We start from the raw sequence: 70,964 nt of genomic DNA, 5'->3' as shown, positions 1-70,964 counted from the left end.
TTTAGGGTTTAGAATTTGAACAATTGCACAACTTTTAGTAGTGTATTTGGGGTTTAAAATTTGAACAATGTGCTATTTGAATGAATTTGAGTTGAAACAAAAAACAAAGTCCTTTACAATATAGATGCATACTGAAATTTTGAAGTCTGATTTTTGTTTCATTACATTGAATGTTATGATGTGCGTTTTCAGGTGTTGGTGAATGTTTATAGTACTGGAAATGGAATGCCTAATTGCATAGAAGGAAACCTTTTATGCATATTTAATTATGTTCCATAGAAATGATCTGTTTTTATTACTGGAATGCCTAATTGCATGTCACGGCATTGAAACATGAGATTTTGGAAAGCAAGGCAGTTAAGGTAAATCTTGTACCATTTGTTTTGGGATTATATAATTTTGAAAAATTAGAATCCAAAAACCGCACAAATCCAAACCGAATCAAACCACACTTAATTGGATCGGATCGGATCGGATTTTTTTTTAGAAACATCCAAACCGATCCAAACCGCAAATATTTATACTTTCGGATCGGATGAATTTTTAACCAAAAACCGATCCAAACCGACCGCGAACACCCCTAGTTATATATTATTTAATAATTTTGTTTATAAATTTTGGGCACTCCACAACAATATATTTAATTTTTTTAATTATTTGACATTAAACACTCGTATTTATGAAACCTACATTGTTTAAACTTTGGATCTCAAAGGATAACAACCTTAATTTAAGTAAAACAATTTATTCATATTTTATAAAAATTAAAATTTCATTTTTTTAGATCATCATATTGATTTTCTATAAAATATTTATAATTATTTTAATTATAAAGTGCATACATTGTGATATATTTAATTATTAATATATTATCATCTTTATGTTATTATTAATAATATTTATCTTTTATAATTAATAAATATAATGAAATTTATTTAAAAATCTTTTAATTTTTTATAAGGTTACAATTTATAAACCAATGTTTTTTATATAAATTACAATTTAGTATTTAAACTATCAATTTTGCTTCATTTTAGTATCTAAACTTTCATTTGTTTCAAAACCATACATAACCTTTACTTTTTGTTTCTCTAAAAACTATGGCACTGCATTTTTATAGGTAAATTATATGATTCATTGCTCAACTATCTTCTTACTCCTATTTTGGTCATTAAAGTTTAAATTTTTTTTAATTTATCTAGTAAACATTTAAATTGCTCTTATTTTAATTGCTATAATATGCTTTATTAATAATTTTTGTGACATGACCTTTTTATTTTTATTTTATTAATATATATTAAAATAAAAAATAAATTTGAAAGCTAGAGTGATTAAATTATGAGTAATTTGAAAAAAATAAATAATTAAATTAAAAAAAAAGTAAACTTTAGTGACCAAAATAGGAGTGAGTAGATAGTTAAGTGATGAATGATGTAATTTAACCATAAAAAAGAAGTCACATACAACTCATCCGTTAAGTTTTTAATGACAATGTACTAAAACGGAAAAAAAGTAAATGTTAAGTATGATTTTGAAACAAATGAAAGTTTAAGTACTAAAGCGAAATAAAATTGATAGTTTAGTTACTAATGTATAGTTTACCTAATTTTAATATAATCTTCCTCGAACTCGATTTGCATTTATGAATCATTGGGGTCAATGAATATCATTTGAAGTTCTTGATTGGGGATCTACTCCCCTAAAAACAAAGCGCAAATGGCAGTTGAAAATTGTGTCGGCTCAATAAACCTTCCATGGAATGTTATTTTCCGTGACATTCCATGGAAATTAAAAGATTTAAGGTCATGTCCATTTTATTATTACATTGCATGCATTTGGGGTAATGTCATTTTCTTTCAGAGTCCTTCGTCTTGATTATTGCATGTTGCGGTTTAAGAGGGAGTGTCCGATTAAAGAAAAATTTCTCATGGACTTTTCAGGATGGTTTTTTATCTCGGGTTCACTCTTTACCTCTTTTGTAGTACTGCTAAACTTTTTACAATATATTAAACAATATAAAAATAAAATATAAAATATAAAGAATCAAATATATCCTAAAGAACCTAATAAATGATCTCAGTAATAAAAATAAATATTTTTTCCTCTTAAATGATTTGAATTCGAGTAGAATAACATGTACATGTGCATGAATTTAACTAAATCTTAAAAACCACAAATGTTTCAAACTTACGAGAAACAAATTAAAGCAACAATTTCAAAAAGCAAAGGGGGTCCCACTGGAGAAGAACCTTTTCTAGTTCCCCAAATAACCTGCACTGTAACAATGATGCTGCAATATGTTTTTAAATGCAATTCTCAATAAACGTAAAAAAAAAAACAAAACGGGTAATGAGCAAAACACGTTGTACAAGACAAAGGAGGGTGGTTGTGTGTTACCAGGACGTCAAAGTCCAAGGTTGCTAAAAGTCATACCCAAGTAGGTTTAACTATGATGGCTGGCAATATCAGATTAGCTACCATCCACTTTTCTGCTCATCTTAGACTCTAAATTTATCCTGTATCCAATCCCAATGGGTGATTTGATACGTGTGTTTGACGAAGAATGTTTTTTTCTGAAGCCGAAGATGGATGCATGTTTGAGGTTAACTGCTAGGCCGTCATTCCCGCGAAAAATTAATCTGGTTCACCACGTCATCCGCAGTATTAACTAATAATGTTCATCTATCTTAAGGTAACTTTTAAATAATTATCTATTCTTTTTTTACATATAATAAATAGGTGAAGATTTATCTTAAAAAAATAAAATGAATGAATATTATTGGTTGAGATCACATATTAAATCATAAGTCAAGTTCATCTAATAATTTTTCCACTACCAAACCCAATATCTACAACATTTGCTGTTGGAATCTACCCATATCCATGTGAAACCCAAACATTCATTGAACACACAGCTCATGAATTATATACATCTCACAATAAAACTTTTGAAAGTTTTCACTTTTTTGGATTTTCATTTCGTGTAGTATAAAATAATAAATTTAATTAATACAAAAAATCTATTTCAATGTTATTATAAGTTTATGTAATTAAAATATTTTATTATTATAAACTACAATTTTAATAATATATATTATTTTTCTAATGCAAATTCAATAATATAATGAATTATAAAAAATATTCTGATTAGTTTAAAATTTCTCTAAATTTATTTTTATACAGATTATAGGCATGCGAAGGCTTTTATTAACATTTAAACTCATAAGCTAATGTATTGGGATGTGGTAATTAAGATAATTTTATCAAAGTCCAAAATTTGATTGGGGTGGTTTGTTTATTCCCATTCCAAAGTTTGATGACCTCGTATCATTTGGGAGGGAATAATTATTTGTTGGGACATAACATGACGGAGAAAGAAAGGTTGCCTTGATGCTTAAGCAAAACCTTATTTCCACTAATCAAAAGTGATTAAGGAGCCTCCATTCTCAGTGTTTTTGCCCGACATCATGTTCATAATTTTAAGGAAAAATTATGATACGATAAGATTGCTTTGCATGCCTTGTACCACTACTTTCTTAACTCAATTCTTGACACATCACTGTCCATACATATTCTTTGAATTAATTATATGTCAATTTAGATTAGATTTCCCCCCCAAATTAGATCAGATAATGTATTAACATACATGATACATATGCTTCCAGCTAACATGATCCGTTATCCCAATTGTAATGCTTTTTTTTTTTCTTATCATCATCCACCTTTCTCTAAGTGTTTGTTTGTTTATGTTTGCGTGATCATTCTGTCTCGTTTTTTTTTGTTCTCTATTTGGAACTCGTGTGATACACCGTCCACGCAACGCAACGAATATATACGTACAATTTTTCAGTTGTATTCACGGTGCAAAGGAAGGGTTAAAAGGGAGAGGGGAAAAACAAGTTGAACGAATGGTAGCTAACAAATGGGGACTATCTTTAATCATTGTTGCTGACCGCCCTCAATCACTCTTTTTTGAACTGCAACTTTGATGTTTTATGTATACTCTTTTTTCTCTTTCTTTCATTGGAGATTGCAAAGCATGGAGGGAAGTGCAGGGTTTATTTATGTAATGAGAGTATGTGTTTGACTTAATACATTATTTAGTTGATTTGTAATCTCAACTACTAGTCGATTTCGTTGGATAATGTGTTAGGTCTTTTAAACAAGACTAAATATTCAAATACTGATATTGTGAATGAAAAAAATAAGTATTAAATGAAATTAACTATGATAGATGGGGAGATTGATATGAAAGAAAATAAGTGACTTCTGTTAAATTTAAAAATTTTAATCACAGTCGTTAGACTAGTTCATCTAACGCTTTAAAAAATGTGTACAACTTAAACTGTTTAAATGGATGATAACTCAAATTGATATATTAATATTTAGCGCATATATATATATATAATTTTATAGACGCATAAAGTATTTTAATATTTTGCTTATGTTGTATAATGTTTCTAAAAATTGGTATATTTATTTGACGTGCAATCCAACAAATCACTTTCATCCAATTCATCTTTTCTAATTGTTGAAGCAAAGTATATTTTGGTTGATTTTTTTTCTTTTCTTTTCAAAATGTTTTCCCTATAAAAATGAGATTTTTTTACAAAAAATATTTATGGGTACTTAGGAAGTGCAAAAGGGCCACAATTCCATCAAAGTTCCTCATTTCCTTTTTGTTGTTGGAATAAAGAAGAAAAGACATATCTAAGAAGCTCCTTTATTCTTTTATATGAAAAGCATACAACAATGGGGGCCTTGTTTAACCTTTATTGCATTGCCCTGGTTGGTACATGAAAAACATAAGCATGGCCAACAAGAAAAATCATACCCGTCAAAGAGTGGCAGAAAAATGACCTATTACATACTCAAAACAAACATATGTTGTTCAATCTAAGAATGGCTTCTTACTCATCTCTTCTTTTCCTTTGGAGGTCGTAAATAGAGTCCCATGACAATCTACAAGGATATGTTTTTTCCCCTTGATAGATAGGCCTCGAGAACCTCAAGTTCTTAGCTTGGATAAATTTCGTGAACCATTGGGTTTCAAATTCAGTCCATATAATAATCAACAACAGCTGCTTGTTGTATCTCAGAAGGGTTTAGTCCACAAACCAAGCCTGTTTAGGTTTGTGCCCATATTTAATGTTACACTTCTCATATTGCAGACCAAAATTCAAGGTCTTCCTCATATATTTTAATGTATTTTATCTTCACTCATTATTATATGTCGTTTTTGTAATTATAAATTATTAGCAAGGAAATAAAAAATAGCTCTCTTCTCTTTTGTATGCGTGCATGTAGAAAGTAAGCATTATTAAACATTGAAGAATATGTTGGCCGTAAAAAAAAACACACACACACATTGAAGCATATGAAGCCATGCTCCTATATATATACTATAGTCCTTACTTGCAATAAATGGTGCTTTATTAATGGAACTGCTGTAAATAATCAAGCGTGTCTTGAGATTTCCTATCACTGTCCCGAAATTTAATACTATAGGCAGTTCCACAACAACTCTGTTTTGGATTGCCTCTCGGCTTACTGTATGTGTTTATCGAGTGAGTCGATTACGAGTGTTCGACTTGTATTTGTTAAAATTTTTTATTGTTCAATTCGACTCGTTGCTTTTTAAACTTGTTAAAATTTTATTTGACTCGTGCTCGTTAAAAATATTTATTACTCGTGAAACTCGTTAAAATTTGTTTGACTGATGCTCGTTAAGATAAATTATTACTCGACTTTTACTCGTTAAGCTCGTTGCTCACCTTATTTCTTGTTAAGCTCATCAATTTTTTATTTTATTTTTTAAATACAAGTAAAAACTACTAATACTATATAGAACTTAATATTAACATAAATTAATAAATGTAACCAAAATATTATCAAAAAAGTGTATAAAACAAATTCAAAGACTAAACACCAAAATAACAATCTATAAATACCTTACAATAATAATTAAGGTTTTGATTTTTTTGGTATAGTAAAACAATAGTGATTAATTAATTATTTAGTATCGTCACTTTGTTCGTGGACAATCTGCCGGAGACAATCCACTTGAAGGGTTTATGGCAAGTTGTAGGGAGGCAAGGAGAGGTTCTTAGTGTGTTCATTGCTAGGAAACGGAGTCGAGCAGGCACGAAGTTAACAGGACGGAGGCAGAAAGGATCATTGAAAGATTGAATGGGATCAAAATATATGGCAAGCGGATTGCAGTGGAATTAGCTAAGTATAGTTTGAGGGATTCGAAGGAAAAACTTGTGAGAAGGAAGATGGAATGGAAACTGCTTTTACGCTGGAGGAAAAAGATCAAGGGGAGATTAAGGCTCGGGGGGTTTTGGGAAGGAAGGAAGTGGTGGGTCATTTTGATGAAGAGAAAGTGAGAAAATTGAAAAGATGTTTGGTTGACACCATGGCGTCTGTGTGCAGCGTAGGTAGTATTGTTGATAGATTACATAGTAGGGGTTTGGGAGAGATCAAGGTTTAGAGATTGGGCGGGAAATCATTATTTCTTACCATCGAAGATGAAGATTTGTTCATCTTGTTGGAAGACCTTCAATGGTCGTACCTTAAGGAGATTTTTGAGGAAGTAACTTTGTGGACAGAGGCATAAATTCAGAAGCAAATAGTTGAGCGGATCGAATTAACTGGAATTCCTTTACTATGAAATCACTTTGAGGAGATTGGCTAGTCTGAATCATCATCTTGATTATGAAAGAATTTCCATGTTGGTGTCCACTTCTATCGAGTCCCGAATTGATAAAATAGTGGATGTTGTAATCGGAGATTTGAGATTTGGAGTTCAGGCGTTAGAGGTAAGAGTGGTGGATAATTCAATGATTAAAGTGAATGATTTGGTGAAAGATAAGTCAAGGGTGACTGTAAATGATAAGGAAGATTTGGAGAATAGAAGTGCATGTCAGAATAGTTAATCAAAAAATCTTCCCGGTTACTCGTTGGAGGCTTCCTCATCGAAGGAGATGGGTCTAAGAAAAGTCGTTGAAAAGGAGCCGAAAAGATTAGTTGGCCCATTAATTGAAACGTGCCCTGCATATGATTTGGGAGATCGTGATGATGATTGTGTTGTGGAGTCGGTGGAGGGTGGCAGCATAATTCACATAGGTAGGGGGAAAGATGTCGATCCTTCTTTAGGACTCAATGGCCACGTGAATTACTTGAGGGCATTGTTTTAAGAACTAAAGAATGTTGTCTGGGTCATGAAGTGGATAACAATAACAGGCTTGGGTTGTTGGAAAAGGACGATGAGGAGAACAATATAAGGGAGGTTATGGTTCCTGCAAATGATGGGCCGATGCAAGATAATGAAGGTTAATTGAGGATTTATCTGGAATGGGCTTTTCAATATCGGGGTTTAATAATGATGATGATATAAGGGGCCCATTTGGATTAAAGAGGTAAAAATTCAGGGAATAAGAAGAAATTAACCGGTAAAGAACAAGCGATGAATTGTGAGGACGACTCGTTCCTCCCGGAGCTCTTTCAGACGAGGAGTGTTAAAAAGTATGGGTCTCTGTTAGACATCCAACATAAGGTTCTCTCGAAGGTGGAGCGGAGAAGAAGGGGTCGTGCGTTGAATAAATCGAAGCCAAGGAAATCGGATCTGGTTTCTTCTGAACTATCGGGACGTTCACTGTCAGATTCCGACTTAAAGTCTTGTTGGACAGCTAAGACAAAAGAGTTCGAGGAGACTTTGGTGTTGGGAAAGAAATTGGGTATTCAAATAATTGGTAATGAGAATGAAGCGTTGAAGAAATTGGCGTCGTTGGAGGCGTGTTGATTACTCTATAGCTGTGAGTTGGTGTTGGTCTACCGTTTAGCTGAATGAGGAATCTATCGTAGAATATTAGGGGAATCAGTGCATATACTAAAATAGGGGCATTGCGATTGATGGTGAGAACTCATATGTCAGAGATGGTTTGTTTACAGGAGACTAAGAAAGAATCGATTGAGGTAAGGGGTGTTAGGAGGTTTTGGCAAGATGATGATTTTAAGGAATCACCTGCCGAGGGTAGATCAGGGAGAATTCTTGTGGTGTGAAATAAAAGAAGTTTCTTAGTGAAAAACTTAACTATCAAGCAGGGATTTATCATTTTGAAAGGTAAGTGTAATCAATCAAGTTTAAGCACCTCGATTGTTTCTGTTTATGCACCTTGTGGGTTGTCAGAACAAATCGAATTATGGAATGATTTATTACGGATTAGGGGGATGATTCCAATCTTTGGTTAGTAGTGGGAGACTTTAACGTGGTTAGGTGCAGAAGTGATCGTAGTGGTTGTGTGAGTACGAATTCAGGCTTGCTAGAGTTCAATGATTTCATTTCGAATTGCAATTTAGTGGACATTCCATTGAGGGGAAGAAATTTACTTGGTTTGGGTAAACAAAAGGAGTCGGCTGGACATGTCCTTGATTGATGAGAGATGGTTGCTAGTGGATAGCAATGAGGTTCAAATTGGGCTTAAAAGATCGGTGTCCGACCATGTTCCTATACTTTTAGCAAATGAGGAAGTTGATTAGGGGCCGAGGCCTTTTAAGTTTATAAACATTTGATTAATGAGTGCTTCAACAATAGCTTTGATAGTAGAGCAGATATAATAAACAAGTTAAGGAAGTTAAAAAATAGATCTTAAGAGTTGGAACAGTATTGAAAACTTTAATAGTAGAGTCAAGGAACTAGATGATAAAATGCATGCTCTTGAGGAAGAAGGTAACGAGCCTGAGCTCAATGATCAAATTAAGATGGAGCTTGTTTCATGTAGAAAAGAGTTATTGGAAGTTTGGCGTCTACAAGAGGAGATGTGAAAGGGAAAATCTCGAGTTAAATGGCTAGCATTGGGGGATTCGAATACTGTTTTTTTCCACAGGTCAGTTAAGATCCGTTCCAATAAAAATAGAATCTATGGATTAAGTCCAGTAATTAGTGGATTTGGGAACCAAAGAGGCTGAAGGTGGAATTATTTTCTCATTTCAGTGATCAGTTTCAGTGCAATGCGCAAAATTGGAAGAGCAGGTTCATTTTAGATTTCAAATCAATCTCGGCTTTGGAGGCAAGTGAATTAGAAGTTCCTTGTTCAATGGATGAGATCAAGGAGGCTGTTTGGGATTGTGATGGTTCAAAAGCGTCGGGGCCGGATGGGTTTAACCTTCACTTCTTTAAAGTCTATTGGGAAGAGGTAAAGGCTGATTTGATGAGGCTGCTGGTAAAGTTTCATGAGTCACGTAAACTCCCCCATAATGTAAATAATTCGTTTATTATGCTAATTCCAAAAGTAGACGATCCAATCGAAATTTCTGATTTTAGACCGATAAGTCTAGTGAATTCGGTTTATAAAATTGTGGCAAAAAATTTATCGAGAAGGTTGAAGGTTGTTTTGGATAAAGTGATTAGCGATTCGCAATGTGCTTTTGTAAGGGAAGGAAGATTGTTGATGGGATTTTGGTGGCTAATGAAATCATCCATTCGATGTGGTCGGGGGCGAAGCTATGGGAGGCTTAGTCTTGAAATTGGACTTCGTGAAGGCATATAACTGTGTTAGGTGGGATTTTCTATTGATGGTTCTGGAGGAGATGGGATTTGGTTGTCGTTGGAGACCATGGATTTGGGGCTCTATTTCTTCAGTTAAGGTTTCAGTGTTGGTCAATGGGTCGCCTTCTAAAGAATTTCATATGAGGAGGGGTCTCCGCCAGGGGATCCTCTATCCCGTTCCTTTTCATCATTGTGACAGAGGCGTTGCATCAATTGTTAGTTAAAGCTGAGTTTTTGGGAGCAATTTGAGGAATCCGAGATGTTATTCCGAATCAATCTTTTACTCACCTTCAGTTCGTGGATGACACACTTGTGTTTGTGAAGCCCGTAGAGGAGTATGTAAGTAATTTGAGGCGCATTCTGAGATCAGTTCGGGTCTCCGTATTAATTTTAATAAATCTTGTATTGTGGGGGTGGATGTCAAGGTTTCAAAGGTTAATGAGTTAGCATTGCGTAGCCGCTATAAGGTGGGTTCCATACCTTTCAAGTACTTGGGAATTCCGTTAGGGGCAGATCCTCGAAGAGTTGTAATTTGGGATCCAATTATCGAGAGATTCCAAGCTAAGTTATCGAGGTGGAGGAGCAGCTCACTTTCGTTTTCCGGAAGAGTGGTCCTTATTTGAAGTTCCCAAAATTGTGATACGTAAGATTGAAAGAATTAGGAGGTTTTTTAGCGTTGAGAGAAATGCCCTTTGGAGGAGAGTTATTTCGTTTAAGTATGGGTGTGGCTCAGATAGTGATATTTTGAAAACGTCCAATATTAAGAAGTTATCGTTAATTTGGCAAGGTATTGTTAAGAATTGGAAAAAAAGAAGAAGCATAAATAGGTGGATGAGTCAAAATGCATTTAGATGGTTAATCAGAGACGGTAAGTTGGTGTTGTTTTGGATTGACATTTGGTGGGGGTATAAACCATTGAGGGTGCTGTTCCCTAGGCTTTTCAGGCTGGCGGCCGATAAAAGAGCGTTGGTAGCGGATGTTGTTTCTATTAATGGTTTGTTCGGGGAGAATTGGGCTTCTTTATTTTTGAGGCCGCTATTGGAGAAAGAAGTGATGATGGTGCTTGAACTAAAGGAATTTATCCATGGAGTTCAAATTTCGTCGAGCAGAATTGATCGTTTCACCTGGATTTATTATAATGATGGTCTCTTCTAGTTAAGAAGTTATCTCAATTAATCATAGATGCAGATGTGGGGGTTCCGGAATTTTATTTTGATAAAGTTTGGAAGCTGAAAGTTCCTTCGAAAGTAAGAAACTTTATGTGGATGTTGGTTTTGAATAGGCTTCCTACAAAATAATCTCTCGTCTCGGGGCTTGAAGCAGGCAGATTTCGATAGTAATTGCTGCTGGTGTGGTATGGCTGAGGAGGAGGTTAATCATTTGTTCGTGTCTTGCTCGATTATGAAGAAGTTTTGGAGCAAGATTGCTGCTTGGTGGAGAGTGGATTGGAAGGATTTTAATAGTATGGCGGAAATGATGAATTATTGTTTTGCGATCAAGCTAAATTCTAGTATAAAATGTGGGTGGTTAATGTCTATAGTTGCTGCTATTTGGAGTTGTTGGTTAAGCCGGAATGTTTTGGTATTTTAAGCGAAGGAGTTTGTTTATAAAGATTTGGTTTTTCATTCTAAATTGCGAGCGTTGATTTCGCTTAAGACTTTGAAAGGTTGTATATTAGTTAATGACAAAAGCTGGTGGGTTAATCCAGGTTCTTGTTTGTTGGATGGTAAATATTCTTCGTTGCGGAGTCACCCGTATGCAGATACTGTTGTTTTTGAAATTGTGGGTTCAGCGTCGAGGAGAGCTGGTGGGTTTGGAGGGGTTTGTTGTTCAGAAGAAGGGATCCTCAAAGCTATTTGTTCGGGCCTGGTTGGTGATCCCAACGCTGATTTTGCTGTTTTGGTTGGAATTAAGGTGGCTTGTGATATATTTGTTGAAGCTGGTTGGATTGGGAGTTTGTCTTAAGTGGTGGTTACTCATTCTCTCTTGGTTTATAATTGGCTGAATAATTCTGATTTGAGACCCGAGAATGCCTGCCAATTTTGCATGAGATTGATTCTCGTTTTAGGCAGATTAAAGCAGTGTCAGTGGAGAAAGCTATGGGTTTCAATCGTTCTTTGGCAAGTTGTTTGGCTGTCAAGGGTGCTTCAAGCTCGGGTGTTTTTAAAGGGTGGTGGTGATATCTCTGTTACGGTGTTTTATTTTTTCTTATTTTTTAGCCTGGTTGTTTGGTGTGTTGCTCGTGCTCTGTGGTAAGTTTTGCAGGTGAGGGAGTATTAAGGTCCATTGTGGTTTTTGAAGGCGGTTCAGTGTCCAAGGTTGAAGAATGGTGTTGCATGAACAGGTCTTATTTTTCATATTTTGATGGCTGTTTTGCCTAATTTGTGTGTCTGGTATTCCTTTTGTTTGTTGTGAGTAGTTCGTATTTTTTGGTATGTTCTGTAATTGGGTTTCTTCAGTGTGAGTTGGGTACTGTGTGTGAGGTTGTTGTAGTGTTGTTCTTGCGTTTAGTTAGAAGTAGAGCTGGGTATATGGGTTAAGGCCCGCGGGTTATCCGTTTAACCCGTGACCCGTGTGGGCTTCGGGCCTCAAAAATTGAAGATCGTTTAAATTGTGGGTTTTTTAGCCCGGACCGTTAAACTCACGGGTTTAATGGGTATAACCGTGGGTTACCTGCGAAACCCGCTAAAGCCCTCTTAATTTAAAATTTATAAAATTTTAGAGAAAATAAACTTAAAGAATTTTATAGAAAAAAAAATAAATTACCTATAAATATGATGTTACTTATAACTATTGTAGTTCTTAAATTTATTAGGGCATTTGTTATAATTTTACCGCTGTTTGATATTTTTTTCATTTAAATATACATCATTATCATTTTGGTATTTAAAGATTTTTTTAATTTAATTTTGACTTTTATTTTTTTCATGAAGTATGTTATCCATTTTGTTATTTAATTATAAAAAATCATGTAATATTTAGATTAAAATAAGAAAGAAAAGTAAAAGAAAAAATTGAAAACATATTTTTCAACTTTTAAAGACTTTTACAAAATAAACATATTTTAACAAATTAATGACTTATATTTTATCAATTTTAGTATAACTGTATCTTTCAAATTTACTCTTATACTGTAAGTATTTTATTTTATATTTTCATATTATGTTTTAGTCTTTCTCTAAAGTATTCATAAAATACAATTATTAGGACCACTTGACAACTTTCTTGTTAGATTTGTATAATGTTTGACTTTGTTGAATTTTTATGTTTAAATTTATGCTTTAAGACACTTCTGTGTCTTTATATTATAGCCTTGAATAATCGTGTTTTATAAAAGTATAATGTGGTTATTGTCTTATTTGTTTTTCAATTTGGTGATATAAGTGAATATTGTTTTTTTAATTTGAGTTTAAATAATTATATCATTATATATATATATATTAATGATTAAAAAAATTAAAAAAAATATTATTTTATAATCATTTCTGGTTATTTAAAATAAAATTTAAATATTATTTATTATTTTAACGGTGCTACATTCCTTTTAAAAGTTGTTCGGTCATTTTTAAAGGTGTAGTAAGTTAAAACATTATTTTTATTGCATTTAAAGCATTTAAAATTATTTTTATTTAACGGGCCGCTAGTAAGCCCGTGGGTTAAATGGACGGGCTGCGGGCCTTAAAATTCAAAACCGTTTATGAATGCGGGCATTTTAGTCCGTTCCGTTTAAGCCCGTACCGTCAAAACCCGCAGGCTAAACGGGCGGGTAGCCCGTATACCCACCTCTAGTTAGGAGAACTCTTTTCCTCAGTCTAGGGTTTTTTTAATGTGGTTCCTACTTAGGTTCATTTAATATTTTATAAATAATATTTGTCGATCAAAAAATTTTAATAATTTAGTATTTTCAATCATTTATTAGAAAAATAATAGATTAGTTATTTATCATCTTTTTTATTATCTATTAGTAAATTAATAATTTTTAATGAAATAATTTTTTTAAGAAAACTACTATAAAGTTATAAAAAAAATTAACGAGTTGCTCATGAACTTATCGAGTCGAGTTGGACTTCGCTCGACTTAGGTCGTTAAGGTCTCTAGCCTAGCTCGAATTCGAGTTGAGTCAACCCGAGTTGAGTTTTTACCGAGTCAAGTTCGAGCTACTCACGAACTACTCAACTCATTAAACACCCTAGGCTCTACCTTGTTTATTCATAAGATTACTCGTTCCTTACCCTTTTTTTTGTCATCAGATTGATAACTATATCATTAGTCAACAATTTGTTGTTGTAAAAAAATGGTTTGAATTTGATGATACGTTAATAAATTACTTTAGTTTTATGATGAAGGCCAAATTTATTTTGTACCTTATGTTGTTGTCTTGCATTTGAGATTAACAAAAGCAATGGACCATTAGTAGATTAACAAAAGCAATGGATCATTAGTATCCTTTTGCCTATGTTTTATGGAGTAACTGATCTATAGCTTTAGGTGGAGCTTACATATTCCTTTGCCTCAATTTGCAATTCTTTTGCTATTCGACTACTTTGTTACCCAATATCAAATCAGGCCTCCAAAAGGAGAGCAAAAGGAAGACACAGTGTTCACTGTTCAGTAATCAGTATAGGATCCATGTGCCAAGCTGGGTTCTTTTCCAATTTTCACTTCTAAAAAGAGTTCATTTTGCTCCCTTTTCTTGAGCATTACATAAAGCTCCAGTTTTCTTCTTTCTCCCTTATGCTTTAGTTAGGGGTGTTGGTTGAAGTTGGTGATGGCTGACCAAGGTGGTGACAGTGTTGTGACGAGGGAATACAGGAAAGGAAACTGGACGGTTAATGAAACATTGGTATTGATTGAGGCAAAAAAGATGGATGATGAGAGAAGAATGAAGAGAATTGAAGAGAGTGAAGGAAGGAGAAAACCAACAGAGCTGAGATGGAAATGGGTGGAAGATTATTGTTGGAGAAAAGGGTGTTTGAGGAGCCAAAACCAGTGCAACGACAAGTGGGATAATCTCATGAGGGACTACAAGAAAGTGAGAGAGTACCAAAGGAGAATAGCTGATAGAGGAGAAGAAGGGACTAACACTAGTGAAGCCACTTCTTATTGGGAGATGGAGAAGAATAAAAGAAAACAAAAGAATTTGCCTAGCAACATGTTGCGCCTCATATATGAGCGTGTGGAGGAGGTGGTGGAGAAGAAAGGAGATCAAAGGGTGGTGGCTGGTGGTGGTGGTTCAGGTTCCATTCTCAATACACCTTATGCTATGGACAGACCAGTTACCAGTGTGCAAACTTCATTGACTCCTCTATTGCAACATCAACTTTCAGCTCCCGTTCCCACTGCAATTCCATTAAGTCTATCAGCACCGCCTACAGCTGCTCCTGCATCACTAGTACAACCACCTCTCCTTTCATGTGCTCAGCCATTGCCCATAGTAGGAACTTCTTCCCTCTCTCTCATTACCCCTACATGAAGGGTTGCTTTGAGCCTTTGAATTTGCTTAGCAAGTTTTGATATTCCATGTTAGAGACAGGTGTTTATGATGATGCTGTGATTAAATGTGCGTTTTAGTAGCATCCAATTTAGTGCTTCATTGTTCTCGGCAGGAGTGAGAGTTGGCAAATTTCGTCGCTTATAATTGATAAATAATCACTCGCTGTGTCGTGAATTTTCAGTTAGTATTGATTGATTACATATATTTTGTTTTGGAGATGTGTGATAGCTCAGATTCTGATACAAGGGAGTATTCAGACTCACCAGCAAAGAGGAGGAAAAGAGGAGGTAATGGTGAAGGCACCAGTGGGAGCACAGCAAGTGCAAACAAGACAAATGAAGTGGGCACTGCAATCTCTAAAAGTGCTTCCATTATAGCAGAAGCCATCCGGGCCAGTGAGGAGAGAGAGGAGAGAAGACATAGAGATATAGTTAATTTGCACGAGAGAAGACTAAATATGGAGGAATCCAAGACAGAGATCAACAAAAGAGGCCTTGATGGCCTAGTCGACGCCATTCATAAGCTCGCTAATTCCATCCGTGCTTTAGCTTCCCACGATAACCAGTCAGCTCCCAAGTGAAGTCCTATTCACTGATTGATTAGAAAAAGAAAAAAAAAACTGCCCATAATCACATTAAACTGGTATTTGTTTATACCAATTGTTAATCCCCCACTCGTGACCTATATTTTATGTTGCACTCATTCTAATCATCTGTTTTCTTTCATTTCAAGTGTTTAAACTCTCGTATTTTATGTATAAACACAACTAGGGTTTGCTGTAACTTGTAGTACTACCAAAAGTGAAAGTACAAGCAAAATTGTATATGGGTTTATCTTCAATGAACCTATCCAGTAAATCCTTCATTAACTGAGCTTGTTCTAATGAATCCAGGTATTCCGTAAGTGCTTGACATCTAGGCTGTCATACAAGCTGCAACATTTATTTTACCTTTAAAAAAAATGCGAATGGAGATTTCTGTAAAGTATCTCATGACAGATATGTGAAGGAAGAAAATACTTGAAGGCTACACTCCCTTCTCAAAGAATATTGGAGCTGGCAGCTCATCTTTTTATCATTTATGATGTAGAAAATGTGAGATGAGCATTATTTCAGTGGTGGGTGGTCAAAGGGCGACCAGTCAAGGACCCAGAGGGGATGTCAGGTTTGGTTAGAGTTACAGAAATGCCATTCATTATTGGAGATAGTCTTGTATTCTCTTGGTTGTAATCTTCTGACAAAAGCGTGTGCGTACTGAAGTTTGCCTTTTCCCCCTCCACACAGCGTTATGATAGACAGCCAGGATACATACACATTTATATACAGTTTTAGCGACAGATTCTCCCTAAATTATACCTTTTCTTAATATGATACTTCAATTTTGTCAAACAGCCTTTAAGCTGAAACTATTACACGATGAAGGCAAAAGAATTAATAGGGCAAGAGATTGTGAAAAGCTGTCAGGATTATGATACCAGACATTATTTTCATGACATTCTTGTAGCTATGATGCTAGCGAAAGTGGTCATCAATTTTTGAAAGATGGCACGAGAACTTATAGCTAATATGGAAGAAAAAAATGTGATTTAAAATTTTTGATATATGTGCAGAGACAGAGTCAAGTATATCTCTATTATTTAGGGAAAAAAGTAAAATTTAGTATAATATATCAAAGAAAAATAAAAAATAATTTTTTTGCATTGAATTATTTTTAAGAAAAAAATTAAAATTTTAGATTCTCATTTATAATTTTCTGGACATATCAGTGTATATGTGTACAAAAGACATTATTATTTTATATTTTGTTGTTCCTACTCATGATGTATTAATTCCTGAAAAAAGGGGCATTTACAGGTTTTAGGTTTGTATTTTAACGATATTGAGAATAGTAGTGCTAGCTAATCCCGTGAGAGTGGATATTATAATAGTTGTTGGCACAGTGTACATTTGTTTGTAGTTAACTGTTGAATGGCTGATATGTGTGTTTTAGCTGAGAATTGAAGTGCAATGGCAGGGAGGACCCCATTCATGCCCCCACATGAATTCCAAATGGACGAGAATGACCTTTCGAATATGCCCCTTTCATCAACTACCAAAAAGTGCCCTTCTTAAGGGGGGAAATCGCCGATGCTCAACAAGGCCCATGCGATTATCAAAATCAGGGCTTCAAAGTTCTGTATATGAATCGAGAGTCCAATAAAGTTGTTCACTCACTCGCTCATTTGGTTTTGTCGAAAATTAATCTGTATTGGTTTTATTACAATGAACTTAATTGTAATAAATAGCTTATAATCTTTGATGTAATTGGAATATAATAAAAATCTTATTTAAGAAAAATACAAAAGTGTCCTTAAATCTGTAGTATGTAAACGGTGAATTAGGATAACTTTTAAATATAGTTTTCAATTTTTTAATTAAAACCTTATTTAGCTAAAATATAAATAACAAAAAGCTTGAAAATCAAGTACACGAATCTCCTGCAGAATAATTACTGTTCACTGTTTACCACCTTTGTGAGTGATCCCCTCTTTGCTAAAGTCTTCACTAGACCTCTAATAATCTTTCCAAACCACATCATGTTCAATATGCCTAATGCCGACGGTACTCCAAAAACCAAGACGTAGCCGAAGGTATGCCTCTTCATCACCTACTGACTCCATCCAAGTTAGAACATATATTGATATCTTCAGTTTAATATGAAGCTTTTTTTAGAAATTATAAGTTAATGCAGTCTTTTTATGTAGATTCTAAATTAAGAGAGACGTATATCTGGTGTCTTGTCAACTCGAAATACCTTCAAAATCCAAGGTTATAGTGATACCAGGACTTATTATGGTCTAAATCGGCTATCCTCTGGTATCTTTTCAATGAGTCCGGTTATGAGAAGGCTGTAAGTTTCTGAATTTCAAATGGACTTGTCCCCTAACAGTGAGCTTCCGAGGTCAACTGACTGCCGGTCAAGTTCTCTAACATGGAAATTCATTGCACTGGTCAACATGGTTCTGTTCTCATAGCTGTCTTGCTCCATTCATTCTCTGGCTGTTCTGTGATTGAATGGAACAACCAGGACTTGATTCCAAATCAATCTTTGTTGTGGAGCTCCAATGATGAAGGGATTAATAGGGACAAGTTTTTGGAGGTTCCTCAAATTGTTTGGGGACTAAATAACCAGAAGATAGCATTTGCAAGAGATTGTCTAACCGCTAGAATGCTCAATAGAACTTTTCTGGTACCTAGCTTAAGTGCCTCATTTTTCTACAAGGAAATTGACCGCTTGCAGCCTATTTTCTTTGATAAAATCTTCGAGTTTGATAAGTTCAATTCACTTTGTAATGGTTTCGTGCGATTAGGTCGTTACTCGGATCTTAAGAATCAAACTGGACTGGAATATATAATCTGCAAAAGGGAAGTGGAAGAAAGTGGACAGTTGAGGGAGATATGGAGCAGTTACTGCAAAGCAGCAGAGGTCATGTTGATGAGCATGAACTGATTAGAATTGTGGGAAAGAACCCTTTTCTTTGGCATGATCATTGGCCTGTTAAGGACTATGCGAGGGTCTTTGAATGCTTGGTCTTGGTTGATGAGATGTCAAAAGAAGCAGATAAAGTTGTGTCCAAGATTAAGCAGGTAGGAAGAAAGCTTAGGAGCAAAACCGACACGGTACAAAATGATTCTGGTGTCGTAACGGACGGTTCCTTGATGGCTGGAGCTCCTTACATTGCAGTCCATGTGAGGGTAGAAATAGACGGGATGATTCACTGTAAGAAGTCAGAGAAACGATCAGGCATAAACCAAATTTGTAGTAGCAAGCAAGGAATCATAGAAAGAGTAGGGAACACTGTCAGCTCAGGATCTCCCACTGTTGTTTATCTTGCTGTTGCTGATAGCATCCTTAATGATTCTTCGATATTGAGTGGTTGGAAGAAAGGGTTGCTTTCTTTTGAGAAGAAGACATTAAGGGTTGATGTGATCTACAAGAAGCATCCATATCTGATTCAGTCGGCAATCGACTACGAGGTGTGCTCAAGGGCTGATATTTTTGTTGGCAATAGTTTTTCCACATTTTCTAGCCTCATAGTTCTCGAGAGAACACAAAAGATGATGAGAATGGGCATCAAAAACTCATGTGGCATCAATATTAGATGGCCTTCATATGCATACAATATACCGGGGTAATCAAATGGTCCACAGAAATGGATGACTAATATGTCTGATTCAAGTCTCCAGGCAATTAGTTATGGTTCTAATGCCATCTCATGTTGAAGTTTGTCGCATACAATTTTCTGCTACACTACCCCAACGTGATGAAGTTGAATTATCTCTGTATGTTACTATGTTACATCATTCTAAACCAATTCATCCTGCTGGTTCAATGGTTGAAATGATATATATACATATAGCAGAGAATACCGAGATACGGTTGAATAGTGAAACAGGTACAGTTATCATTTTTTTCGTCATTTTGGTTTTTAGATCCAAGCTCTTGTTTAAAATATATTCTTGTTCATAGAGAAAGTACTCATCTTTAAGCCATAATCCATACATTTGTTTATATGTTTTTGCTAAATATCCTTTATTTGGTAACCTGTTCCTGGTTTCTACTCACAAATAGGGTTTTAAGTTCCACCAATTCCCGTTGTAAGATTACTTGCAACCTAATCTTTTATTACTCTTGCTTTGTCAAACAAGAAATCTTGCCCTTGAATTAAACGTGATTTATGAAGATTTTGGTGATAATTTGCTTTAGTCATTATTCCACTTTGTTGTTTCCGCCATTCAAGGATAGGAATAGAGTGGAAAGGTAAAGTGAATGACCACACTTTGTTGCCACTTGCCTCCACTACAATCAAAGATTTGTATTTTCGTGTGCTTTTCTCATCCAACGTTGGCCCCGGGGATAATGTTATGAATAATGATTAAACCCAGTATTAGGCTTTTCATGCTGAATACCTGGCTCCGTGTATATATATTTCAATGGAATGCGAAATCAAATTATAGAGCTAAAAGTAGCTTGATGACATGGAAATAAAGGCTGTCAAAATTTTTAACTGGACCGGATTCTTGTCTTAAATAGCTTGAAGACGTGTAATATCGGTTTGTTAATGAAGTTTCGCGGCTATCCACAAGAAGGGCATCCATGATCTGGCTGTAATAAGAACACATGAAGAAATAATTTTAATCTTTTAATATGGGTGGCCGGTGAGTGTTTTGACTTTTGGGCAACATGGCACAGCGTATTTTCCATGTGAAGTGTGGTGAATGCTTTTACATATATGCATGAGCGGCAGAATACGAAACTGTATTATATAAATGATAGCTACTTGATTTTGTTTGCTAAATGAGGACCAAACACTAGTTCTGTTATTAATAACCTAGAATGATCAGCCGCAGCGAGGATGGCTGGATCAGGCAGCCACATTGTAGCCTATAATGGCTGTTGGGAAGTTCAACCACATTAGAGCCAGTAACGCTAAAACCAACGTATCAACTCATGTGACAATCTCTTGAACAAGAACCAAAAGGGGATTTGTCATCAATAAGTTTTTACCCTATTCTTTCTTTTTATTCAAAGAAGAAAGCACTATCATGAACAGAGCCTTCACCAAGCTTTTATGCAAAGGCCTCAGCATGTAGTTAATGGCTAACAAGAACCACATAAGAGGGAGAAGGGACTAATCTCAAGAAATTTGTGTAAAAGAAAACGGAGCCAATAGAGTGAGAAACACTTTGCATCTCTTGTCAACCTTGTTTAACTGAAAACCAACTTATAACCTAACATAGTAATCATATACACCAGCTTCATTGGATGTAGTCTTCATAGTTGTCACTTATTACAGACACAAATCTCTCGAGCCAAGGAAGCTGACGCAGGTCCTTCATGGCATCAACATAGGAATCTGTACAGCGGGGTGGGGATTGATATGGATGATGGTCACTAAGACTGAAACCCCCGGCAAGGAACCTTTGGATTAGTGCCAGCTGTGATCTTTCTTGGTCCGAGTATGCATCCATGATCATAGGGAGTGAATTGAAAGTCTCCCAAGCCCATTGTTCAGACTCTTGCACAGAATGGATGACCAAACCTTCAGAGTTGTCTTCATCCCAAAAGGCACATTGACAGGTCTGCCCACCATCCATGTACTCAGCACCACAAGAACAACAGAACTCGTGCCCACACCTGAAAAGGAGACATAAACCAAAATAAAAATGATGCCATATACGCCTGAATTGTACATGTGTAAACAAAACAAACAAATACACTCATTTACATATGAACAAACATGAGCTGGACACAAGCATATATAACTGTATGATCAAAGGAAACCAAGTAAACTCTTGGATGAAGATGTGTATCATGGGACAAAGAATAGCCCAAACATACACAACAGAGTTTTATTCCAAATATCGAGACCTTCCCTGCATAAAAGGTCATGTCAGAGTTCCAACCAAGTTCCCATAAAAATGGTCTAATCAAAGGGAGGTGAGCATAAGAATAAGATCATTTCCATTGCACAAAACAAAAACTAAAATTCCAAATTTGCACAGCTGCATGGCCTGTGATCAGATTCAGGTACTGCAATTAAAATTGTTCCCAAATAGCAAGCAAGAAAATATCAACCAATATAAAAATTGAATGCAAGGAGGTTGGCATTTAATTATTTCATCTGTGAACCCTTATTGTCTGACGTGGCCATTATTTAATCAATTCTATCATTAAATAACCAAAGTTCAATTACAAGAAGATGGACTTACCAGCAAGTCATGTGATGGCAACCTTGAGCAAGTTTAGTCATCCTACGGCACCATTGGCATCGCCTCCACCTCTTGTTTTGTGCCAAGCGATGCAATGTGATGTCTGCAGCATCTTTCCTCAAGAGGGATGTTCTGATACATTTCACAACTCATTGATGAATGCCATGGAACTCCACATTCCACACATATAAACCTTTGACAAACAGGGCACTCAACACAGCTATTATCTGATTGACTAGATGAACTTGCCCTAGGTGAGAAGCATTCATGAGGATCAAGCAAGACAGAACAATTTGGATAAGGACAGTATATTCCATCCAAGTGAAGAACATTTACTTCTTCTTGGGCCCTTTCTAAAGACTCGTAGGAAGCAAGGGGAAGAAATGATCTACACTCAGCGATGGAGATGTAATATTTGCATCTTAACCGAGGGCACCTGATTGGGATTTGGGATGACTGCAGTTTACCATCTACATAAGTTCTCATACAATGAGAACAGAATCTATGGGAACACTTCATGGTAATCATCATCAAAGCGGGCTTGTCCTCACAGCAAATGGAACAATTTTGAAGTGATTTGTCCCCTTAGAAAGAGAAGAAACAACTCCTACTGCTACTTGTGCTAGCTGCAATGACCTCAAAAGATTGTTGCTTGGAACAAGTTTCAGAACAAACTCTTCCAAATTACGGGAATGTTCCATGATTCTTTCCCTTAGAGCCATCAGAAGTGGATTATCAAGTTTCCCCTCGCATGTAATCTGTCAAAAAATCATGTCAGTAAAGCTAGTTTAAGGTATAACATGAAAGTATTTGGGTTACTATAAAGATGATATCAAAGAACATCACAAGGATGCCAAAGTGCTGATCTTCACTGACCTGATCATATAGCAATGTTGAATCGGTAAAAGCATATACACGGCAAATCTTGTTCTTCATAGCCTCTGTCAAACCATCCATTAAGGCTAAATAATCCACCACAGATTCCTCCACATAAAAGTCAAGCTTTTTCTGCACTTGAATAACAGGTCTATTGGCTGATCTCTCCATCACCACCCCTATTCCAGAAAACCCAGAACAGGAATCTCCAGTTTCAGCTAAAGAGACGCCCTTGAAGAACATCTTCACTGAAAATTCATCAAGCTCTTTCTTCTGTTCTTCCTTTACCACCTCTTCAGTTTCCTTCCATACCTCATCATCTTCACAACAGCTCTGAAAGTCGTCATCATCTTCTTCTGCTCTAACTCCCCTAACTAAGGATATAGAGATATCATCAGGTAAAGCTTCCTGATCCTCCATTTTTCAAGACCCAGCTCCTCCAAATAATCGAAACAATTTCAGCAAATCTTTACACTTCAAGTAATTACCGATACCCAAACCTAAGCAAAACCATTTAGGATTAACAAATGCATCTCAAATTGCGTGTCATTGGGGGAAAAAGGCATAAAGCGATCTTTTCTAACTCATTTTTGTAGAACAAAATGCAAAGAACCCGTTACGGAAATTGACCAAGAACCATTAACAGATCAATCCAAACTCCAAAGCCCCAGGCTCTGAGCAAAAAATGAAAATAAAAACTTATCACTTTCAAAGGAACCAACCCCAGAAATGAGAAAAGGGGGGGAGCAATCCCTTATTTTCCGCAAAACTGGGACAATATATTACACAAAATAAAAAAAACGTTTATCAAGCAAATGAAATGGAGCTTCCATGCCATGTCTTGGAACCTTATCCGGAAGGAGAATTTATGGGTTGTCATGTGAACGGGTATTATTTAAAAAAACTAATTTCTGACAAGCAAAGAAAAAAGAATGCATAATAATAAATGAAAAAAAAACTTCAAATTTTGAGCAAAAGAAACTGTAAACTGAAAGGATTAAACTCAAAAGGACCTTGAATAAATTGTGGGGCTTTACCTTTGAGACGGAGGATCTAAGCTTTGATAGAGAGTAGATGGAGTCATTCATATATCCTTGTTTCCTTATTTGTTATGTCCATGTTTTAGCTGTGTTTTCTAATTTTTTTTCATTCATCTATAACTTTTTTTGTGCTGTGAATTAAGATCAAGGAAGGATCATTGTTTGGAAAGAAAAGAGCTCAATCAGTTGCAGTTTGTTTTGGTGTCAAATGGCTTAAGAGAAAAGGAAAGACCTTTTCTTTCTTTAATTATTTGTGCTATTTTCTTGGCTTTCCTGACATTCTTTTTTTCTTTCTTGACTTTTACATTTTCCTGGTAATTTTAAGGGAGTCGTTGAGAATTTATACCCATTTTATCTGATTTGCAAGTTGGAGTAAATGATTCTTCAGGCATTTTTTATTTCTAGTATATTAATTTTTTTTATAAAAACTTTAATTAATTGGTTAATTTAAATATATAACTTTTCTTAACAGACTTAATCCATTAATAAGTGGTCTATTCACAAATGATCTATAATTATATAATACTATTTTATTGAGTATAGTGATTATTTTATTGAATTTTGACTATTTAAAGTTATAAAATGATCATTCGATTGTAGGGAATTACTTTGTTGAGTCCCTCGACTATTAAAAGTTAAAAATGATTATTGACTATTCATTATATTCCAAACTTGTCCTTTTTCATTGAAAAAATTAATGGTCATCTGAATTGGACATTAACATGTTAATTGAGATAAGATAACAGTTTGAGATTATGAGATCAGATTTTTATTATATCTCAATCAACATGTTAATGTATAGCTTAGATTACGTCATTTTTAACGAAAAATGATGACTTTGAAACATAATGAATAGTCAGGTGACCATTTTGTATCTGTTAATAGTCAAGGGACTCAACAAAGTAACTCCGTTAGAGGATTATTTTATAATTTTTAATAGTTAGAGACTTAATAAAATAATATCCTACAATTAGGGGCATTTATATACATTACCCATTAATATTTTGGTTATTTCAAACTGCGTAATAATTAAAATTATAAGTTTTGTCTTTTATGATAAAAAAATTAGGCTTAATACACTTTTAGTGTCTAAACTATACCTCAAATTATTTTTTGGTACCTTTTAATTTTTCGTTAAAAATATGCCTTATGTTTTCTCTGTTACATTTTAGTGTCTACTGTTAAAAAATCGTTAAGTGACATGTGTCATTTTCAGATTTTAAAAAATATATTTTTAAAGAATATTTTATTTTAAAAATATAAACGTACAAGTGTTACTTAACTTTTTTAACAGTAACACTTGAAAGTGTAACGGATAAAACATTAAGCACCAAAAGTAAAATTGAGGTACAATTTAAGCACCTAAAAGTGTATTAACCCTAAAAATTATATTAAAAAACTATTAGACAATGCAATGGCTTAAATATAAATAAGTGCCAGACTATATTGCTTTTCACGAATAGGTGCCTAAAGTATTTTTTTAACTCATCTCAGTGCTAACATTGCAAACATTACATTTTACTGTGTCTGAACCATTAATGACGTCAATTTACTCTGTTAAGCGACGTGTGTCATAATCTTAAATTTTAAAATTTTTATTTTCTTGAAATAAAAATACTATTAAAAATAAAAATAAAACATTTCTCGTTCGCGTCCCACCCCTTCTTCTCCCCCCTGCTTCCATGGTATTTTCATGGCCAAACAGCCGATCAAATGGTCAACTATCACAATCGGCTAAACGATCGATTATCACGTTCGATCAAATGAATTTAAATGATTTAACATTTGAGATTTTAGGAATTAGGGGTTGAAATTTAAGGATTTGAGATGATAGTAAGGGTTGTGACCAATCATTGGGTGGTCGGTGATGCATGCGTGATGGTCGTTGACAAATGGATGGCTGGAGATAACCGACGGTTAATAAATGAGACTAGAATGATAAATTTTAAGAGTTTGGATTTTTTGGTATTTTAAAAGATTGAGACTTTTTTTAAAAATAAAATATTTTAAAATTTTGAATAAATTTAAAATTATCAAATTATAACACATATCATTTAACAAATGAATTAATATTGTTGACGATATGAACATCTAAATAATAATATTTATGATGTGAGCACAAGAATAAATCAAAAAGTAATTTATACGCTTATTTGTAAAAATAAACGTACAACTTAGACGATTATTTTATATTTAAGCCAGATGCAATAAACCTGGCAAGATTCTGAAGGAAACATACGCTTAAGAGATCTATGCACAGGGGGTGTCGTCAGTTCTCTTAAGGAAAATACTTGTTCGTTTTGACATTTTTAACCCCAAGCACAATTCTCAATATTTTATTTTATTCTCTCTAAGAATAGTATACAATAAACCTGCAAAAGTGACTGATCAACTTAAAAAATGAGACTCGTCATTATATTTTCTGGTAATCCGTGTATTATTTTTTAATTTTTGTTGATACTATACACAAACCCAAAATGAATTATTAAATAAAGCTAAATTCCCAAATACAAATATAATCAAACAAATTAGTGTTTGACCGCGTCGCCTCCATCTCTCAACACACTAAGTTGAATTCCTAAATAGAAGTATTATGTAATTAATTGTGAACTTGGTTGTAACTAATTAGTGGGAAAAAAACTACACAATCTGGTTTATTTATAATTGTTTAAAGGTTGGATTATTTATTTATAATCGTCAGATTATTAGGCAAGTCTATCGAGTACAAGGCTCTTTTTGGTCGGATCCAAGCTTTGTGGAACCCCTAGGAAAGATCTCTTGATTGATCTTGATAACGATTATTTTCAGTTCGACTTGAAAAAAAGATGAGGATTACTCGCGTTTTATGTGGGGGACCATGGATGATTTACAGACGATATCTAACTGTACAACCGTGGAGTAGGAACTTTTCGACATCCAATGATCACCCATTACAAATTGTAGCTTAGGTTCGGATATCGAAATTATTTTACCGTTATTATACCAATCAATTACTTCGTATCATTGCAGATGTCATTGGAAAGATTGTGAGTATTGATTACAATACTACGGAGGGCAAAAGATAGTGATTTGCTCGATTAGACGTTGTAGTTGGTTTGAATAAACCTTTGATTTCGAAAATTATCATTGATGGTCATAAACAAAATGTTGAATATGAGACTTCCTGCAGTTTGTTTCTCGTGTGGATGTTATGGGCGTGTCCAAGAAAATTGTTCACGTGTTGCGCCTATTCAAGAAATCAAGGGTCAAGGAGTCGTCAATGATGAGATTGGCAAGGATTCATTATTTGGTTCATGGATGCAAGTATCTCAGCGAAGAAAGAGAACCCCGGTCGATCGGAAAGAGACGCATGTTAGCAAGGCAAGTCCGGAAGACAAGGCAAGAATTTCTGGGTCGAGATTTGGGGCATTAATCGAGCAAAATGAGACAATTCAAGATTCTACTGCCATAATTAACGATAGCTTAATGGGGGAGTTAATTTGGGTAATGAGGCGAGGGAGAACCAAAATCAAGGAAAGCAATTGGAGAATCCAATTATTTTGGATAATTGTCCAGAGAGAGAGAGAGAGACACGTGGAAAACATATTCATGGGAAGGAGGTGGCAGATATTACCTTAAAGGAAGGAAGCATTAATTTGAACAAAGATTCCATGAATGCAGCGCCACGTATTGGAAGCTCTTCGGTTGTATTTTCCGATACTAGCATTGAGAAGGTTAACGGGAGGGAACATAATTTAACGAACCAATTTCAAGTAGCTACAATTGGACGGGTTATGCAAAATGAAACTACCCGTGATAAAGAGAAGCATGTCGTTGTACAGGTGGTTGATAATATTACTAAAAGTCAACCAAGTGTTGTCGGGACAAGCAAGAGTTTGAATTCAGCTCGACTGACAAGCTCCAAAGCAGCGGGTAGTAATAGAGCAACTTTGAAAGGATTAACCAAACCGGGAATGAAAACTCGTAAAAAAGAGGAACATCGCCCTCCAAATTACCCAGTGCTGGCTGATTGTGTCTCGGCGTTGTCATCGAAATTGACTCAAATGCAGGATAATCTGGCTTGCAAAGGAGCAAGTAGTCAAAATGAGACACAAGGTGAAAATCAAGTTCAGTGGAGAGCTAACAATGCTTTCGAACTAGCCGAAAGGAATGGTAATTAAGTCTCACCATCCAGTCTTTATTTATTTAATGGTTAATATTCTTTTTTGTAATTCTCAGGGTGTTCTTGACCCTACTTTCAATCGCTACTTCAGGCTTCTTATGAGGATGAAAAACCAGACATCGTGGTCCATATGGAAACAGGGGTCAGTGGTAGAAATGCTGACATTTTCATTCAAAAATCGGGTTTCAACTACTCGTATCGCATTGAAGCGGTCGGTTTTTGGATGGAATCAGTTCACTTGAATTTTTTAGCTGTATCGAGACAATTCATTCACCCTTCTCGCTTTGAGGTGGAGTCTAAGAAGTTTTTCTTTTATCACTTTTATCTATGCTAGCCAAAATAGCTCCACGCACAAGCAATTATGGGATCAAATTTTGGCTCTTGAACCTCCGATTGGCAGCCCATGGGTGTTAAGAGGGGATTTTAATGTTTTATGTAAGGCGAAAGAGAGACGTGGAGTCTCGACTCATCAATCCGGAGTGTAAAAAATTTTGTGAATTTCTTTCAGCCTCTGGTTTGATTGACTTGAGTTACAGTGGTCCTAATTTCACTTGGGAACATGGGTCTCTCTTTGAAAGACTTGACCGTCCTTCATTTACAAAATTAAGCTCTGATCATAGACCTATTTTCCTATCCACGGGGATGAATAGAGGACCCTTAGGGGAGCGGCCATTTTGTTGTTGAAAATTCAAAGCAACCTGTTAGTGGAGCAAAATTCAACGCAACAGGTTGGTGAAGTATGATTTTGTTGAATATGGGAAGGTGTAAATTGTTGAAAAATTGAATCAATATGGGCAATTAGGCAGTAATTTTAGTTTAAAATTGTGAAGGGATAAATGTAATTTAGTTCCTGCATATTTTAGGATATTTACAAGATTAGTCTTTTAGTTTCAATTATAAATATCCTAACCCATTTAGCTTCAAAATCATCCACAAATCATTCTAGCTCTTTCTCTAGTGTTTTTGTAAACACCTGTAAATTTTTTCCCTTTAATAAAAGATTTGCAGCAGTCCGGAGACGTAGCATAATTAGTTAAACTCCGTTATCAATTTCGGATATTATTTTTCCGCTTTTATTTCGCATTCTCACTAATATGGTTATAGGGAAATTACTCGTTTATTTCCCAACAACTGGTATCAGAGCTTTTGGTTGAATTTTGTCAATTTTTACGATATTACTATTCACGTGAATAGTAGATTTTGTAAATAGTAAAATATTGTCGGCGATACGAGTTTGTCGACGGAGGTGTTCTAATACACGGTGGTTCGCAAGAATTGTCAAAAACAATCAAAAGAAGCCAAATTCGAATGAGAGCGATGACTTTGAGAAACGAAGTGAGCTCCAACCTTCGTGTTAGAAGGGAGGAGGCAAGAAGAGACATCGGACTTTGCCGTGAGAGAGTGCCGATACATGATGGCGCAAAGAAATCCAATGACAAGAGTTCAATGCGAGGAGTGTCAGACTTCAGGGAGTAAGAAGGTCTGACGCAGATTTAGAGTAACAAGAGCAAAAATGTTGTTGCATTGATCAAGGTGTGAAGATATATTAAAATCAGCCTTAAAGAGAGATTGTTGAAAATTCAAAGCAGTCGGTTGGTGGAGCAAAATTCAAAACAGTTGGTTGGTGAAACATGATTTTGTTGAATATGGGAAGCTGTAAATTGTTGAAAAATTGAATCAACATGAGCAGCTAAAATTGGTCCAAATTAGGCATCTATTTTAGTTGAAAATTATGAATGGATAATTGCAATTTAGCCATTGTATATTTTAGGGTATTTACAAGATTAATCCTTTAGCTTCAACTATAAATACCCTAACTCATTTAGCTTCAAAATCATCCCCAAATCATTCTAGCTCTCTATCAAGTGTTTTTGTAAACACCTGTAAATTTTCTCCCTCTAGTAAAAGATCTGCAGTAGTCCGGAGACGTAGGCATAATTGGTTGAACTCCGTTATCAATTTCGGGTATTATTTTTCCGCTTTTATTTCGCATTCTCACTAATCTGATTATAGGAAAATTACTCGTTTATTTCCTAACCATTTTGTTGCTTAGAAGCTTGGTTAGATCATTCAAACTTCTGAAATTTCTTGGCGCAAGTATGGAGGGAGGTTCATAACTTTGCTGACAATATCTCAGAATTCACTAAAGAGGTAAAATTTTTGAATGCAGAGGTTTTTGGACATATATCTACAGACGTAAGACCCTTCTCCTTGCAAGGATACAAGGCATTGAGAAATCGTTGGAATCTTCTAACTCACCTTTCTTGCTTAACCTTGATCGTGAACTCAAGGATGAGTTTAATAATGTATTTGAACAAGAAGAAAGTCTTTGGCATAAAAAGTCTTGGTGGCGTTGGAGTGAGAAAAGAGATCGAAATACTAAATATTTTCATATTGCTACCATGACAAGACGAAGGAGAAATTTTATTAATTCAATTAAATTGTATAATGGAAGTTGATGCGAGGATCCGAGATTAATCAAGATTCATTTGTTAGCTTTTACAAGACTCTCTTCTTCACCATGGCTTCTATTATTTGGGCTAGGCCTGCAATAAGTAATGGGGTTCTAGGTTTGGAATTTTAGTCCTATTAAAAAAATTCCCAAAACTAAGCATCAAATAACTAGTACAAACACAAACCAACTTATCTCAGTGATTAAAGTAATTGTTATTGTTCCTAAAGATCAAAGATTCAGGCACTGGTAACTACAGCAGGGTGATTGAGCATTTACTGTCAGATGGTTGAGAGTATTTAGAACAAATATTACTTTATAATCACATTAGCTTATTAAGTTAAATAATTGATATTTTTTTCAAACAAATATTACCAAGTAATCATCTCATATTAATAAAATAGAATAACTAGGAGTACATCCCAGAAAAAGACTAATTCACTATTGTCTGTAGGCTGTATAAAGTTGGTGGCAATTAGGTAAGTTCTTGAACATATTTTTTTAAAAGAAACAGAAAAAATCCATGCGAAAGCATCCACCACCTTCTATACTTGTTATTTGTCTTGTTTGATGAATTGTCATGCATATGTTTTCTTGGTAAACTAATGGTGGATTTATTAGTTGTAAATAATTTGAAGGCTCCCAACACATGGGTGCTTCTCCAATTGCATGAAATGATGAAATACGACATGATTTTCTTCTTGGATTACCGCATGCTTCGCTCCATAAAAGGACGACATTCTAGACAAGTCCATTGTGGTCCAACCACATTTTATTGTACCCACGACCCACTCCCTGCAGACATAACCCACATCTACCAATGACTGCTCTTATAAAAGGTCAAAAAAAATCAGCTAGGGAAAAAGAAAAGGGAATATTTAGTTCAATGGTAATACACTTCACCTATATCCTAAGTTTCTCATTATATTTATTTATAATTTTGGGTTCCTATACTTGCACATATATAGAAAAAGTCAAATTTGGTGTAATGGATGGAATCTCTCTCATGACATGAAAGAAGCATCCACTTAAGGTTGGTCACCATGCCCTTAAGGTTTAATTAAAAACTTGAAAAAGCAAGACATAATCATTCTACCCAAGTCGGGTGTTAGGTTGATCTGCACCAAAACCTTTGATATATTATGCATGATGCTGCAAAATCCCATTAATGGAATTGAAAACGACCCAAAAGGCCCTCTTAAGGGAAAGTATATATTTAGTGGGAGAATATGATGTGTTCACCCATCTCTTCCAACGATTTTTATTGATTCATAAATGGAATAATAATCTCTTATCTTTACTTCTACTCCACTATACCAAACCTATATAGGCATCAAAAAGTAAGGCATGACAAGATTTAATATTCCCGGATAAGGGAGCATGATTCATGATGGTTAGTGCTCTTCTTCTCCCTTTCATAAAAGGGAAAATGTACTGTAGAGGGAACAAAAGAAGCAAATCAACTTTCTTAAGGTGATGGACCATTTTAAACACAAATTCTAGATAAATAAATAAAAGAAAAGGTCGAGATTCGAATCTCAGCTAAGGGGTTCCATAGGGTGCTTATCGGATCCATGTTTTATATTGGGCTTTGTGCACTTCATCCACACCAACCGCATGGAATTTGGATAAATTTATAAATGGAATGCTTTGTGACACACTTCTCATCTCTTTACAACAACAGCAAATGTGGGACCCATTCCCCTCCGTTTCATGGTTCGATTGAAGGGTGTTACTATCGGAAAGAGTATTAATTACTCTAATTTAATGTTTATATTAAATTCAGAGTCCTTTTAAATATTATAAATTAAAAAAATATTATTTGATTTGAATATAGTAGGATAATTAGTCTTTGAATATGTTAATTTAAAAAATGTATTTATTATCTTTTTAATTTTGAATATTAAAGATAATTATATATTTTTGAATATTTTAAATTAAAATAATATTTGTTTAAGTTTGAATAATAAAACGAGTGTATATCTTTTTAATATTTTAAATTTAAAAGATATTATTATTTAAATTTAGATATTAGAAGATATCTGGTTGGAGTAAAACTCTCTTGAAAATCCCTTATAAATATTGAACAAACTTGTTCAATTTTTCATATTTCAGAATTCAAGAACTTCTCTTTTCTCGAAAAAAATATTTTCTCAGAAATATTTTCTCATTATGAGAAAATATTTTATTTCATTCTTAGTTTTAGGCAATGATAGTTTGTGATCTCTAATGTTGTGTTACTGTAGCTAATCATCTAGTTGTTGTATCCTGAAAACAGACAACCCAAAAATCTCAAGCACCAATGAGTCTTTAAGAAAACTGTATAGCGACAATTCTTAATTGTTTTCGATCTCAATATCATAATCAAAGAGTACTTTATCTTTCATTTATTTTCTTTTATTTTTTTAAAGAAATTAATTTCTTGTTTTTATTTTTATCAGGTTCGAATTTCGTCTCATATTATTATTTAAGATAACAATTACGGGATGCATACCTTCAAAAATTTGAACTTTTCTTTTAATTTAAATATTTTATATTTTTTTATTAATCATCTAATTTTTTATTTCGATGAATAGACATGTATAGTATTAAAACTTAAGTAACCAGCAATACAAACAGCATGAACGTCATCTAATCCTCAAGGTTCAGATAGAACAAATTCTCTTGTAACTATCCCCCATTTTTGTTAACTTTCTTACCAGCTATCTTTAAGCTTAACAATCTCCTTAATTCTAGATACAATATTCAAAGTAGAAAGATCAATTTTTGGAATATCTTGCAGTTATGCTCCTTCCATATTAAAGAGATAGCACCGTTCCAAGTTAACTTCAACACAAGAGACGACAAGGACTAACCCCGCAACTTGCAGGCCCACGCAAGCTCCGACTCCCAGCACATAACATTCCTATTCAAATGGCATAAGCGTAAAATCTCCTTCCAAGCCTTTCTAGAGAAGTCACATTGAAAGAACAAGTAATCACGAGACTTCATATTGTGTCTACAAAGAACGCATAAACTATCGACCTGCAACCCAAACGCAATGAGCCTGTTTTTTTGTTGGAAGTCGATCCAAAACCGTCATCCAAGCTATGGTCGAGTTTTTGAGAATGTGAGCGGGGTGCCACACTAAATGCTCCTAAAAAAACCTTCTCTTTCCTAAGCTGAATCTAGGTCCAAATATGGCCAACTGACGAGAATGAAGGGCCTAGGAACCCTTGGGTGATAGCAACTTTGCTTCTAAGATGCAACAAGCATTTGCACGTCTAACTACAACTTTGGGGACACTAAATCTGCCAGAATATAACACCTAAACTTATATGACACACAGTATGTTGGGAAATTAAACAAGTAATTTCCCTATAACCAGATTAGTGAGAATACGAAATAAAAGCGGAAAAATAATACCCGAAATTGATAACGGAGTTCATCCAATTATGCCTACGTCTCCGGACTGCTGCATATATTTTACTAAAGGGAGCAAATTTACAAGTGTTTACAAAAACACTTGAGAGAGAGCTTAAGGACTAATATTTGAAAATACCCTAAAGTGCAGAGACTAATCTTTGAAAATACCCTAAAGTGCAGGGTATTTATAGTTGAAGCTTAAGGACTAATATTTGAAAATAACCTAAAGTGCAGGGACTAATTGCAATTCTCCCATGCACAAAATTCAACCAAAATGGCTGCTTAATTTTGAACAATTTAGCAGCCCATGTTTTCCACATTTCGCCACCCCATTTGCAATTTCAACAATGCCGCCATTGTTGAATATTCAACAATCTCTCACTTGAAGACTGATTTTAATATGTCTTCACACTTCGATCAATGCAACAATATTTCTGGTCTTATTACTCTAGCATGCCAACTAAAGTTGAACACAACTTCAATTTGTCCGTAGTCACCGTATTTGTTAACAACTCCCACTGCTTGAGCAATATCTGGTCTAGTACAAACCATGGCATACTCAATATTGCGTCAGCCCTTCTTATTACATGAAGTCTGACACTCCTCGCATTGAACCCTTATCATTGGAGTTCTTTGCGCCACCATGTATCGGTACTTTCTCACGACAAAGTCCGATGCCCCTTCTTGTCTCATTCCTTCTAACACAAAGGTTGGAGCTCACTTCCCATTTTGTAAATGGGTAGTTTCTCCATGGTTGCCTTGTCCCTTAACGTATTGGCTCCCTTCGACTCTTGTCTACTAGTCTTTGAAGGATTGTTCCTCACTTGAACATCCTCGGCAAGCCCTTGCTTCGACCCTTCTCTTATGATGGTCTCTAAAGCCATGTTCTCTACATGAACATGCTCGACAAACTCCTTGGACATGGCTAACTCCTCCTGCACTTGGTTTCTACTTGCCTTGGCAAAATTAACCGTATTGAGCCAACTCTCAATGCCCCCTCGATCATGGGTTCGTCCTCTTCTTTGGATAACTCGATCTTGAGCTCATCCATCACCTTGGATGACTTGGCTCCCCTCGGGTAATTTTGTAACAATTCTGGCATCTTAAGTTTGCGTCCCCTCGCTTGCTCGACTCTTACCCTCGGCTTAGCATCTTTGACACTTGAACTTGTGTCAAGACTGCACACATCTTCTCCAGATCCACCATCTGGTTCATCATTGAGTGGACTTTCTCTGTCTCTTGAGGAATAATATTCCTCATCCTTTGACTTGCCTTCATTACAGAATCTCTTGCCGCTACCCTCGGCTTTCGGCTTTTCTTTGGAAGTCTTGTTCTTCTTGACTCCAAATTCTTTGATGGACTCGGCAGTTGTCAAGGCTTTAGACAGCTCCTTGACTTCCCTTCTCTTGACACTTTTTTCGCCCATGGCTTCAAACCGAACATGAAGGTGAAGAACACATCTTCTTCTGTCAAACTTAGGACTTTGAGCATGATTTTTATGAATCGTCTCACATATTCTTAAGTATCCCTTTATGTTTGAGACGCCTCAACTTGGACCACGCCTCTATCCTGACACATTGTGAGCGGACTTGCTCACTTTGCACCCTCGGCTTGACGGCTTTCCTTGGCTACGAACAGTCGATGACTCACATTGGCCATTCGAAGAGCTTCCTCTACCATCTCCCCACTGCACCTTTTCCCAGTTTCCCCATTATTGCCACTATCTCTGGGCATGGGCCTGGACGACACATCGCTACTTGGCTTGACACTTACAATCTCAATCAGCTTTTCGGCTACAGCTATGGCCTCGAAAGTCTCTGGGCATCACCTTGCACTCCCCCGAGCATTGCCCCTGGTCTAAGTCCTTCATAGAAGGTCTTAAGCGCACCATTCAACTTCTCAATTTTCCACATTCTCTTCGTCTGTAGCCATCGCTCCCAGTCGAATCTGGCTTCGTTTGGATCGTTTTTGACAATTTCTACGAACCATCGTGTATTAGAATACCTCCGTCGACAAACTCGTATCACCGACCAAGTGTTACTATTCACGAAATTCACTATTTATGTGAATAGTAACCTCGCAGAAAAAACTGACAAAATTAACCACCAAAAGCTCTGATATCAGTTGTTGGGAAATTAAACAAGTAATTTTCCTATAACCAGATTAGTGAGAATCCGAAATAAAAGCGGAAAAATAAAACCCGAAATTGATAACAGAGTTCAGCCAATTATGTCTACGTCTCCAGACTACTGCAGATCTTTTACTAAAAGGAGAAAATTTACAGGTGTTTACAAAAACACTTGAGAGAAAGCTATAATGATTTTGAAGCTAAATGGGCTAGGGTATTTATAGTTGAAGCTTAAGGACTAATCTTTGAAAATACCCTAAAGTGCAGGGACTAATTGCAATTCTCCCATGCACAAAATTCAACCAAAATGGCTGCCTAATTTTGAACAATTTAGCAGCCTATGTTTTCCACATTTCGCCACCCCATTTGCAATTTTAACAATGCCGACCATTGTTGAATATTCAATACAGTCGACTGATTAGAATGTCACCCGAGACCAGTTGGTAGTAGGCTAGCACGCTTTCTTTTAAATAAAATCATTAATCTTGTAAATGTGATTTTTTTGTTTTAATTTTCTCATACTGCTTTCTTTTGCCTTCCACCTTATTTTATCGCAGATAAGCTATCTTTTGATGTTTGCGTACATATCTATGACCTTGTGTGATACGCCTCGATTATCTTCCTTTTACATTTCATCTAAGGTATCTTGTTCATGATTCTTCTTTCCATAAAATAATATTTTGTTTCAAATTACTAGTACTCTACCTTCTGTTCTCTTTTTGGGTGTGGTTTCTGGGATCCTCACCTAGTAGCTTAAGCTTTTCTGTTGAGAGGTTCTGTAGCATTGGTAATGAAATTTATCTGATCAAGTGCTTCGGAATTCAAGCCTTTGCATATTTAACTTAACAAGGTTAATAGTCATAAATTCACTTCCATCAGCTTTTGGAGTCACCCTTAATTAGTTTTGGTTTTAGCAATAGGGACTTTATGTATGGTGGACTAACATCTTGAACATCTCAGAAAGAAAGGAAAAAGCGAATGAGAAATATTGGTTATACTATTAGAAATCCAACCATTTGCATGACTTCTCCTAGACCACTTTTATATGCTATTACCAATTTACCGAAACTTATTTAAATGACCTTTTTACCAAAACAAAGTGCACGTATTCATTCTTTCAGGGATCTATATCTAATAAATGAGAGCTTCTCCTGGTTTTACCAAATGACCTTTTTACCAATTTACCGAAACTTATTTAAATGACCTTTTTACCAAACCAAACACTAGACTTCATTTACAAAATAATAGAGCGATGTAATTTACGGAGCACATTCGTAATAATCTCTATTTTATCAGAAAACGTAGGAAAATAATAGTTGTGTATCGATGGGTTTTATTTACATCTATTCCCTGTTTGATTATTAGGATTTTTTATTGGTTATTTTATATTTTGTTTGGTTCGACTCCTTTCGCATATTTGGAGTTGATACTTATTTCTGAAAATTGAATACGAATGTGATGGCCTTTCACTGAATTTACAATGATCCTTCATGTTGAATGGTTTTTCATCATCTATATGTGCTGTATGGGTGAATTTACAATGACCTTTTCAACTTGTTTTTTGTTTTGTTGATGCTGCAAAAGATATCTCTCCTTCATACATGTTTTGGTTTAAAGCTCGAGTTGTTGTTGGTTATATTAAATAAAGCTTTTATTCTACTGAGTTTTTCACTTAAATTTTCAGTTTGTTTAATAATTACAGTTTGGACTGAGATGCAATATTATCATTGCAGTTCATCCTCGGCTCGTGTTGGCAAACCTATTGTTAAATGGACTGAGGTCTTTCTTTATTATTTCTCCTCTTTTCTTTCGATTTTGGTTATGTTGTTTGTGTTGAATACTTTTGGGTATCTACTATGATCACTAATTTCATTATCGTGTCTCAGGTACAAAGCTGGTTCGCATCTAGGCAGCAGGAAAACACATGATGGACAATCTTATTCAGCAGTTGCCACGAAGCACTTGTATCTCAAGTGCATGGTGGAGTCATCATTTTGTTGTTTCGTGGAAGCATCTTAAGAGATTTCTTAGGTTTATACTTTGTTTATTCTACTGAATAATGTTGAACTATGATACATTTTAGTTGGATGTTTGTAAACTTTGATTTATTCATATTTTACGTATTTCTACTTAATTGCAATTTAAAATTGTTATTGGATATTGTTATGTTAAATTTGGATAATACAAAGTCGAAAAAAACATTTTGAAAATCAATTGTGAATAGCGGCGTTTTAGGATGAACAAGGTCACTAATGGAGTACATAATCAGTTGTGATTAGTGGGGGAAAACGTCATTATACACATAATTATTAGCTGCGTTTTTATCAAAAACGCCGCTAAAGATCCTGACTTGTTGCGACGTTTGTAACAAAAACGCCGCTAAAGATCATGACTTGTTGCACCGTTTGTTAACTAAAACGTCGCTAATCGTTATGGCGCTTGTATAGCCAGTGTTTTTTGTGCCACTAGTATTTTTAACAGCACTTTAAAACGTCACTATAGGAGTAAAAAAATGGTGCTAAAAATTTAATCTGTTGTAGTGTCCCTAAAACCAATTTTTGAACCAATAACCAAAACTTGAAATTAGGAGCTTGAATTGAAGCTCTTGAAATGGAGATTAATATTTTTACTCTAGCTAAACCCAACTAGGCTTGAAATCCTTAAAGCTTTTATCTTTATTTCACTTTGGAGATAAAGAAGAAGAGGAAGAATGTTTGGTGAGTAAGGTACACTTGAATGACCAAACATTTTAAAGCTTTTCAACTTCTAATTTCAACAAAGGATAAATCACTCTTTTAGTCCTCCTAATATTAAAGTGGTTCTCGATTCTTTATCACTTGGGCCTAACTCAAGCCTATTTCCAACACAACTTGGTTCAACCTATTTTATAAGTCTATTGGGCTCGGGGTCCTTGAGCCCACAGAGCATTTGACCTGAGCATCCTTGACAAGCTTGCCTTCACATTTTCAAAAGAACTGGACACACATTTGATTTATTCGCTTGATGATAGCCCCCAACGAACAAAGTTTTCGCATCCAGTAATTATGGATGCTAAGAATGATAATTTGGATGAGTTGCCACCTTCCCGCGTACGCAAACTTCCTTGATTTTCAACTTTAGAGCTTAGCATAATTCTTCTCAATGAGAGGGGCACAATCACGGATGATCAACCTCTTAGAAATAAGGGGAATCCTGAAATATCTAACTATAAGAAAAATAGCTTGAATACCCATCGAATCTAGCACCAACTATAAAGTAGAATCATCCACCCTAGAAGAAAAAATTTCTGACTTCGATGAGTTCATATGCAAACCAGAAAACCCATGGAAAACCTCCATGACCCTACAAACACCAAGAATAGACTCATAGGTGCCTTTGGTGAAGACAAGTAAATCGTCCGCAAAGCATAAGTTAGTTAACCGAATTCTGCAACACTTCAAATGGTAGGTAAACACGCCACTTTCTGTACCCCTATCCAAAAGCCTCAATAGCACATTCATGGAGATGACAAAGAGGTAGGAGGATCCCCTACCTCCCCCTTAGCCCCTCAAAGAAACTAACCAAACCACCATTCAAGGAAACAGAATAATGGGGAGTGATCAAGCATTCCCTTATCCAACAACAAATAAAGGGGAACACCAACGCAAAGAGGACAACAAGCATAAAATCCTAATCAACATATTCAAAAGTCTTCTGGAGATCAATCTTCAATGCACACCGAAAAAAAAAGCTCTACCATAGTCTAATAATTCTCGGTAGAAGGAGCTGAGGTCTTCTAACAATAATTCAAGTGGTAATCATCTAATTTTAGACCTATAAAGTTTTATAATTTTATATCTCTTAAATTTAAAGTATAACCTATTATGTTTGGACTCATAACATTATTTTTATTTTTATTTTTTTGCATCTATTCCTATTTTGCACAATCCTCCGATCAAAGATTTAGGAAATTTGTATAGTGCGACACATTTAATATACAAATAAAAAAAGCGTTATCAGTTTTATTATTATTTAAATAATAAAACCGATAAAAAATTATCTAAAACATAATTATTTCTATCTAAAACATTAATATTTTTTAACATTTTCGGTAAAGTGCCTAACAATAATAAAATAATAAAAAAATAATAAAATTGATATAAATAATAATATTTTTGATATTTTTTATTAATTTTATTATTTAAATAATAACAAAATCGATAATATATATTTTTTTAAGTTAACGTTAGTATTTCTCAAGATTTAGGGACAAAGAGAGAGACCTTGACAGTGGGATCCTCAAAAATACTATATGTAAATGTTTATATTAATTATAAATATCAACGTTATGATTACATTGACATTTACCTATCTCTGTGAACTGGATTTATGTGAACGGGAAGAGGAAAGAATAATCTATGGATGATGACTAAGGTTATGGTGCGGGTTTGGTATAGATTCTGAAAAGTAGTTTTTAAAAGTATTGTAGAAACGAACTTTTAAATGTGTGGTAAAAACTTTAGTTTAAAATTTAATTGTTTTGGGATTACAATTAAAAAGAGAGTTTTGAAAAGATAAAATGCCCATTATTGACATTATGTTGTAAATTTAAAATATAGAATTTAAATTATATTTATACTTATGAATCATATCAGTTTAAACTATAATGAGTTTAAAAAATATATTATTATATATCAATTATATCAATTTAAACTATAACAAAAATATAAAAAATACAGAAAAATATAATTAGAATAAAAATATATTTTATATAATTCATTATTAATATTTTAATAGATAAATCATAAATTTTATTTACTTTTAAATAATTAAAATAAATTATTAAAATAAAATATAAATACATAATTAAGTGGAGCCCATGCATTAGAAATGATAAAATTATAATTTGTTTCCAAATGTAAAGTTGAACATGAAAAAGCTAGAAATCCTAACTTTTGCCGTTGGTTTGAAACCACCGTTTCTAATGCCCCAAATATAGGGCCAGTGACTAAAGTGTAAGGATTAAAAAATTGGTGGTTTAAATTTGATAAATTGAAAAGTTCAAGGACTTATTTGGAAATTTTTTATAGGACTTATTATCAAAGATGGAAGAATGGAAGGGCATAATGGTCTTTTAGCAGAAAATGAATTTAAAATTCATTTTTAAGGTAAATATAACATGTGGGAAATAAGGAAATGAAAAAGTCTGGAAACTCTCCATCTTCTATTCTTCCTCTCCACCGTGAACCTCCATGCTAAGGTGAGTTACTTTTCAAGTTGGTTTTTCTTTCGTTTTTGAGTTGATTTTTAATCCTTGAGTAGCTTAGAAGCTTAAGGAAGCTTAAAGATGATTATAAGCTAAAGGATTGATGATTTTTTTTATGAATTAGTAAAATGGGTTTGTAAGGAATTTTTTGAGTTTGATTAGTATTTGGATTTCTATTGATATATTTGACTTTACAAAGGTCTAATTAAGGTATTTGAAGTGTTAGAAAGGATTGAAAACATGTTTGAAAAACTGGTATGATTTTTAGTTCCAAGAGTTATATGGAAGAATTTAGATGTTAGAGGAGTTTAATGGATATAAGTTAGAGGGAACAAGTGTAAATGAGTTTGAAAGCATGAATAGAGTTAAAGGTTAAGAAATTTAAGTGAAGTTTGGATAAAATTCGAAGTGAAATAAGTGAAATATGGGTGAGGGTATCGGTACTGGAAGAACATCACAGATACTATAAGGTTAAAATTGAAGGAAAGATTATGAATACGATGAACAATATCGATACTGATTGAATTAGTATTGATACTGATATGGAGGTATCGATACTAAGAGTAATGTATCGATACTGTAATTGAAAATGGAATTCCAGAATGCTAAAATGGTATCGATACTGAAGTGGGTATCAGTACCATAGAAGAGAAGTATTGGTACTGTGGGAAGAGTACGATACTATTCAGTCGTAAATGTTAATTAAGTGTTTCATTTCGCTTAAATAAAAGTTAATGGATTAGAAGTTAATTGAGTTTTGGTATTCATATGAATCATGCTATGTGTAGATTTGATTGAAAACAAGTGCAGAACGAAGGGACGTACCAAGATAAAGTGAAAGTGAAAAAGGATGTCTGCTTAGGACTTAAGTGAGGCAAAGGTGAGTGCATTCTTACTTACTTTGCATAAAATTTGAGGATGACTTGCGATGAGTTAACCTCAAATGTTTGTGAACTAAATGTTTTTTATTATGTTATGAATATATATATTTTATGTGAAAGACTATAAGTATATGAACCATGTGAACATGTCTTATGAGAATAAATGATAAGTTGAGTAAATTATATGAATGATTATTCTATGTAAATAAATAATAAATTCAGGTAATGCTATAGGAAATAATATGAGTATATGTTATATGTGAACATGTGATAAGTAAAACGTTTTATGTGAATAATTGATAAACCGAATAGATGATATGTGAAATGAAATGCTATGAGTATATGATCTATGTGAATAAATGATAAACTTGGATAAAGTTTCGTGAAATTGTTCTACGTGAAAAGTGTTCTACCTGAAAAGGTTATATATGATAATGCACTAAGTGAAAAGGTTCTACGTGAAGATACCCTATGTGAACGTACACTACGAGAATAAGACACACTTTAAATAATTAAATGAACATAATTATATGGTTAAAGCCCAAAGTATATTTTATGAAAATTAGGGGTATAATTGGCATGCCAAGAGTTGAGGGTTTTATGCGGTCCTTCGGGACAAATCTATGCGGTCATTCGGGATAAATCTATGTGGTCCTTCGGGACAATACTATGTGGTCCTTCGGGACAAATTCTATGCGGTCCTTCGGGACATTTCTACGTAGCACTTCAGTGTATATTCTACGCAGCACTTTGGTGCAATTCTATGTGGCAATTTCGACTGCAACCCAATGCACAATCTCAATGTACTCACATACCTTAAGTTCTCAGCGATATACGTTGGGCTAAATAATCGATAAATGAATATAAATTTAACAAATAAGTATGGAATGAAAAGTGTACAAGTGTATATGTATTCATATGAAAGATAAAGTGATTATAAGTTTAACAGGGAATAAAAGTCTATTCCATTTGTATGAAACATAAATTGCTTCTCATATTAAGTATTTTTCTCTGAAAAGTTTAAATAAATGTTTTATGATTTTATTTTACTCATAATGTCTCACTAAGTCATAGACTTGGCGTGTGATTATTTTCACATGTAGGTTCAAAGAGCTTCGAAGAGTAAGATGGTTAGGCAAGAGCGAGACAATAAACTTGTGAAGACTTTTAGATGAGCTAAAAGTTGAATTATATGTGTCTTTATTAGAAATATTGTTGGCATGTACTCATGATGTTTTAAATTATAGATGATCTGATATGTTTTGTAAAGATGTTTTTATTTTCCAATAAAAGTTAAAATTTTAGTCATTATTTCGAAAAGTCAAAAAGTTTAAAAGTCAATGTGACATCTCAGATACATATCCGGGTCGGGTACGGATAGGAATGTTACAATTTTATTTTCATTTTTTTACATGTTTGGCATTGATTTTACATTAAAAAAAACTTTTTAACTAAAATTGCTTTAGAAAACTTTAATAAACACACCCAATCTCTTTGGTGGGATAAATGAAATTAACGTAAGCATACGCTTGTCCTTTAGTCATAGTGCTTGCCTAATATATATTTATGAGTAAATTACATATTTAGTACTTAAACTATTAATTTTGGTCTATTTTAGCATCTAAACTTTCAATTTTTTTCACAACTATACTTAACATTTAGTTTTTATTTTATTTTAGTATCCCACCGTTAAAAACTTAGCAGAACTGTTGCAACCTAACACTTTTTTATAGGTAAATTACATCATTCATCACTCAACTATCTTCTCACTCCTATTTTGGTCATTGAAGTTTATTAAAATTACTCCTAATTTCATCACTAAATTTCAAATTTAGTTTTTTACATTTTAATTATATCTTAATAAAAAAATATTATGTCACAAAATATTACTAATAAAAAAATTAGAGTGATTGAAACATGAGCAATTTGAAAGTTGAGTAGTTAAATTGAAAATTTTTAAACTTTAATTACCAAAATAGGAGTGAGAAGATAGTTAAGGGATGAATGATGTAATTTACTTATAAAATGTTACGTGCAAAAGTTTCGTTTATTTTTTAAAGGCGGGTTACTAAGTTGAAACAAAAACTAAATGTTAGGTATGATTTTAAAAAAACTGAAAGTTTAAGTACTAAAATAGACCATAAATAATAGTTTAGGTATTATGTGTGTAATTTAGCCTATATTTATATGGATACATCCATTTAAATCATATAGAATAATTTATTTCTTTAGAACAGATAATACTTTATAATCACCTTAGCTTAATTAAAAAAATAATATATTTCTATTTTATTTTAAAACATTAAATAAATATAAATAAATGATCTAGATTATAACTCTATATATTTATAACATTATTCGATTTTTTATTAATAAAAGTTTATTCATTTTCAATCATATAGTGCAGCTGGCAAAACAAACTTTGGTACTAAGGCATTTGGTGATAGGCCATTGTATTTTTAGACCATTATTTCCTTCTTTTCCTCGTCATCTCTGCAACATTTTCGACTTGTAATTGAACATGTAGGAGGATGACTATGACTAAACCAATACATATGTTCATTTATTTACCGACACTCTTTAAACATAATTGTTCAGAGACAATGTATCCACTCTCAAAAGAAGCTTCTTTATTTATTAATTTATTTAGTTTGAAGATATGGACCATGAATTGTTAAAAAACCTCATTCGAAGATATATATCTTAATCAAGAATAAATTGTGCGACATTTCAAAGCTAAGATCAACTTGAAAGAAAATTATGGTTTGGTCAGCTGATGAGCAATCAGCGATGGAATGAAAATTTTCATAAATCGTCTTTGGTTCAACAAGCTATCAAGCCCTATTTCCTTGTCATTCAACAGCCGAAACTACGAGGGGGGTGGCTTATACATACATGCATATATGTGCCTAACTTTGAAATTTCATCTACCCAATACAAAAGGATAAATCACTTGGAAACTCGTCGAAGCTGTTCAATGCATGAGAATGTCACGCATAAAATGCATGGTAACTGCCTAGACTTTTCTGAAAGAAAAAAGGGGGTGGGGGTTTGAATTGGGTACATACGTGACCCGAAATAGTGTGGCCATTAAATAAATCCGTGCTTTCCGGGTCAACCCTGTTTTTCAGATTTATCGCAATTCTCTCTCGCGATAAACTTCGGCCAGTAACTCAAGAATGCAAATTCAACCGAATAAATCACAGAGATGGAACTGAAACTCGACAAAATAATAAGTACTGGGCCCAAAAACATGAACGACCAAGGGAAGAGGAAAGCGTGAACAAGGGTGTCAGACTTACACGTGTCGAAAACCCAGAAGGGAAAACTAAGGGGTAAACCCAAGCAAAAGTATTTTCACGTGGATCCCTCCATGAAAGGGCATATTATCGGCGTGTGCCCAAATTTACAACTTTTTGCCCTTTATTTCTGATGTTTGTTCTGTTCGCAAGTAAACCCGCCAACACCGGCCGATGTTTTTTTTTTGTTTTTTGCTACCAGCCTTTTACCTCAATTTACTTCTCCTTGTCTCAATCTTCTTCTCATATCTTGTCGTGTTTCCACCCTCATGAACTTGATCAGAGTAATCACAGGATTTTTTATTAAAAAAACAAACATCATCATTATTATTACCATAACTTTTCTCTCTATATAAGCTGGTTAAGTTAATGGTAAATTATTGGGAATAGTGAAAGTGGATCAGACTGTTCAGTACTCACTGGCTTTTGGTCACAGCAATTACAAAGCTAAAAGGAAAATGGAGAAGAATACAAAATAAAGTACGAATGTTATTTTTAAGGAATATTTTTAATATAATTTTTAGATTTTTGAATAGGAGGATATTTAACACTCGCATGTTTATTTTTATACATTTTATAATAGTGAACCCAACCTCTCATAGATAGCCTTCAGAATGTGCAAGGTAGCTTCCCGAACTAAAGCAAACTCAGGTAGCTAGTTGGATTCAAAGGAGAGTTAATGTAATCAACGGGAAAGGAATAGGCAACTGAGGCATGCTTGCCTGTTGGGGTATCAAAAGTCTTTGAAAAAATCCAATCCAAAACTATCAGAAAGAAAATTCCAGAGCGCACACGAGGACATAGAATGTCAAATCTTTCTTAATGCTATGGTTACATCATAATAATCTTAAATCTGCTGGAGCTAGGAAATGATAATCAGACAGGACAAGTGAATTGAAAATATGTATGTTTTTGCCACCTCACTTTTAAATGTGCTTTACAAAAAAAAAGCAAATTTAGAAGTGATTTCTTTTCACCTAATTTCGATTAAGTAAAAAACAAATACCATAGTGTTTTCCATTTTATTGAAAATATTACCGAATCCAATAATAATAAAAAATCCTTTAAATAGAAATAAATAAACAAACACAAGAGTAAAAAGAAAAATGCAAAAACATCTTGGATATCACTGCCTATACAGGCTTCCTTAATATTTTGGCAGTGAGCTTAGGGTACTTGTTCTGTAACCCCAATGGTACTTGGCATAGAAGCTAGGCAGGCCTTCAACCCAAGAAAATAAATTTAGTTTTAAAAGGTCACCCAACTCTTATTTTTCACTGTTAGATTAGGCAAAGTTTGGTTATTTTCTAACAATGTGTTTTACCCTGGGAAAGATTAGTCGGCACATATCTTTCTTTTTCATTGCAGAGCTGCCTTTAATTCATTCTAAGCATCCTTTCTTTTTCTTTCTTCATATCAAAATTTCAGGATTTTACTGCTGAAAGAAGAGGTGATAATACTGAAACTGTTATTCTATGAAAGAAACCATCCTCAATGGTAACAAAAAATTTAAAGAATAAGACGAAACAGATGAAACTGTTTTTTCTATGAACCATTTCAAAAAAAGATATTTGCAGTTCCTTTTTTTTCTTTTCTGTTTTTGTCACTAACAACTCTAAGAAAATTTTCTGGTTTATGACATGTTAACATGAACACTGGCATTGGTAATAGAAGCACAAACAGGGCAATTGCCTACCAGAGTGGACCCACAAGCTGTACAGAGACAAAGATGCCTGCATGGCAGCAACAGCACACTCGACTCCCTCTCCCCGCACTTCTTGCACTTCCTATTATTGTTCCCCACCGCCGCACAACCACCGCTCACTTGTGGTTGAGGTGGCACCACCTTGCGCCACCCTTCATCGCTGCTGTCACAGCTAGACTCAGCATCGTCCGCCAACGAGGCTGCTGCTCCGCAGTTCATTTGGCGTTCCTCGCAAACGTGGGCCAGGAGTTGTTCTAAATTGGTGCGCAGGGACTTGGCAGTGGCTTCGTTCGTTTGTGCCATGTCTCTCCACAGTTGGTTCTCCACGTACAGGCTTTTAACCCTTTCTTGAAGAATCCAGTTTAGTTTCCCCATCCTTTGTATCTCTTCATCCTTTTCCATTAGTTTCTTCATTGCCCCTTCTTGGATTGCTGTAATCAACATTCTCGATTGCCTATTTCTTCTTTCTTCAACTTCAAATCTCACATTTTCTGTCTGTAATTAATGCAAAATTCACATCAATAAATTGCCATGTTAATTGAGCATTAAAGAAAGCAAAGAAGAGGTGGTTTTCCCATTCATTGAAACAGCTGAAATAAGAAAAGTTGATTTTTTTTAAGGAAACTCACGTGTTCAACAATAAAACGCTCAATTTCTTGTTGTTGGAGTTGGATCTGAGAGAGGACGTCATCATCAAGAAGAGAGGAAAAAACAGTGAGTTTGGTCTTTTGAGAGACGGGATATGATTCGAGGCCATTGACGAATGTATCTGATCTGGGCCTTTTTCTTGGTGCTGAGGCAGGGATATTCATATTATAGGTAAGGCCACTATCAGCTTTGTTGATTGAAGTTTTGGCTGAAATCGGATCACAAACAAGGGGGTGATATAATGGAAAAGCCTGTGAATATTGTGGCATTGAATCAACCAAAGGAACACAAGCATCCATCTGGGGATTGCTCATCCCTTGATTCGTATTCATAAAACCTCTGCAACAAACAAAAAACAAAAAACCGTGTAAAAAAAACGAAAAACAAAGAAAGAAAAATTAAACCCATTTGTAATAATAAGAAGACGAACCTGTTGGTGATTAACCGAGGAGGGAAAGGATTCATATGAGGAGCTTCAACTGCCATTGGATAAAAAGCAAAGCTGTGGGGTATATTTATTCTTTGCTTCAACGTAAATTGGTGTGGGAATAATATAGAGGGATGCAAGGGTGGAGAGGGGGGGCGAAGAGAGGCTTTGAAGCAGGAGAGGATAAGGGGGAAAAGAGCTTGCAAAACAAATAAAGATGAACACAGATATAGGTGGGACTGGTTTTGAGACAAAGTTGTCGTGCTTTTCTAGTAAGGTAAAAAAGGGGGGGCTAAAATAGACATGGGTCCCAACGAAAACCTTAACTTTGGACATGTATTGGAGTTGTGATTATTGACCTAATTGGGGAAACGAAAATGATATCCCAATTAGAATAATTCTAATAGTAGGTTCGTCATGAAAACTAAATGATTTGACACCACCTTAGCTTGGCTCATATTTAATCATTTTTTGTCCAATGCATAATCTCTCACCTCGATTAGGTTCAAGTGGTCATCGGTTTCACATGAAATTACAACAATTCCTGCTTACGAAACTTGCCCTAAAATTAATCAACATTTATTTGGGATATTCACCCAACGAATGACGTAATTGATTAAGTTGTTTTTTTTATCATTATTCATATATGTACCAGGAAAAATAATATAATACACACTAATTTTAAAAGAGTTGTTTTACGATGACAGTGTTAGCAAATCCTTTTTCCTTTAAATAACATTGAAGTTGAAAGAAGATTAATTAATGGCCGTCGTTGCACTTCATCCAAGTTTTTTCTCTCCCCCTATTGAATTAGGGACTCAGTTATTTTATTAAATACCACCTATTATGCTCGTTAAAGTCCTAAAAAGAAACGCGTTTCTTTTCTTGATTAATATGCAGGCGGTCCAATAACTCATAACGGGTGAATATTTAATTTCCATCGAATTTTTTCAGTCCTTTACGGGTTTCTCTCCCCCGACCCTACGCTAATTACAATTATTCAATGGTCGACAAGGTAACTGTTATCTACTTGAGTTCTTACAGTTTATTGAAAAAATAAAGATCTAGAAATTATGACGATTGTTATTCAACTCATTCCAAAGAAAATAATGATAAGGCTTTTTTTCTTTGTTTTTCTTTTTAATCCAAAACCATATGGTTATACTTGTTCTAACCCATGATGCGGCAAGGACTAATACTTTTTTTTATTTTTTAATTAACAGATATATTTAACAAATTTATTAATTAAACTAGTTTAAGTGTAGAACAGTTTTTCATACGATATATTCGATTCAATAGAACTGGGTTTTAAATGTGTTCTAAAAAATTCTAGGCATAAAATCGTTCTTACTTTCCAACTTACCACGAGGAGACAAGTGAAACTATAAAGATAAAATGGACTCCAACAATTGGGGTACGCAACGTTGATGTTGAAATTTCTTGGAATTTATTTGTTGGAAGTTCAACTTAAGGGGGCTATCGTTTATTTATTTCCTTTGTAAAGTTGCCTATCAATCACTCTTAGATGCAGAATTTTCAGAAGAAGATAATCGAACAGACAAGAAAAATGAATAGACAAACCAAAAATTTCATACATAATTTTCACGTAAATTGACGTATCGAGAAGGAGATTCGAGTGAAAAATGGACAGTTTCGGACTATGCAAAGGGACAGAGACCAGAAACATGTCCCTTAACCCAAAACGATGTCGATCGGTGGATATATCAAATCGTTTTCCTTATCAGAATTTATCCTTGGGAGGCTGCTGTAAAATGATCTTTCAATTGTCTCTGCATGTGTTTGTATGACAGAGAGCCATTCGTCACGTACTTTATCAAAATTTATGTTACCCCATTAATTGTGAACCAATTGTTCGTCCATTTCGTCTTTAAATGATGTTGATAGATGGTGGCCTGCGTCTTTGTTTTTAAGTTAAAAAACAAGTTTTAGTTAATGGCGGACGCTTCTTTGGCTTTGTTCATTAATTATTCTATATACTATTATTTATATAATACGTCTTTCCAGACTGATGAAAACGAAGAAAATAAAATTCTGGCTACATGTAAATAATATATTTAGTTGGGGTTTTTTTTTATATACTCCCTTAATTGTTAGAATAATTTGAGGTGTCACTTTCTTTGACTAATTATAGGATCTAAGATTACATAGTGTAGAGCAGTTTTGTGCACACAATCGGCCTAACATGTGTATATGTTATTGATCTTAATAATACGCAACCCTAAACATGACTTAAAGTCTAAGCAATCCATGTCTTAATAATAATATCTTGTCATTTTATACTTTTTTTACTTTATAAAGTTAACATGATTTTTTCTATAAATTATTTGTATTTAATTTATTAATCAATCATTTTGAGTGTTATAAAAGTTTATTATGAAAATAAATTATCAAATCTAATTTATTTTATTCATAATATCAAATTTTAAATTTTATTATTTAAAAAATTTAATACTTTACTTTGCTAGATGATAATCACGCTAATACTTCTTGGAAGTGAGCAAAAGAATAATTTTGGCATCTAATTCCCTTGTTTTTTGGGCACCAAGATCGGTATACCATCGGGTAGCTAGTTAGTTAATTACCCACCCTTGTTGAATCTAATTAATATTTTGAATATATATTATTTATAATTATTTTAAATTATTAAAATAAATAACTCTAAATCTATCATTTACTATTGATTTGTTAATCATGCTTATAATCATCTCATTTCAAGTACTAAATAAATAAAGTAGAATTAATGGAGAACTTTGTGAAGCAATGTAGAAATAGCAGAAAACGAACTAACAGAAATGAAGAAAATAAGCATTTTCCTTTTTGTAAAACCACTCAAGATCCTTCACCTTTACATTTGTTATTTATAGCACAATTATAACATACTCTAACAAACTAACCACCCTAAACCGTTTCCTAACAGCTTCTAGCCATATGCATGACATGCACGAGTATTCTAGAGAATTCTAGCTCACGTGCACAAACAACTGATAACTATCTCAACATTCTCTCCACTTCTTTCTTCTCCTATTCTTTAACTAGATAGAACTTGTAATTTCCCACGAAACTACTCAAACGCAGCCTCTGCTATTTGAAACTCAACATGGACATATCTAACCCGAAGAGCACCAGCTGCAATCTTCTCACGAATAAAATGCACATCGAGTTCAACATGTTTAGACCAAGCATGACAAACCGGGTTCACGCTCATGGCTACAACACTTGTGTTATCGCACCAAATAATATGTGCCTCCTGTAGAGACAACCCAAGATCACACAGCAGTGCCGTAAGCCAGGTCACCTCTGCAGCAAACTCAGCAACGCTCCTATATTCTGCCTCCATGGTTGATCGAGAGACAGTTTTATGCTTCTTCGAGTTCCATGCAACCAAACATTCTCCAAGGAAGACACAGTATCCAGACATGGAACGGCGATCACTGGCATCACCTGCCCAGTCAGTGTCAGAGAAAGCTTTGACACATAGTCGAGCATCTCCTTTTGAGAATACCAACCCATGATCAAGAGAACCTGCTAGGTAACGTAGAATTCGCTTAATTGCTGCAAAGTGACTCACTCGTGGAGATTGCATGAACTGGGCTACTTTATTAACTGTAAACGCAATGTCTGGTCTTATGTGGCAAACATATAGGAGAGCGCCCTCAATAATCCTATACTCTCGAGCATTAGGCAGAAGATAACTAGCTTGGCCATCAATCTTTGTAGCCACCATGGGGGTACACACAGATGTGGCTTGACTCATGTTGGTTTTCTTCAATAATTCACATATGTAGGCACGCTGACTTAACAACAGCCTAACACCAACCTTCTTGACCTCTATTCCCAAAAAATATGAGAGTTCACCAAGATCCTTAAGTGAGAACCTCAAGCTAAGCAACCGAATGACCTGGTCAATTGCTGAAGCCGAAGTCCCTGTGATGATGATATCATCCATATACACCAAGGCATAAGTATTGCAATCGTTCTGAACTCGAACAAATAAAGAGACATCAGCCTTCGATTCTACAAACCCGAGCTCTAAGAAACAGGCTTTAAGTTTTTCATTCCAGTTCCGAGGAGCTTGTCGAAAACCATAGAGAGCCTTCTGCAGCTTACATACCAGTGGAGTTCCATCTTCAGCACATTTCTCAAACCCAGGTGGTTGATGCATGTATACCACTTCGCTCAAGTCACCAGTCAAGAACGCATTGTTGACATCCACCTGTCGCAACGCCCAACGTCGTGCAACTGCTAAGGCGAGAAGAACATAAACCGTGGAGAACTTTACAACCGGGCTGAACGTGTTTGTAAAATTGAACCCTGGAACTTGAGTGGACCCTTTTGCCACCAATCGCTCCTTGTACCTATGGACAGAGCCATCTGGATTTCTTTTAATCTTAAACAACCATTTACAGTCTACCACATTCCTATCAGCAGGTAAAGGAACAAGGCTTCAAGTGCCATTCTTAATCAATGCTGAATATTCAATATTCAACGCTTCAGACCACGGGCCAGACTGAAACGCTTCTTCAACCGTTGCTGGAACAATGTCATCAAAAAACGTGGTATATATTTTTGGTCGAAATATACCACACTTACTCCTAGTTAACATAGAGTGCCCAGTACCAACCACAATAATTGTTCTTTCATCAGTTGATGGCTGCACTTCCAGGACAATTTCACCAGCACCAGGTTCGTCAGATGCAGTAGCCGACTTATGGGCATCACTCGATTGCGCAGAACCATGCCCAGATGTAGCACCAGAATAATCGGCAGCACTCGATTGCGCAGAACCGTGCCCAGAAGCATCTGCAGACAGATCAACAAGTCCCGACCGTCGAGCAGAAGTAGCACACAACTTGCTAGCATCAGCTACTATGTCAATGGCTCGACTCAGCTGCGAACGAACTCCCGATTGTTCAGTAGGATTGTCATGAGCAAAAGGAAATCACCACTCATCAAATTTCACGTGTCGAGACACTACTACTCGTTTATCAGGTGTAAGGCATACATAACCTCTGTATCGAGGACTTGGCCCCAAGAACGTGCACGGTTGTGATCGAAAATCAAGCTTATGACTGTTGAACGGTCTTAGATGGGGAAAACATCGACACCCAAATACTTTAAGTGAGCCATAGTCAGGCTTCTTGTTGAACAGACACTCAAAGGGGGATTTGCCAGCTAAAACCCTCGTAGGCAACCTGTTAATTAAGTGAATTGTTGTTACGACAGCATATGACCAATAGCTAATCGGTATGGACGCCTGTGCAAGTAGCACTAAAGCCAGCTCAACCACATGGCAGTGTTTGTGCTCCACGACACCGTTCTGCTCTGACGTGTGTGGGCAGGTAACACGATGAGATACACCAGCTTCTGCAAGCACATGCGATAGCTGACGATATTCACCGCACCAATCGCTTTGCACCGCTAGGACTTTCAACCAAATTACCTTGCAACAAGCTGCTGAAATAGGAGGAAGGCCTGTGTAGCCTGAGACTTATCCTTAAGTAAATACAGCCACGTATGCCAAGTGGAGGCATCAACGAAACTGAAATAATATCTAAATCCATTTGAAATAACAAGCGATGGTCCCCAAAGATCAGAAAAAACAAGCTGAAAAGGACAGTCATACTGAGTGGTTGAATCCGTGAAAGGGAGTTTGTCTCTTTCCCATATGACAAGCACTACAATTCTCATTAACTTTTTGTCCAAGGTTTACATCAATGATTTTGCATATTTGCTCGAGAGTGGCACGAGCAGGGTGCCCAAGGCATCAATTTTACAAATCATACAAGTGATTAGAGGAATTAACTTTATTAGCTACAAGACAAGTGCTCTTATTAGAGCTATCATCAACTTGAAACAGGTACAAACCATCGTTCTCCTTTCCATGCAGCAGTACATCACCAGTAGCTTCATCACGAACACAGCAGCGTGATGCGTGGAATTCAAAGTAGACGTCATTATCCTTAGCAAGCTTCGAGACGAATAGAAGGTTTTTAGTTACCTTAGGTACATGAAAAATGTCATTTAATTGTAAAACTCGAGTAGAAGAGCACAAAACAGATTTATCAGTAGCTTGAATTGGTAGTAAACTACCATTACCAACCAGTAATTTACCTGGTCCTGAGAACTCTTTTGAGCTGAAGACCTTGGTCGAATCAGCAGTCACATGATGTGTAGCTCCAGAGTCTAGAACCCAGTGATCACTCGTGCTAGAAGCAATATGATTTTGCGACTGTGATGAGTAGCACACCTGTGCTTCAGCCTTTGTTTTAGTGCAGCATGCACATTCAGCAAGAGTATACGGTTCCAAGCTGGTGCAGTGTACTGAACCCGAACCACCACGACTTACAGCTCGCTCAGCCGACCGACCAGTAAATGACTGATCGAACCTGTACCAGCAGTCAACGATAAGGTGCCCATTTTTTTCCACATAATTGGCACTGAACACGCGGTCGACCCCGACCCCGACCTCCAGTTCGACCTCCAGTACCAGTTTCAGACCTGCCAGAAGCTCGATCATGGTACGTGTGACTTGCAGGCTTCAAGCTAGAATCAGACTGAGCAACGTGGGCACTCATCGGCAGAAGTTCTTCTTGAGCGTCAAAGCCCGCAAGCTGTGTTTCTGCATCGATCAACATCGAACAGATCCTGTCGAGGGATAAGGCATCTTTCATAGTGGTGATGAACGCAATATATGGTTGGTACTCTCGGGGAAGACCTTTGAGAATAGTCGTAACCTGTTCGGCCTGAGAAATCGCACTGTCACAGGAATCTAAGGCATCACACACCTCTTTGATGCGAGTGAGGTACATACGCATGTTGTCACTGCCTTTCTTAAGTGACTGAAGTTTGTAATGCAGGCTGATGACCGCCGTGGTAGATCGGTTCGCGAAGAACTACAGTACCTTGCTCCAGACCGCCACTGCCGTCTCTGCTCCAACGAACTGGGACAACAAATGTGGGCTGATCGTGGACAATAACCAGGAAGCAAGTGCACTATCTTGTGCAACAAACTCCTCATGTAACTCATTCACCACCGTATCAGCATTCTCATCCTCAATTGTCTCGGGAGGAGGACGTGTCACTCATGTTAGTAACCGCTCCAGCCTATGGCTGCGTACAGTCAGCAAGATTTGTTGTTTCCACAACAGGAAATTAGTTTCATCGAGAGTGATGTTAACTTTTTTGTTCGTGAAGGTCTTTCCAACAGAAGCCTCCATGATCACGAGCTTAGCACAACAAGCAAGAAACCTCAGAAACGTCCGGCGAATGATACCATGTGAAGTAATGTAGAAATAGCAAAAAACGAACTAACAGAAATAAAGAAGATAAGCATTTTCCTTATTGTAAAACCACTCAAGATTCTTCACATTTACATTTGTTATTTATAGCACAATTATAACAGACTCTAACAAACTAACCACCCTAAACTGTTTCCTAACAGCTTCTAGCCATATGCATGACATGCACGAGTATTCTAGAGAATTCTAGCTCACGTGCACACACAGTTGATACCTATCTCAACAAACTTAATCACATACATCTCAATTTAACAGATAAAAGAAAAGAGAAAATAACCTCAGTGACCGAAAATGCCTTATAATATACGATTTTAACCAACTTTTTTTCGATTTGCCAAAATGACCAACAAAATCGCAATGCGATCTCTAAATCGCAACGCGATCTCCAGTATCGCAAATCAGTTTCCAGATTCGCAACGCGATTTTGACTATTGCATTGCGATTTTCCAAATTCGCGTTGCGATTTTAGAAAATTGCAATGCGAATATGTAAATCGCAACGTGATTCTGACTATCGCAACGCGAGCGATAATACAAAATCGCAACGCGATTCTGACTATCGCAACGCGATAATACAAAGCGATTTTCCAATGCGATAGTCCAAGTTCGCGTTGCGATTTTCCAAAATCGCAACGACTGGTGGTATTGCATTTGTTTCTTAAGAATTTTCTCTAAAAAGATAGTATCTGCGCGGACGTGTCGAAGACACGTATTACCATGACCACGACCACGACCCGAGACGAGACGGGACGTGACGGCAGCGGCGGCGGTGCGCGAGAGTCTCCCCTTGTTCTCTTCCACTCAACAAGGAAGTGGGAAATCCAAGCCTTAAATACTCATTCCCAATAGTGTTTCCAATACTATGTGGGATTGAGCATTGAAAACACTTGAGAATCTTTTACACTATCGCAACACATTCTTTATTGTTTCAAACTCTACGTGAATTTAGAATAGTTAAAATGTAAACTTATTTTGGATTTTTCATTATCACAACACTTTTTCACTATCGCATCGTAACACATTTTAACTATCGCAATACATTTTTCAAAATCGCGTTGCGAATCTTATAATCGCGTTGCGAATTTGGAAACTGAGTTGAAAAATTAGAGTTCGTGTTGCGATTTTGTTGGTCATTTTGGCAAATCCAAAAAAAATTGGTTAAAATCATATATTATAAGACATTTTCAGTCACGGAAATTATTTTATCAAAAGAAAAACCCTTACAAGTACATCTGCACATGATACTATTCTAATTCGATATATAAATATACGTACAACACTATTTATTTGAACGATTGCTCCCCCCTCTCCTGGTTGTAACCATATCAAGTGTCGACAATTCTCTGCAATTGTTTTGTCTTGGTTCTTTTAACCTAATAAAACAATTGATTGGACGTTTCAACAATTCTTATGTCTCACTAGATTCATGCATTAATTGCATGCACCACTTGCAGTTTTTAACTCGGTAAATTTTATGATATAATAAGCATTGTAATAAAGCAAATCAAGATATGATTTTGTCTTCTTATCCTACAAATTGACCTTGAAAATGCTGCCTTTTCAAAGTTGAATGAACACTATTTTTTCTTTATATATACGAAACTTGTTTTTTCTTGTAATTAATTTGAAACGAAAGCCAACTCTTTGTCCCATATGCAGTTTATTATTGCAGGACACCTTTGTTGACGTTAGAATCCTCAGAAATTGTCTAAACACCTTGTTTGTTTTATGTATGGGCTTGTTTTCCTTTTTTACTTGTCCCGTGCGATCATTACTAAATTAATTACCTCTTAAACAACTAAACAAGGTTTATTAGGTGAAGCGCTGAACAATAGAGATTTCAACCTTTTCCGTGTGATCTTTCGCAAGCAAATTAGAGCTAGGTAATTAAAAATAATTAAGATGCTTTGAACCTTAATCAACCAACCATTGAATGTTTAAAATAAGTTAATATTGGCCCTTTCGTTTGACAAGATGCTTTGTATCTCAATCAACCAACCTATACTTATGGTGGGGATAAACACATAATTTTATGTTAAGAATGGTGAATTAATAAAATTTTAAAGGAATACAAACTTATAAATTTTTAGGAGATGAAAATAAATTTTCAATAAGAAAAATACAAAAAGATATCTAAAATACATAGAAATTTGATTTTTTTTTAAAAAACGACAGTCCCGTCTAAATCTATCCCTAATGTTTAGAGTTTGAAAACTAATCTATAATGTCACATTTGTTTTAATTTTTTTTTTAGAAAAAAATAATAAATTACTATTTTGTGAATTAGAAACTTTCATTATTCAAATATAAATAATTTTTTATTAAAAAATCTCTAATAATGTGCTATGTTGTACTAGTTAACTGCATACAACCCAATAACCTTTTCTTTACCAATAAAAGTGAGGTGCATGAATTGGATATAGACTATATGATAATTAATAATCTCGAAAAGATAAATTAACTTTTCTTTTGTTTAATTAATCCTTAGACTTTGTTCGTTAACGTTGCATCCACTCGTTAGGATAATTGATTGATAAATTAATAGAAAAGTATTTGATATATAGATTGAAAAAAATTTAATTTATATAAATTTGTTTATTTTAATGTTACGGTGCATTATTTGGCTTTAATGTTTAAGAATTTAGATTTTAAATTTTACAGTTTTAAGTTTAGAATTTTAAATTGTAAGATTTTAAATATTAGGTAATGATTGATGCAAATCAAAGAATAAAACATCCTCCCAATTTTTTTTCTTGCATAAATGCAGAAACAAGGTGTTTAAGAAAGGTTTTTGTTGGTAACTTACATAGAAGAAAGGACATGTTCAAAAGATGTGCAAAGCTAATCAAACCAAAGAGTGGTACTTTATATTCTCCAGAAGGCAAGCTTCAATGCCCATTAATTGTTAAAAAAATAAAATAAAAGATACTTTTGTTTTTATCTGGCGGTGGGTGGATGACCACAAAATGATCCAACAAAAAGAAAAAAAGAGAGGAAGGATATTAATGGTTTTTACACACAAAGTGTGACATTTGGACAATTATGTCAATGAAAACGAAGCCAAGGTCGATGGTCATGTCATGCGGCATTGGCATTTCACAAGTGGTTTGTTATGTAATGAACCACTTGCCGCCCACCTATGTATCGTTTTCCAGCTTCACAAATCCTGTAAAATATATAATAAAAGGGAGATGAATCTGTCATGTAGCTTTCTTCAATGTCTCTCCTTATCCATCATCTTCAGATTCCCATAAAAAAATATTACTTATGATTTTCCATCAGTGTTGGCTGCTTTAACACCCCCTTTTTTAATGCTCTAATCACCGAAGTCATCAGCACAATGGTTATATAGATGCAGGGGGAAAAAAGATGCTGAATGCGTGAGAAACTAAACCAACCCTATCTTATTTTGATCTTAGAATGGAATGGATGACAACGACGACGGATGCCCAAAAAATATTCACACTATATCTCTTCTTTCGTCAAGGATTGATTTTTATGTATTAATAATTATAATACGTAAACCGTGTGGGTTTTATTTTTCTCTTTGGTGGATCATTAAGTTAAATAATTATTAACTTAAAATTTGTCCTTTTGTCTTTTATGATTAGCCTATCCCATCCAGTGTTGTAGAAAATTAACCAAACCCGTTTTATTTATTTATTTACTAATGCGCCTGATAAGTTTGGCTCAAATTTATAATTTCAAAGTTTTGATCATTTTCGTGTAGACCCACATCGTTTGGTCTAAATCTTTGGAGTGTTTGATTGTCGTCTTGACCTATTATACGAGCATTTGGCAGCAGAATTAATGAAAGTGGACAGAGGCAATGCACATGCAATAGCATCTAGTTTTTGATAAATATATATATATATATATATCAAGAAGAAATTTCGTTTAAATGAAAGAAGGGGGACAAAATCATTGAGGGCAATGGGACCTGATTCCTGGAGATGATGTTAACCCCGAGTTTTGTAATTGTGTTAAATATGGCATGGGAGCAGAAACCTACCCAAGATTGATCCCCCCCCCCTTCTTTTTTTTTTGGATTTATATAGATTTTATGGCCATATTTTCTGGTTTATATAAGATGGGCCCCTTGATGCATGAAGGAAATAATTTTCTGGGAGAATTTTTGAATGTAGATGGCTTTGGTTGGATCTGAAAATAATAAAAAAAATGAGTGGATCAGAAATTGTAAAGATAATGACAAGTTTAAAGAGTTAGCTTGAGAGACAATTATCTAAATTAATGGATGAGGTGGAGCAAGGACAGATGGTGTAAGAAAATAGTGTGTATTAATGTTGTTTTGTCTGCTACATTGGTGGGTGACCCATACCTAGGAATGCAATTTCACTCATTTTTATCTGCTTATTTCTCTTGTTTAATTTGTTGCTGGTTTAACATGGACTTTTCAGGTTTAATAATTCTATGTTGAATTTCAAAAAAGAAATCAGCATTCAGATGATGGAAATTCACATTTTCTTTGTGGTATTTCAATGCTCATTGACTATATGCTGATAAGGGTAATCAGATATGATTGCAGCTAAAGAATTTAAGGTTTGTTCACCTTTGTAATTATGTAAGAAGAAAACCAAAAACAAATGAAATTGTCCACTGACCTGAATCCTATTGTTTAACAGAATCACAAATTAACTACGAAGAGTGAACAATGGCAATAAAACCAATATTTGACAAGGCCAGCTGAGGTACATAGTATAGCACTCCAAGATGATGTACTGAAACAAAATTTTGTCTACTGATTTCGAAGCTTGATTGCTGGAAAATAAAATTCATGTATTGCAATTAACACTTACCAGGGTTTGTTCACATTCAAAAATATCTTACACTAAATATCTGGTGATTTCTGATCTTATACAGCATATGCAATCATTATATAAAATAATGAATGTTGATCTTTTCCTCACTGTATTATCACAATAGTTCGGGTGAAAACTCTAATACACCTAATCAAAGACGGCACTCATTTTCCGCAGTTGAATCCATGGCAAACCGAGAGGACAATGATGAGGATCAAGGCAACCAGTATTCCTAGAACAATCAGTTTGATCTTCATGTTCTGTAGCCACATTTTTCTTCGGATTTTCGTCCCAGTATTCCGGAAGTCTTGAGCCTGCAAATAATCATTTCAATAACTCAAACATCAAAATCGTGCAGCTACATATGAATCGTGTTAAAAGCATGCCAAGTTTAGCAGCTCTCTTGCATGCTCAACTAGCATTTAATGCTACTAAAGTATTTCCATAATTTCTCATGTTTTTCTTTGGTAAAATAAGAAATTGAAGATTAATCTCATCTCGCAGATAAGTCCATATGTTGCAGAGTACTCCAAAGCCTAACCTCAACTCTCACGTCAATTGAAATACATACGTCCTTGAAGTTACTGCACGATTAAATTTGTGCGGATATCTAACCAATACATTAAATAGAGAAAGTCACGGACCTGTTGATGAAGATTCTCAGTCTTATCCACAAGCAGCTCTATCTTTTCCCCTCTATCTAACACCTGTAGGAAGGAAATTTAGTAAATATTTACCAAAAGCATCTTTCTGGTAAGTTGGTTAATTACCTAAATAGTTATCATAAATTAATATGGGAGCATTGCAAATTTGCAATTTGCCTGTAGTATTTCAGGATGGCAACAGCAACCAAATGCCTACCAGAAAATTTGAACTTTGAAAAACCAACTAGATAGTTCCACACTGACATAGTATACTTATTTGCATTTGGCAAAACAAGCAAATAATTGGAAGTACTTGAAATTTTGGATCCCACAAAAATTTGATAAAGATCCTTAAGAATTAAAAGAGAAGTACCATAAAAATTAAAGGATTATCATAAGATCTAATAAACGTGATTAAAGCCATCTTTCACCATGTCTACATGCTAAAGATCAGCTTAAGAGCACCACAACAGATCATACAATCTACTCGTGTTATTCCATCCATTTACAAATAGCTAGGGATGGAGCTTAGACTGAACTATGAGGAGGGCAAGTTGATTAACTTCGAAACGGTCAGGATCTTAAAAAGTAATTAAACCATGAAAATTAAGGGGATAGGATTTAATTTCACTAATTTTAAAATTAAAAGGTTTTAAAAATAATTAAACCAGAAAAATTGGGAGTCAAGACTTAATTTCATTAAATTTAAAACTGGGGCAAGGGCATAATTGCAATAGTGGCCTAAAATGTAGTTAAATCATTGAAGTTGGGGAGGGGGGGCCAATTGCCCCTCCCACCTCCGACGTACATCCATCTCTGCAAGTAACTAACATAACAATAGAAGCATAAAAACTAAGAGGAATCAAAACATATCTACCTTTTCTATGTTCTCCATCATTACACCTTTGACTTCAGAGACTTGGGCTTTGACCTTAGAAAGCTTGCTTATTTCTTCAGGATGCTCAACACAGTACTGCATATGTTCTTTTAGTTTTGGCCTGCAGTTAATCGAACGTTACATATGCCACAATAATAAGAAAAAAGATACCCCCTCTGATTCTTATTTTTATGAATAGTGAGAAAGATACCCAAATTCCTTATTCAGGCTGTTGGCAGGAGCTGTAGCAGTCTTTCCACTTCCATAATTTGACACAAAATCATCCTTGACACGCTCCAGAAATGCAATAGGTACTTGCCTTCCAACCGACTCATCTGCAACAACACAAAATGCTACAATATAGGAAAAATCAGCAAATCGACCAGCAACATATGAAAAGGTGCAGTCAATGAGAAAGAATATACAGTGAAAGAATCCCGCCTCCCCTTTCCGTCTCACCATTAATGTGGAATGTGGATTGCAGGGATGATAACAATATCAATATACTTTCACAATACAACACACACACACCACACTTGCACATGAGCCTCTCAACAAGTTAAATATTGCACGATCCTAGCATTCCACATATAAGACAAATAATGGTAAAACTTCAAGATAATAATAAACCCTCATTTACTACGCAATCAATTTGAGTAGTTTCACGTGCTATATGCACAGCACAATAACCATAGTTAACCGAAGTTATAAAAAAAACAGCAATAAAGCAAAATGATCTTATTTCCCCCCATTTTCTACCAAGAAAATTTCTCATAAATAATAGGACAAACCAAATCAAAACTTTTCCTCTAGGTCGTGAATCCTATTTCTTTTCTAGCCAAAAAGTTATACTCTACACGGTAAGGGAAATAGAGGAAAAGCCCCAAAATGTTCTTCTCTTTCATTTTGCCTTTCCAATCATTTCCTAAATACCCAAGCTCTAAAAACGAAGAACCCAAAATTTAAATTTCTTGAACAAGAACAAAAAATAGAACTTAACTGTAGCCATTCTCAACGAGGTAATTGAAGGTGTGGCCATCACAGTTGTAAGTGAACTTGTTGTTGGAAGAAGGAAGCTTTTGGAGGCATTGAAAGGCTATGGAGTTGAAATTCCCGCTGAATTCAGTGTACTCTGCTAAGATAACTTCCCCACGTGATACTAAAGAATATATCAACGATTTCTGCACCATTTTCTTTGGAATTTTGAGCTCCGAAGAGAATAAAGCAAACAGAGGTATGGGATTTCAGAGGCTCTCTCTTGCTCTTGCTCTTTCTCTTTCTCTTTCTCTTTCTAATGCTACCTTCGTATCTCTTAACAATCACTCGTGTTGGATTTTTGCTCTTTCCTAAAAAAATATTGGCTTAATAAACTATTTACCCCCTAAGCTATACTTGTTTTATTAAGTTATATCTTAAATTTTCTTTTTCAAACTATTGGTCCTCTAATATTTAATTTTATTACTATTTCATCCAAAATTGTTAAAATCCGTTAGGGGGAAAAATACTTTGGCCAATTAAAATGTTTCACATGATATTTTTGACTAAAAACTAAATCTGATTTTAATAAAAAGGATAAATGACTTTTCAAGTCATTTATATTTTCCTTTTTAATAAAAATAAATTTAACATTTTTCAGAATATAATACGCCCACCATTTTAATTAAAGTAAGGCCTTTTTGTGGTATTGTTATTGTGTCTATTTCAAACTAAATTTCTCATCAAACTGAATTGATTTTTATTTATAAAATAAAACAGATTACACTAATAGTTACAAACTATATTGTAGTTGGGTTAGGGTTTTCAAGAATTAATTGGGATATAATAATTGGTTGTTGGCTCCAAAAAGTAGAAAAAGCACAATATTTTTAGTACATTTTGTAAATCTAAGAATCATGTCCGCATCAAAATGTAAGAATTACAAGCGAAGGGATCATTAAATGAGTTGCACATTTCACCATATCATTTCAAATTGGGGCTTATTTGAATTGAATTTATCATAATGATGAAGATTCTTTTAACTTTTTTTATATTATGATTGTAAATCGGCAGCAGTATTAAGTATGGTAAGTTGATATTTGTTATGGATGAATGTTTTGAGTGGGACACTTTGATGGCTGGAAAGCTACTCGTGAACTTGGGATGTCCGAGACATGATTCAAACATTGTGATTATGATGTATATTTGCCACGTGGATTTAAATACTATGAAAAATCTGGGTTAAGAAAGGGCAAATGTCACCATAAAAATGCAGATGTCATGTATCAAAGCCTTATGCTAATCAACTCGATTTAAAAGATTAGGATAAACCAATGTTGAGGCTTCTCCGTTGGGAAGACGGGTGGGATTGAAAATGGTGGTAACCAGCCTCTGCCTGTCAAAGAACTCTAGGTAACAACTTGATGAAAAGTGGTTACGGCGACCTATATATTTACCCATGGTCGAAGAAGTGGGTGATAACGGCAAAATTGGACAAGATTAAAGTAGAATAACTAGTGGTTGCTGTGGACGATAATAATGATCTCCTTGTGCTTGCTGCACAAGATAAGGACGATAATAATAGGGACTTCTACATACAAGGCAATGGCGGTACGGTGTTGATTGCGTTGCGCTGGACCACCACCGTTATCTTCTCTCTCGCAACTCCATTAATAACTGGAGAAATGGAGTCATTTTCATGAATATCATGCAAGAAGGGATATGGAAGAGAGGAGTTGTTAAACGAGTCATGGAATAGTATTTTCTCCCAGTATTCCCAAAAATTAAAAATCATATTTACATGTTGACATTGCATCAAATATAAAGTAAATTCAGAAAGGACTTCCCGGTGAATTTTTCAATAAACTTGGGGACAAAATAACCACTAACATTGTGAAAAGTATCCAAGGAAACACAAACAAAAAGAAAAATGCGATGGATAGAAATGATGAATAAAAGTAAAAATACAACCCCAGTTTCCAACGGCAGACAGTACTTTATTACCAAAGACAAAATATAACCACAAATTACATGTATTCTCTTTCCAACTTTATTAACTGCCACCACTTCTGTCTTCTTCTTCAGCCTTCACAAGATGTATGCTTCCTCAGTATCCTTATTATGTTTCTAATCGCAAAATGGTGGTGACTGCAAGTGCTCAGGCAAAACTCTATGGCATTGCAACAAGGGAACAAGTTACAAAGGGAAAAGTTCATTAAAAGCTTCGTTCACTGCCATTCCTCGAGTTCGAAAGCATCTGAAAAGGGAAATAGTCTTTTTGATCTTTCATATAGTTAATATGCTTATCAAAGGCTCAACCTTCAAAGCATGTCATAATTACAACTGACCATTGGAAATGGTAGGGTCTCAATCTATACATCGAGGAAGGGAGAGTACAATTTTGAAATCCTGGTGTGGGCAATGTAGAAAGGCTTAATCGAGAATAAGTTTCAGCATATGCATAAATGAAAGAAAGACAGAGGAAACAGCAAATACGCTTTTAACTATTGAAGATGTAAATAGCAACTTTAAACGTCATCTGGTCATCAAAAACCAGTCTTCTGTTTCAAGATAATTGAAAAGTTGTATAAATTCAAGCTGAGAGAAAGAACTACTTACTGTGCCAGGAAACAGATGTATAACTCTTTAGCATCTCAAAGATCTGTGATGTAATTTTTGGGCTTATACCATAACGAGAAATCGATTCCTTTCCACCATCCATCCGAGTCACAGCGCCACCAGCTTCTTCAACTATCTGATTATAAAGAATTAAAACTTTTAAATGTAAACAGCTGAATCTGAGCAACCCTCATTCAACAAAATTGTGTTAATTATCGCCATAATTGTTCACTTCAGTATAAATTTTAATGAAATGATAAAGAACAGTTTGGTGACATAATAAATTCAAAGCAATTTAAAGTATTTCGAGGCTGTTTTCCTATATCTCGAGGTAGCAAAATAAGTTTGTCGATTGTAATGTTGAATGCAACTTCAATAACCTCAGGAACTTAAACCAACCTCAATTTTAACATTTTTAGCAGCTCAGTATTCCTTAAAGTAAAAGAAGGAAAGACTAGTGAGTTATTAAGTTTTACCAATACACCAGCTGCCATATCCCATGGTTTTAGACGATATTCCCAATACGCTTCTGCTACTCCAAGAGCTACATGACACATGTCCACGGCTGCAGCACCAACCCTTCTTACACCCTAGTCATCGAAATCCAGGGAAAAGTTAAAGAGAGAAAAGGGGTAAAGCACGAGCTCTGCAATTTTAGGAGACAGCTTATGAGCATAAAAATGTCATTTAAGGTTCATACTCTACTAATGTCAGTAAATTCCTTGAATAATTCGATGTTGGTAATCCATGCATCATCATGTTCATATCCAAACCCAGTCACAAAAAGAGATTGCTCCACCTGCAAACAAGTATTTCTTATCAAGATGGAAAAACATTTCTCCTTTAAAAATCATAAGCTTATTGACAGTGGGAACCATCATTTTAAAAGATATATTTTGCAAAAGCATAGGGTGATCAGTTCAATATTCAGAGATATCTAAGACTGGTGCCTCTGCAAGTCTATTGAAACAAAGTAATATCAAACACTTCCATAGAAAATATTAGGGGCATATAATCATCGAGTCCCAACAATATTTATCTGACCAGAATGTATCAGGACATCATGTTCAGCAAGGATCATGCATATTGAAGTAAAAAGCAACAACTTTTCAGCAGAGAATATTACCATCTACTCGTTAAATAATTCACAATATATTTGATGGTTCAATTCAATGTGACCGCTTACATAATCCGTTTGACTGGGATGGATTTTCTGTCCGTTACAAAATGCCCCCCCACCTAGAGCCCAAAGCCTCAATTGGTTAGCCATTAACATAGGCATGAACCTTAAAGAGTTTCAACTAGTTCCATGTTTCTTACCAGAAGTAGCAGTAAATGTACGGGTATTCCAACACATAGGCACCCCAACAAATTACCTACAGATAAAAGAGCAAAAATGTTATCTTTCCTTCGACATGTTTTTTTTTGGGGGGGGGGGACTGATTATGTAACTTTAATATTCATAATTCCGCAAGTGATCAAATTTTCAATGCAAATTAGTTAAATCAAGATTTCAGTAAGAAAACAATACCACACTGGCATCGGCAGGGTTTCCTTGAAATAGAACACCCACTGAAACTGCAAAGCTAGGTAACAGTGTGCAAAATTTGTTGTTCCATCTACAGAAGGTAGCAAAGTCAAACCAACATAGCACTTGTATCTAAAATTTATATAAACTACTATTAAAAATAAGCAGGGGAATTAATAATGGATATGAATCACAAAATACTAAAGCACTTCTGCAGGTAAGACTCAATAAACATATAGAATGGAAACATAAGTACATAAACTCCAAGTTCCAGAATATATATCTCTTAACACTTTATAGAATATGAACATATAGACTGCCTTGGCTAAAAGAAAGCAAGGGATGAAAGAGACAAACCTAAAGGATCAATACACCATAGATAGTCTGATGAGATATCCCCTATATTTCCTCCCTCCTCCCCAAGGATAAGGTGATCTCCGAAATTCATTTTTACTACGTCAAGAACAGCAAGCTTACTCATTTTATAGGTGCTGTAGATAACATCATACAACAATTGTGAACAATAGAAAGGAGTATAATAAGCATATAGCAAACTTAATATGGTTTCAACATTCCACAAAGATATTGAATACATATCCCCTATGGTAAATTCATAAATAACCAATAAGATGATTGTAGAAATAAACCATAAGGAAGAAAACTTAGACATTAATTTCATGTCAAGGCTAATACAAGCAACTGCAAGTCCGCAAGGAGCAGTAATATGCAAACTTTTAAAATTAAGATGCCCTTTCTGTTTATCATGGGAAACAGCATGAAGGTTTAGGGTAAACTATGCCATTCACTTTCAAGTTAAGTCCATGGCGAGAACCACAAGGCAAACTTGTTGGGTAGAGAATGATTATAACATTGATCATTTTTGCTTCCAATAATATGAATAAAAAAGCATCCTAAAAAGTTTTTTCCCTCAACTAGTCCACAATATGAATATTGCATTACATCATTCAGGAAGAAGATTATTACAACCAAGCACAACCCCAATGCAGTTTGATAAATCAATTCGTAATTATCTGGTCATAATTTATCAATGACCGTACTTCACCCATCTATGCCAGCATTTAGGAAACAGCTTAAATTGCGATAGTACTTGGAAGCATAAAGATAAAATCTCTAAGTAATAAAACTCTGAAAGTCCTTACTCGGTTACCAAATCAGTTAGTCCTTTATATGTGATATTTGTTGGTTTGTTGACAGCTTCCATCATCACCTGAAAGAAAAAGGACTAATTTTTTGGGGTATTATTATAATTATTACTAAATATATAAGGTAAAATTATATATTTTTTTGGAGTCGGGTAGGATATTTTTCACCCTAAACCCGAACCCGAATTTAAAAAAAAATTCGACCTGATCGGGTTGGGTCGGATCGGAATTCGTCGGGTTCGGATTCCATGCCCATCCCTAGTTAACGCCGAGTAACCATTTTGTTATAAATCAACAATGTTAGGGACTAATTTGTAATTTTTGAAAATTCAGAGGAAAAATGAAAACTTATTCAAAATTTAGTGACCATTTGTGTAATTTACTCTATTTATTTTGATGTGCAATCGAAATAAAAAACAATAAAAGGTTATGTCACCAATTACTGCTTGAATTAATTATTTGCTAAAATCGGTGCGACCATGGTACCCAACATCACCTACTGCCTGAGCCTTGATGCTAACACATTCAAAACAACTGTTGGCTAAGCTACCTGCCATCCAACTGCTAATGAATATCAATGGTAACAGCTCCAATTCTCATCAATCAAATAACTAATAAAATAAAGAGAAAATAATCTCAGTGATCAAAAATCTCATATAATATACGATTTTAACCAATTTTTTCTGGATTTACCAAAATGACCAACAAAATCGCAATGTGATCGCTAATTCGCAACGCGATCTCCATTATCGCAAATTCGCGTTGCATTTTTGCAATGCGATAGTTGAAAATCGCGTTGCGATGGTCTACAGTGTCGTTGCGATTTTCCCAATTCGCAATGCGAATAAGTAAATCGCAACGCGAATTGGGAAAATCGCAATGCGAATAAGTAAATCGCAACGCGAATTGGGAAAATCGCAATGCGATACTGACTATCGCAATGCGATAATACAAAATCGCAACGAGATACTTACTTTCGCAACGCGATACTGACTTTCGCAACGCGATTCTGACTTTCGCAACGCGATAATACATAATCGCAATGCGATTTTCAAAGCGCCATTAGTATCCTGACCAAGTATTTTATTTTTAAATTCCAAACACGAATATTAATATATTGGAACACTGAACCGTCCACAGTATATCCCGTAATCGCAACTCATAACCTAAAACCTAAAATCACAACTCAGTCCCATCTCCATCTCCATCTCTCACTCTCTCACCCATCTCCGACGAAATTTGTCCCCATCTCCGACGAAATCCGTCTATCTCCATCTCTCAGAGCCACCCTCACAATCAGAAATGGAAAATCAACCAAATCAACCAACGAGGGTTAGTTTTTTTAATTATTTTCTTTTTGAAATTTTTGCATTATTATTAGGTTTTTCATATTGAAATTGATGATAAGTTTACTGGTAATTTCAATAATAGATTAACCATTTCACTTAGATTTCTTATTAAATCAACCGAGAATCGCAACGCGATTTTAGTTTCGCGTTGCGATTCTCTCGTTACGATAGTCAAATTCGCGTTGCGATAGTCATTTTCGTGTTGCGATTTTCATTTTCAGAAACTATTCTTCTTCTGCAAATTGAAACTTGAATGAATTGCATTACTTCAACCAAAAAACAAAGACAAATACGAAATTCACAGTATTGCAAATTTAAGTTTGAAGAATAAACTACTACTCTTTATGTTTATTATTGTTTTTGGTATATCTTCACAGTGTAGTTTTTGGTATATCTAATTTAGTATGTTTATTGTTTTTGTAGAACTTTTATTCGGCTCAATTGACCTTGAGAAATAAAGTCAGCCTGGCCAAAACAATTGTGTCGAAGCTTTCACCTGCACAAAGAAAAATGTTTGAGGATACATGCTTCGGGCCATGGCTGAAAGTACAACATCCCGGTGGAGATGCGATGTTGACACACCTGTTTCTTCAAACCATGACTAGCGATCTACCAGAGACTATACAACGTCGTGATGAAGAGATATGGTTTGATTTTCCACCAGCGTATACGTGTTTTGGGCGGGAGGAGTTTTGCTTAATCATCGGTCTACGCTTCGGACACGATGATGTAGGTCGGTACACTAGACACATTACCCGCCCATCATGGCTATCCCGGGTTTTTCCTGAGCTGGAGAGGCCGAGTCTACACGTAGAAGACCTGACAAGATTGTTGAATAATAAAGACGGTTTTACTCGGATGGATGACGTCGACGTTGTCCGAGTATGCCTTCTAATTCTTTGCATGCCGGCTTTTTAGGCAGAGAGGCCAGACAACCTATTCCAAATGATCTAATCAAATTGGTAGAAGACCTAAATGCGTGGAACCTGTTTCCGTGGGGCTCGTATTTATGGAAAGCTACATGGAATAAGTTATCGTCTGCCTTGGATGATCGAAAAAGTTTGCATGACGATGGTTCCAAATACACTTTGACAGGCTTTATTTGGGCCCTTAAGGTAAGAATTTTTATATGATGTTTCCAAAATTATAAGTAATTATTTAACAATTACTAATGTTTGTTATTATATTGTTTGTAGATTTGGATATTTGAGGCCTTTCCCGCCATGAAGACATATGCAATAAAAACTTCAAATGATATTCCCAGGGCTATTTCCTGGAAGAGGAAACGGACCTTGCAATGGGAAGATTTACTACGGTATACGACAATAAATAATGTAAGTTAACATAAATACTACCATATGTTTATAAACAAGTTATTACTAGTACACGTTTAACTTTGTTTGAGCTTTTATATTGTTAGGAGGCCAACACTCCTCTACAGAGGCTGACACCCACGGAAGCTGAGCTTGCCATTGATTGGTGGCAAGCTAGTAAGCGTTTTTTTGATGGAACGGTTGATGAGCAGCCTCCACTTCGGGAGCCATCACCTCGCCCAGAGCTATCACCTCACCCAGAGCCATCATCTGATCGACCCGGCTATACACCTCC

At 35.1% G+C, this 70,964-nt stretch overlaps 3 protein-coding genes and 2 pseudogenes across 3 annotated transcripts; 2 read left to right on the top strand and 3 right to left on the bottom strand.

Annotated features, from left to right (window-relative positions):
* Nucleotides 1-14,098: 14,098 nt before the first annotated feature.
* On the top strand, nt 14,099-15,804 carry LOC120195006. The gene is made up of 2 exons (XM_039197149.1): nt 14,099-14,984; nt 15,262-15,804. Exons 1-2 carry the CDS (start codon nt 14,319-14,321, stop codon nt 15,622-15,624), a joined length of 1,029 nt encoding a protein of 342 aa, XP_039053080.1. The 5' UTR covers nt 14,099-14,318; the 3' UTR covers nt 15,625-15,804.
* Nucleotides 15,805-17,871: 2,067 nt separating this feature from the next.
* LOC120195111 lies at nt 17,872-30,631 on the top strand (annotated as a pseudogene).
* Nucleotides 20,716-23,309, bottom strand: LOC120195110 (annotated as a pseudogene).
* A 16,180-nt stretch (nt 30,632-46,811) lies between the features above and the next one.
* LOC120194975 (BOI-related E3 ubiquitin-protein ligase 1-like) lies at nt 46,812-48,317 on the bottom strand. The gene is made up of 3 exons (XM_039197126.1): nt 48,067-48,317; nt 47,618-47,975; nt 46,812-47,483 (listed from the first exon to the last, which is right to left on the bottom strand). Exons 1-3 carry the CDS (start codon nt 48,120-48,122, stop codon nt 46,917-46,919), a joined length of 981 nt encoding a protein of 326 aa, XP_039053057.1. The 5' UTR covers nt 48,123-48,317; the 3' UTR covers nt 46,812-46,916.
* Nucleotides 48,318-60,207: 11,890 nt separating this feature from the next.
* Nucleotides 60,208-62,912, bottom strand: LOC120194966 (vesicle-associated membrane protein 721-like). The gene is made up of 5 exons (XM_039197120.1): nt 62,723-62,912; nt 61,934-62,075; nt 61,723-61,843; nt 60,846-60,908; nt 60,208-60,515 (listed from the first exon to the last, which is right to left on the bottom strand). The coding sequence occupies exons 1-5, from the start codon at nt 62,910-62,912 to the stop codon at nt 60,366-60,368; spliced, it is 666 nt and encodes a 221-aa protein (XP_039053051.1). The 3' UTR covers nt 60,208-60,365.
* Between the last annotated feature and the right edge of the window lie 8,052 nt (nt 62,913-70,964).

This window comes from Hibiscus syriacus, unplaced genomic scaffold (assembly GCF_006381635.1).
Source record: "Hibiscus syriacus cultivar Baekdansim isolate YM2019G1 unplaced genomic scaffold, ASM638163v2 tig00117005_pilon, whole genome shotgun sequence".
Classification (NCBI taxonomy): domain Eukaryota; kingdom Viridiplantae; phylum Streptophyta; class Magnoliopsida; order Malvales; family Malvaceae; genus Hibiscus; species Hibiscus syriacus.
This window is presented reverse-complemented; position numbering and strand designations above follow the sequence as displayed.

Bases quoted from the DNA above. Each gene is read 5' to 3' on its own strand.
- LOC120195006 (XM_039197149.1), top strand. From the start codon at position 14,319: ATGGCTGACCAAGGTGGTGACAGTGTTGTGACGAGGGAATACAGGAAA. The intron at 14,985-15,261 runs GTAGGAACTTCT...TTTGTTTTGGAG, and splicing joins GTGCTCAGCCATTGCCCATA to ATGTGTGATAGCTCAGATTC.
- LOC120194975 (XM_039197126.1), bottom strand. From the start codon at position 48,122: ATGGCAGTTGAAGCTCCTCATATGAATCCTTTCCCTCCTCGGTTAATC. The intron at 47,976-48,066 runs GTTCGTCTTCTT...TGTTTGTTGCAG, and splicing joins CCTCGGTTAATCACCAACAG to AGGTTTTATGAATACGAATC. The intron at 47,484-47,617 runs GTGAGTTTCCTT...CATTAATTACAG, and splicing joins AGCGTTTTATTGTTGAACAC to ACAGAAAATGTGAGATTTGA.
- LOC120194966 (XM_039197120.1), bottom strand. From the start codon at position 62,912: ATGGTGCAGAAATCGTTGATATATTCTTTAGTATCACGTGGGGAAGTT. The intron at 61,844-61,933 runs GTATCTTTCTCA...GATTAACTGCAG, and splicing joins AGCCTGAATAAGGAATTTGG to GCCAAAACTAAAAGAACATA. The intron at 60,909-61,722 runs GTAGATATGTTT...TCCTTCCTACAG, and splicing joins TGATGGAGAACATAGAAAAG to GTGTTAGATAGAGGGGAAAA.